Genomic DNA, 72089 nt, shown 5'->3' on the forward strand with positions numbered 1-72089 from the left:
TCTTACAATTAAAATAAAAACTAAAGTGTTAACTTTATTGAAAAGTTGTTTTAAACTAGGTCTGAATGCTGATCAAACCAAACTTGTTGAAATAAAATAAAAAGGCGTTTTAAGTTAGTCTAAGAGGGATTTATATTTTTTTAAAGAAAAGTACTTGTCTAAGAACTACTAAATGAGTGGACGTGGCTCAAAAACAAAACCTCTTTCCAAATTTTAGCTTTAGGGAACGCCCTTGATTTTTTTTTCTACCGTAAAAAAAAATCAAAAATATCTATTAAGCGAAATAAGCCATTTGTTATAGTATCACGAGGCTCAATTTTTAAATATTTATACTTTTAGATTATGATTAACAAAGCTAAAGCTTTTATTAAGTACACATCTTCTTAAAAAATACTAAAATATCAGCTTACTAAAATTTTTACTCTGTATTTTATTAAATGTTAGGTTAAGTCTGTATAGTTTTTATACTTCTTTTTGGCCTCATGACAATAACCTAGTGCAAAAGTGACCCCTCTTGCAAAAGTGACCCTTCGTGCATACTTGACCCGTCCCCACCATAAACAGCTAAATTTGTAAGAAAAAAATAACGACATTTAAAATTTGTTTCCCCTTACTAAACTTTCTGCGCACAAAACATATTTTTATACACACTACAGCACACCAGGGGCGTTTTTGACTGGTTTCTTGTACAGTACTTAAAATAAATTATATATCTAAGAAAGTATGTAGTAGACATTCATGAAAAATTCTAAAAACTTTATTAAAAACTACCGCAGAAAATGTTTTATTTTTAAACAAAAAAAAGTGCTACCCCACTAAAAAAAGTCTAGGCACGCCCCTACTGTACACAGGTGCGTGCAAACTGCGAAGAAAACTGCTTCAGCAATAAGAATTTAATATAAGTAAATCAAAAGTGTTTAAATACTAACATTTTTTAAACCTAAGTTATTTTTCTTTTTTGTTTTACTACTAGTAGTATGTACATTTTTTTAATTTACTTTTTTTTTTCATACTAAGTTAAAGGCTAAGCTTTAAATTTAAAAGCTGATTGATTTTGAGTTTTTATTTGAAGTTTTACACTTTTTTATTTGAAGTAAAATATAAGTTTTCACTCAGAATAAACTATGTAGTTTTTAAACTTAAGTATATTGAAGAAGTGCGAAAAATCTAAAAATTTATTGTGCTTTAAACAATTCAAATAAAAGGGAATAGCTTAAAAGTTGAAAATGAGTACATTTAATAAGACAACGACTGAAATTTATTGTATTTTTTATTTGACCATAAAGTTTATTTATCACAAAAGGACTCATTAAATTTTTACAAATGTATAATAGCAAAGTTTACTTTTTTTTCATTCTTTGTTAAGTTTACTTATTACTGTTAATTTTCTCATATAACTGCTTAATTGCATTACCTATAGTATAACTTTATTGTTTCTAAACTAGTTAAACAAACTTTGATAAAAAAGTTTTATGAAGTTAAAACTAACAGTAAAGACAACTTATCTATTTTGACACTAACAGTAAAACTAAAATTATCTTTAATTGTGTTTGTTTTTATTATAGTTTAGATTTAAAATTGTTTAAAAAGTAACTTCCCAATATAAACACTTAAGTTCATATTTATTTAAATAAGCTAGGTTTCAATTTGTTTGACTCAAAAACTTTTTTATGCAGTATAATAGTTTTATATTTTATTTGTCTTTTTTATTTTATATGTACTATTTTATAAGAACATTAGAGTATTAATAGACTTAATTGTATTTGTAAGAATCTTTATATGTTTTTACGTGTGCTAATTTTGTTTATTAAATTGAATTGCTTAATAAAAGTACTTAATTTATTTTCAAATTATTTAACAAAATTTAATAAAACAAAATGTTACAAAGCGGTTGCAATCAGTATAATTTTTTTAAAAATACACTGCTTAACACAAGTGTTATTACCAGTTTAATTTTTAAATTATTAAATTAAGACTTTAATATAATTTATAAAACGAGATTTTAAGTTTATAAAGAAAATAATACAAATCTATTGAATTACATTTTCTTAAGCAGCAGTGTTGTATTTCATTAGATATATTGTTTTTCTTGATTTTTTTTTCTATTTTCTCTTCTTTTTTTTTGAAGCGAGCCACCGTCTAATTTGTAATCATCAAATTTGTTTTGTCAGCACAATGCAATATACGTAGGTGGAAATTCGATGAGTATTGATAAAAATTGCTGTTTTTTTTATAAGCAAAATCATGAAAACAAGCGCTTTATTTATTAAAAAACTCATTTGTTGTTTTATGAATTTACTTTTAAAAAATGGATTTCTTTATCTAGGGTTGTTTGTAAGGTGTTAGTTTATTTTTGTTGGTAACAGAATTGTTTGAAGAAAAGTAAATATAGAATCCAACAAAAAACATTTTGTAAATTTTTTAAAGCAAAAAAAAAAATTAATTTTTTTTCTATAGAAAAATATGTCAACACTCTACTAAACTAAGTAGACTTCCTTTTGTGTAACTAGTTGTTCTCTTAATCTATAAAAGCAAGAATAAAATATTCCATTAGAAAATATTAACATAAACAAAGTTAACATTTTTTAAATAAGTGTAGAAATTTTTTACACTGTAAAAGGTAGTGTGTTTAAAATAAGATAGAGGGATAACAAACACTTTTTTAAGGCTTTTTCTTTGTTTAAAACTTTTTGTAAGTTCGTACTTATTTTGGTATCTGATACTAAGAAACATTATTTAATAGTAATATAGTACATAAGCATTTTTAAAAGTTTCTATTGAAATAAACTAACCAAAACAAAGAATAAAAAAAAGCTTAGTAGTTTTTTTATGGTTGAGAAACTCATAAAAAAGTTTATAAACTTTATGAGTATTGGTTTATAAAAAAGTTTGATAACCTAAATTTTATGAATGGTGTTTGTCTGATGTTTTGTTATTGATTGTTTTTCGTTTCGTTTGAATATTAGTTTATATATTTATCTTGCAGTTTATTAGCTGTTCTTCTAAGTTGGTAGTTTATGTTTTTAAAGTCAGTTTTACTTAAAAACTTTTAATCAATACCTCAATGATTTTTATGAAACAATATATATGCAATAATTTATTTAGAGTATTGAAACTGTGCTTTCATAGTTTTGATTTATTTTCAGTGTTTTATTTTCTTGAATTATGTTTCATTTTAATTTACCTAACTTTGAATTCTAATTTTTTTCAATACTGGTACTATTTAAATTTTGGAAAAATATCAAAATTAAATTACGTGCATAAAAAGTTTTATTTATTAAAAATATTTATTAAATGTAATTAGTCATATTAAGTTAACACTAAATAAAAAAACTGTTTTTATTTAATTAGAAAATTGATTAAATTAAAAACAATTATGCGATTAAAATAAATAACAACTAATTATCACGAGTTTTATCACTATTTAGTAGTTTTACTAGCCAAATTATTTTATTGTTTATTTTTTTATAAACAGTTTTAAGTTATGTTAAACATTATATTAACATTTTTTATTGCTGACATAACATTGTGTTCTTTGAAACATTGAAGTTTCTTTAGAACACGCAATAATCATATCTATATTTACAATTTTTGATGGTTTCTGAATATTTTAAATTTAGACTGGTTATTTTCATTTACTATTTTTACTTGACATTTTAACTTGAAATATTTTAAGCGCGTCAAACTATCTTAATTTCTTATAAATTTTTAAAACAATAGGTTTAAAAATACACACTTCTATTTGAGATTAAAGGTTCTTTTTCACTTGTAATCAAAAACACCATGTTTTCGCAGAGTTGTTTAAAAAACATGACAACTGTCAAGTCTAGCGAGGCCGAAAACAGTTCTTCGAACATTTCGACATCCCGCGAAAGTGCCACGACGAACTCGAACGAGTCGAGAGGCAAGCCGAGCGTGGAAGAGCGAGCTTTCAAGGAGCTGATAGCGTACTGCGGCAAGAACGCGCACCACGACTACTTGCTGGCCAAGAAGGGCTACAACCCGTACAAACCGACGAGGAAGTTTTGCTGCATGTCGTAACTGAAAACTGCTGTTCCACGTTTCGAACAACTTTGGTTCCGTTTAGCTTCGGCTTTGAAGTCTTACGTTCAACTTGCTGCTATTTATAAAATGTTTTTTTTTATAATTGGAAACATGTTAAACAATGTTTTAAAGTTTTGTGTAAAAAGTTGGTTGATCTATGAATTAAAGTATAACTTTTTGTTTCATGTACAGAGTATTCGGTGTACTTAAATTTAAAAAATGTTTTCTCCTGTTATATATTTTTGAATATTCAAGTATATTTAAAGTTTTATTTAATTTATTGACTTATTAGTTTACGTTTTTTATAAATAGCTTCTATAATATACTTTAAAACAATATTAAATTATTTTTATATATAAACACTAACATATAAAATTCTTTACGTTTTAGTTTTAAATAATTGACATTCTAAACGTAGACATCTATTTTTGTTTCTAAGATAATGCAAAAAAACTTGAAATTTGATAAAAAAGTTTTTTTAGTAATGAACTCGACGTTAAAAGGTATCCAATGAAAATAAACTACAAAAAGAAATATTTTGCTATTTATTTACTCACTTTCTTATTGTATTAGGATAACTTAAAGTTTATAAAAATACTAGCAATTTTTTTTAAATTCATGAAATAGCTTGAATTTAAAGTGAAGTATGATTTAGAATCAATTTTAAACTTTTTGTCTTTTTATCTAAAAATTAAATGTTTTGAATAAAGACTTAATAAAATTATTTTTTCAATAAACTTTTATGATTTATAAAACCTTTGTTGTAGAGTTTTAAAATAATTACACATGACCTTGAGTTTATTTATAGGTATGTATTTCAAAACAAAAAGGCAGATATATATATTAGTCTAGATAACGGTTTATAAAAAACAAAATTAATTTAAAAACACTGCATAAAACCGAAAATAAAAGGCAAACAGTAACAATAAATCAATTTTGTTAAATTACTGAAATTTTCGACTAGTGTAAACTTTTTGGTGCAAATTTCTTTTTATTACGTGAATACTACTTGGCTAAAAGATTTTCATAAAATGTTTTTGTTAATACACTAATGTTTAGATAGAAGTTAAGTAATTTGTTTTATACATGCAAACAATGGTTTAAAACAAAGGATTATGAATAAAGTTTAAAATAGGGTTTTAGGTAAAATTTCTAACAAATTAATTACAATTTTTGAGCATGTTATAAGTTTGGTTTATTCTGCAAATAGTATGCTATATATTCAAACTGTAAAGTTTCAACTTGAGACAGCGAAGCTGCGACTAAAAAATGTTTAAAATAAGAAAAGTGACAAAAATGCTTTTTAAAATTAAATAAATTTCATAGTTTTTTTCAAACATAACTGATTAAAATGGTAAACAAAATAGGTATAGTATGAAAGGAAAAAAAATAAGATACGAAAAAACAGACTATTTTGTTGTTGTTTAAAAACAATTTTTCTAAACTTTATTAATTTGTTTTTGCATTTTATTTTATAAATAGCAATGTTTTTAAACTTGAGAAAATTAAAGATGTTTTTAAAAGATATTTTTATGTTTATTTATATACTTATTTTTTATTTAATCTAATGTGTAAACATTATTAAATTAAAAATTACAACTGTTAAAGTTTTAGGTATTTAGTTTTTTGAATGTCAAAAAATATGTAGTGAATCTTTAAATTTCTAAACATTTTAATACAACTTTTGTTGCAGTGTTGTAAGACCTATTTTACCAATTTATATGTCAGAAACTAATAAAAATTTTAATACAAATAAAGTTAAGTTGTAGTTCAATTATTAAGTTTTTGTATAAGTTTTTTGTTTTGTCAAATAACAGTTAATTTTACAATTGCTTTAAGCAAGTTTAAAGCTTAATGTTTAGCTTAATGTTATGCTAGTAAAAGAAGTTTTCTAGTTCGCAGGTGAGATTTATCAGAAGAAGTCTTTCGCAGTCCGGACTAATTAAAAATGAAGTTTTGTGCGTCGCGTAAATTTACTAAATAAATTGCTATACTATTAAAGTTTAAAGATTTCTTGAAATCAAAATAATGAGTTTATCAATTAAATATTTATAATTACAATAAAATTTAGGTATTTTGGTTCCTTAAAAATTCTCTTTGTTCACAAGGAATAGATTTTACTTGAAAATTTATTTAGAATTTTCTCAACAAACAAATAAATCTACATAGGATTTTTACTAAGATAAATATACTACAATAATCTTACAAAATTACTTATAAGCTTTTAAAATTAGTAACTTTATTTAGAGCTTTTACCTTATTTGTTTTTAAATGTTTTCTGAATAACTGTATCGTGATCCTTAGGAAAAAATATCTAAACAGTAATGTAAAAGATTAAAAGCTTTTTTAAGCCATATATTTTCATGCATGAGTGTAATTACTACAATAAATTCTATTAACTAGACGCAGTAATGAAATCATTATCACAAAAAGTAAGAGTTTTATTGAGTTAGTAAAAATTTTAATATATATCTTATGTGCTAAACTAAGATCTTCTGAAAATGTTATTTTCAGTTTTTTTTTTGGTTGTAAGTATTTTGTTTTTTTGCATTAAATGCAACTAAGAACGAAACGTTTAAATTTACCAATTTTACTCTAGTAATATAAAAAGTTTACCAGTACGGAAGTTAAATGTTAAATCAAGTGCAAATACCAGAAAAAATGTAAGGTTAATGTTTGTATTGTTTAGCTAAACATTTTTAACACAGTATAGAATACACTTAAATTTATTATAAAGTAATTTAAATAACAATTTAGATGTTATTGTTAAATTTATTATCAAAAATAGTAAACAAATTATTACAGTTTGTAGGCAAAAACCTGTATAAAAGTTTATCGACAAAAATATGTTAAAAGTGAACGTATTGAAAGAAAAGGTAATTCTGTTTAGTAAGTTTAAAAAAGGTAACTTAACGAAAACCTTGACTGTTTAAACAAACAACTCATAAACAGTTTAAAATGGTTATAATTAAAAAAATGTCCTTGAAAGAAAACATGATGACGTTAGTCTAACTAAATTTAAAAAAATTTTGTAATACACATTAGACCACAACAAGTTTTACGTAACGACAAGGCTAAACGCCACACGTGCGAAATTTCCCACCACTTACTTACATATACCAACATGATGCTTCTCTGTAAATCATTCAAAACAAAACATGAAGGCGACACTGTGTTTGCTGGCAATCCTGTCGGCTTTCAACGCTTGCCGGGCTTACTCGGCCGCAACCTGCCCGTCCACGGTTCCGGAAGGGAGCAGGAAGGACTGTTTTCCGGAAGGGGGCAGTACGGAGCAGGGGTGCGTGGCGAAAGGGTGCATGTGGTGCGAAGCTTCTTACGACGGACCTCCGTGGTGCTTCTTCGATGACGACGGATCAGGTATTGAGTTTGAACAACAATAAATTTTTGATGTTTTGCGATTAGAGGTTGTAATCTCTGTGCAAATCTCAGTAACAAAAAAGAGACAAACAGAAATATAATTTCATTTTTAAAGCTAAAACTTATAACATTTTTTAATGTCTGTAATAAAAACTACATTTAAAAAGAAATAGAAAGGTTTTTTTATTTTCAATATATACTACTGTAGTTAAACTTTTTAAATAACAGATTTTATTACTTAAATTTTTTAAACTAACTTTTTTTTCACCGCACTAAAATACTAGAACAGCATTGTGAAGATTTATTCCATATAAATTTATTCTACTTTCCTACTTAAATTGCTCTACAACTGTTATGGTAGCCAGCACAACTAAACAACGTTAGTAAAATAGATTCAATTGTTTTAGAAAAAAAAAATTGAACGGAACTTTTGATTAGACTTTTTTAAACATAAGTTATTACTATTGTTTTAAGTATCTAATCTAAAGTTATATCAAAATAACATTCATCGTATATAGAATTGAAAAAAAAGTTTCAAATTACTTAAATAGTAAAACATTTGTATTTTTTTCTTTTTTTTAATGTTCAATTATACTTAAATACTAGTTTTAAATTTTTTTAAATAAAAAGATATATGTAGACTAATGATTTTCTTTTTTAAACATTGAATGTTTATTTTCTTAGTAACACATACCCAATAAAAAGTTGTTTTTATAAAACATATTTTAAGCAAATTCTTTAACTAAAGTACATTATTAAGACTAAAGTTAGTATTTATACTTTCTATGATTAACACGGTTTATCTGTAAAAATTTTAATGATCATTTAAGTTTGTACAAAATTTGTTTTTTACGACAATCTGTAAATAAACTTTTTCATGAAAACAACTCAGGTGATCAGCTATCGTAGAAAGATTTAAAACCTTGTAAAAGCACAAAGAGAAAGTACTGACTATAACTGTGGTAGCGTAATTTTAATTTCTAGGTAAAATGTTGTTTACTTTTTTATTTATTTCTAAAAACAAAAAAATTGAAATGAAAGTAAAAACTTCTTATAAAACTCAGGTGTTTTGTTTTTAGTCAAAAGCAATTATCTCTTAATATGAAACTAAAATTTTTATACTTAACTGTTGCTCATTAATTTGAATAGTTAAAATTTTACTTTTTATCGACAATCGTTTAAGCCGTTTGATGTATGTCATGTCGATTAATATTTAGACCATTAAGACCAGGGTTTGCTAAATCTTTTTTTATAATGCTCCCCCCGACAAGATAAAAAAAAAAAATACCCGTAATTACGTCGAGACTTTTTCATTGCTCTTCATCCATCAACTCCAGAATATTTAGTGTAAGTTTAAAATTACGGCCTCAAGGTCGCTTTAATACAACATCCCCCTCCTTTAGCCCCTTTGCGGCTTATTGCCCCCTAGATTTTTGACCCACTTTTGGACTGCCCTGATTTGAACCATTTATCGCCAAGTATTGCATTTGTTTGTTGTGTTTGAATTTTTTTGTGACAATCAAGATAAAAGTCTATTTTACGCTATATTAAGGAAAGAAAGTTAAAACATCTTTTTATCGTCTTTATTTAGATATCTAGTAACGCAGTTTAGCAATGCTAATAATAAAACTTAAAGTACGCTTAAAATTAAAATCAACTTGCAATGTTGATAAAAAGAAAAATATTATTTGGTAAACCAACCTAACTTTGTTTAACTGTAGACGCCGGAACAGTTCCATCTGGCGAGTGTACTGAGTGTTCTTCCTGCTCGCAAAGAGTTGACTGCTACCCGGAACCAGGTTCCTCGGAGCAAGGTTGCTACGACAGAGGATGCCTGTGGTGCCCTTCGTCAGTGAACGGGGAGCCTTGGTGCGTCGCTAAAACTGGTGGTTTGTTGAAAAAATTACCCGAATTTTATTGGTACATTTAGTTTTCCTTCAGTCTAATTTAGAAAAATAAAAAAATTAAATTTTGTTCAGTTAAAACCATTAAGCTTAATTTAAATTAAGGGCCTTAAGTTATTACTTTTCATTAAAAAACACGAAGGTGACGGTGAAAACACCGTTCCTGCAACTCCATCTACCCCTTCGAGCGGCGGCGATGGTGACGACGACGGATGCGACTCTTGCACTTGTGACGTCAAAATCGACTGCTTCCCCGAAGCCGGGTCCTCGGAGGAGGGTTGCTACGACAGGGGATGCTTGTGGTGCCCATCATCGGGAACCAACGATCCCTGGTGCATTGTGCCAGCTGGAGGTTTGCGGTTGTTTTAAAATTTGTAAGAACGCAGGTTTTTTACAAAAGAAATTTTTATATAACCTTTTTTATTATAAAATAGGGTTTATTGTACAACAAAAGTTTTGTCTTCTATTAAAGGCATAACTTAAATCTAAATAAGTAAAAATTGAATTTTTTTAAACCAATAATATGTTGCAGGAGTAGTACCGACTCGCCCCCCACCATCGGCTGGGTGCAGCAGCGAAATAGAAGAATCAAAAAGAATCGATTGTTGGCCGGGTGGCGGCTCAACTGAACAAGGGTGCATTGTTAGTTTGTTAAACTTGTTTCGTTAATTTTTTCAGATTTGATTTTTTTGTTTGCTTTTACGTAGAAAAAACCAAAGTGAAAATAAAAATTAGTCAACTTTTTGATTTTGGTTTAGAACAGTGTTAGTTTATGTTATGGTGAAATATTATCTACTTATAAAAAGTCCTTGTGTATGATAAAGTTAGCGGAAAAGAGATAAAGTAAGCGACATTTCCATAAAGTTATGTCATAAGTATTACAAAATTTTTTGTTTAAACATTTTCTATCAATTTAGTTTAGATAAACTTTTTAGTATTAAAACTTTTTCACAAAAATTTTTTGAAAATAAAATCAGTAAAGACGTTTGGACATTAGATAATTACTAAATGTGTTATTGTTTATAGTCAGTAAAAAAGTGTAATTTAAAAAAATGTTTTATTAAAAAGTTATATTTTAAAATGAAGCTAAAAATAAATAGTTTAAACTAAAATTTATATTTTTACTTATAAAAAATATTTATTAAATTTTTAAAACTCTAAAAGCTTATCATGATTACTTATTGTAATTAAATTATAAAATGTTTGCAACAGGAAAGTTTCTATAGGTATAAATTTAACTTTTTTGAAAATAAGTAAAGTTCATAAAAGTTTTCGTATACCAAAGGTAAGAATTGGACTATGCACGGAAAGCTTTAAAAGGTCTTATATATTCAAATTAAAATAAACTTAAGAAAAAAATATTTGTTTGGTGTTAATTTTGTAATCTTTTTAGTGAAACTAAAAAAAAATCTAAATAATATCAAAAATAACTTGTCAAAATTAAAACAAACTTTAAGTATTTTTGGCTTATAAATAAAAGTAAGTACACCATTTTTTCGAAGTATTTTATTCAACCCACGTAACAATAGGAATCAGGATGCTTGTGGTGTGAGAGCAGCATGGCTGGAGTTCCCTGGTGCTTTTTCAACACCACCAACCTCCCGGAAGGCATCGACGATGAGCTGAGGGTCAACTGCATTCCCGAAGGAGGGTTTTCCCCTTCCAAGTGCATGGATCGCGGCTGTGCTTTTGCTAATGTCGAAGACCCGAGCGCTCCCATGTGTTATTTTAATGTTAGATATTTTTCTTTTGATATATATATATATATATTACTTATTCCCACCAAATAGTTTTATATTACTTTACATGTACTAAAGACACGAAACACTACAATTAATAACTGTATATATACCTACCTATTTACAACTTTTTATATTTAAAACAAACGTCAAGAAGGTTTTTTTGTAAAAAACTTAAATTAAGTAGAATTTATAACCGAAACAAACATCATCTTCTTCAACACAGAACGATGAGTACGGTTACAAGATGGTGGGAGACGCGGTAGACAACGGGCGTGGGTACACGGTCACGTTGCAACGAGTCCACACCGGCACCCTGTTCGGCAGCGACATGGACACCGTCAACTTGGAAGTGACTTTCGACACCAGCTCCCGCCTCCACATGAAGTTCACCGACCCGAGCGACCCCGGCAGGTTCGAGGTGCCCCTGCCAATCCAGGGAGCCGACGACAGCGCGCCCTCCCAAACTCTCTACGACGTCCAGTTTTTCAACGAGCCTAACTTTTATTTCAAAGTAAGCTGAAGTGGAAATTAAGAGCAAAATTTATAAAATTAATTAAAAATCTGTTAAGTAATATATTCATATATTCTTTGTATTTAAAACTAATAACCATTTTTTAAATTGTTGAAAAAAGTTTGTTTCTTTTTTTCCAACAAAAATTTAACTTTTTAAATAAACCTTTCTAAGTTGACTTTAAAAAATCTATACATTAAAATTGCAGTACTATTTTTAACTCAATATGTATTTCAGTAGTGCTCTTAAATTATTCGATAAAATTAAAACATGTTTAACTTTTTCGTTAAATATAATGTAACTTAAATACTTAGCACATTAATAGTAAACCTGCTGCTGTAAAACCTTTTAGTATAAATAAAATAATATAAAAGTGTTTTTTGTTCTAGGTCATAAGAAAATCAAGCGGTGCAGTTTTGTTGGATACTTCTTTGGGAGGCATGACTTTCAGCGACCAGTTTATTCAGTTTTCAACAAAGCTGCCTTCAAAAACTATGTACGGCTGGGGAGAGCATGAGCATCAGACATTTGCTGTAAGTACATAACTGTTTTTGCTTTGAAAAATTGAAAAATTGTGCTCAAAATAAATGTTTTCATTATAACTAACAAATAGTAAAATAACTTCATAACTTTTGTTATGCGCATAACTAGACCTGTATTATTTTCAACTACAAACTTATTTTATAGTACCATTTTTACATAATACATAATTTGTTTATAATACATTTATTGATAGGCATTAATTTCTAAACAAATGTTCATGAAAAAATAATTATGACTGTTACGCAAAACAATTCATTCTCAGCACGATTTTGATTGGACGACGTACGGAATGTACTCACGTGACCAGCCTCCTTACAAGGGTGCCAACTTGTACGGAGTGCATCCCTTCTACATCAGCGTGGAAGAAGACAACTCCGCACACGGTGTTCTCTTCCTCAACTCTGCCGCTCAAGGTAATGAGAATTCTAATTTGATATTTAGTAGTAATCTTCTTTACATTAACATTTTCAAGTATTTTTTTCAATGCTAAGATCTAGTAAGCTCTAGTCGTTAAAAAGTTAGTGATTTGCGTTTTAAAAAAACCTTACTAAAATATAAATTTAGTATCAATTTAAGTTTTAAAAACCATCTACAAATTATTAAAAATGTTTTCATTGCAGATGTTACTTTGACTCCCGCCCCCGGTCTCGTGTACAAAACGATCGGAGGCGTCTTGGACATGTACGTCTTCCTCGGACCGGAGCCTAACCAGGTGGTGGAGCAATACACTTCCGCCATCGGCACGTTCTACCTGGTGCCCTACTGGTCCCTCGGCTTCCAGCTGTGCAGGTACGGGTACAATCACATCGACACCGTGAAGGAAACCGTCGCGAGGATGGACAAGTACCAGATTCCATTGGTAAAAAATTACTTGTTAATTATAATAACAGTAACAATCAAATAGGAGTAAATGTACTAAACAACCATTTGACTATGAAGTACCTTTTAGTCAACATCAGATAATAAAAAGCTCCTTGTTAATGTTTTTTACGATAATTCTTTATTAAGGATGTGCAATACGGAGATATTGATTACATGAACGAGCAAAGAGACTTCACTTACGATCATCAAACTTACGCGGGACTTCCCGAGTATGTTAAAGAGCTACAGGCTGGTGGAAAGCACTACGTTATTATTTTGGTGAGTTACGCTTCAGTTTGATTAAATTAGAAAATACAGTTTATTTTAAACGGAGGAAAAATAAAGTCAAGTTTCTAAACTTTTAACTATTTTATTTTTATGAAGCTTTTATTTATTAAGTGATATAATTAGTATCAATGATGTAGTTGTTGTTTATCGTGAAAAATTATTAGTTAGTTCAAGTTCAATTAAAACTTTCACAAGATGGATAGATATACCTATATTGAAATAAAACTTAAAATAATTATGCTGTGAAAGTAAATTTTTTTTCATTGCAGTTTGTTCTAAAATCTAGAACTTTATTTTTTATTTGTTCTAAATTTTCTTTAACGGAAAACTTTCAAGCTCAAAGTTACACTATTCTAAATAATCCTAAAAAATAATTTAACGACTGACGTTAAAAATTTACCAATTAAAACAGGATCCTTGTTTAACAATGGACGATCCTGTTGGAACTTACGCTCCGTACGAAGAGGGTCTGGCTAAAGGGGTTTACATTATGAACGCCGACGGTGTGACTCCATTGTCAGGAAAGGTACCAATTACTTTACAATATATATTGGTCTGTTGAAATATACAAATTAAGTATTGTTCAACATTATGGCATTATTTTTAAATTCAACTGAAAGTCAAAGACACGATTTTAAACAAAAACTTAAAACTTATTTTTTTAAATATAAATGTTTAACAGGTTTGGCCACCAGGCAACAGCGCGTTCCCAGATTTCACGAACCCCGTCACTGAACAATGGTGGACCGAACAGTGTCAGGATTTCCACAAAACTATCAACTACGACGGACTGTGGATCGTGAGTTAACTGACACAATTATCATGCTTGTGTATTCATTAGAGGGTGTACCTTGTTCTGTGAAAATTAATTTAACTAATTATTCCTGAGATAGAATTAAATATGAATTAAATTTTACTGAAAAATTTCAGGATATGAACGAGCCAGCGAGTTTCGTGACCGGAAGCACTGACGGATGCGCGAACAACGATCTCAACTTGCCTCCATACAAACCAGCCATTTGGGGTGACATTTTAGCCGACAAGTCAGTGTGCCCCGACGCTAAAACTTACTTGGGAAATCATTACGACACCCACAGTTTGTTCGGATGGAGTCAGTCAAACCAAACTTTTAGGTTAGATTCACAGCTGTAAAAAATAATTTAAAACCATACTTTATAATGACTCAATTGAATATAACTAAAGCTTTATTGAATAGGCTTGTAAGCTCAAAGTACGTTATAAAACAACCACTTTTTAAATGAAGCGTTGTTTTAACTTATTTATTTTGAAAACAGTGCACTAGCAGCCACTACAGGAAAACGTCCATTCGTGATAAGTAGGTCGACGTTCCCAGGTAGCGGTCAGTGGGCAGCTCATTGGCTCGGCGACAACAACGCCGACTGGCACAACTTGAAGATGTCTATCATTGGAATGCTCGAGTTCAACTTGTTCGGTATCCCATTTGTTAGTCTTATGTTATTTGCAATGTGGCTTTTATGTCTAAACTTTAGTTAAGGTGTTTTGAGGAGTAACTATTAATCAATAAAAAAGCTATAAGCTTTGCTTGATAATGCATGTAAAAATAAATTTGATATTTGAAAAAAAAAGTAAACAATACATTGCGCTTATGAGTTAATACGCAAAAGATCGGAGCCGACATCTGCGGATTCAACGGCAACACGAACGAGGAGCTGTGCATGAGGTGGATGGAGCTCGGATCCTTCTACCCCTTCTCCCGCAACCACAACGGTCTCGGCTACAGCGAGCAGGACCCAGCCGCTTTCGGCGACGTGTTCGCCCAGAGGTCACGTGACGTGCTGAACATCAGGTACAACTTGCTGCCGTACCTCTACACGCTCTTCTACGACGCCCACGTCAAAGGTTTGTTTTTGTTGTAAATTTTAAATGTTTTTATGAATAAAAGATTTCAAGTTTTAAGTTGCTTGGTGTTAAAACGAATTGGTAAAACGAATTGTGTGCAGTATATACGTACAATAAAGCGTTATTAAATCTAAAAACAATTCATTATAGTTCAGTTTGTGTCATTTTGAAATTATAATCTTAGTTTATTTAAATTAACTTCTTCAAAGTCTTAGTTATAACTTTTAAATTGTAACGAATATTCTATTAAAGGAAGCTCAGTCGTGCGAGCAATGGCTTTCGAGTTTATCGACGACGTTACAACTCACACAATAGACGAGCAATTCATGTGGGGATCCGGACTCATGTTCTCTCCTGTGTTGGAATCAAGCGTGAGCGCAGTCGATTCCTACTTCCCACAAGCAAGATGGTATGAAATTTAGCTATCATTTATTCGAAATGAAGTTTTTAAAACCAAAAGTTTTGCAAAGCTGCATTAATCTTTATCTTTCGTCTTATATACGAAGTTTCTCATCTTTTTTCAAAACACAAACTTTTTAAACAACATTTTATTTTAATAATCTTTGTCCATGCTAGGTACAACTACTACAACAACCAGGAGCAAGTGAACACCAAAACCGTCGTGACTTTGGACGCGCCGTTGGGCACCATCCCCATCCACGTGAGGGGAGGAAACGTCATCCCGACCCAGGACCCGGCCGTCAACACCGAAAAGTCGCGCAACAACCCCTTCGGGCTCATAATCGCGTTGGACGAAAACAACGAGGCTGAAGGTTCGTTGTACTGGGACGACCTGGACACCCAAGACCCCATCTCGAGCGGAAGCTACATTCATTACCAGTTCACTGTTGCTAATGTAAGTTAGAGTTCGTTTAATTTTGTTCGATTTCTATGCTTGTATGTGTAATACTTTAGAATTTAATTAATTAAAAGAATGTTCGGTAGTATTCAAAATGTACTGTTCCAGTTAATTTTTGATAGCTGATAAAATTTTTGCGTTAATACTATGTACTTTGTTGAATTATAAGTTTAAATAGTTGCTATATATATATGAGAATATTACTAAAAAATTAATAAAAAAAAAATTAAAAATTAAAGTAATTTCTACATAAAACTACACTATTTTTCAGATACTTAAGCATTTTAATTACCTTATGTAGTTGAATAAAAAACTTTAAAAGATAAAGTAATTTTTCGACTTTCAAAACAGGGTAAATTGACTACAACAACAACCGGATCTGAATCTTATGCATCTTCAATGAAGTTGGGTAGCGTCAGAATATTAGGATCATCTTCTTCTAGCGTGAAAATCAACGGAAGAACAGTTTCATCATCAACAACTGGAGATGTAAGTTGATTACTTTTTTTTTTTAATAGTATTAATATAAACTTGTTTCCAAAAATAATGTTTATATAAATGTATAAACTTAAAATTCAACATATGTTATAAATTAGTTTCAAGATATAAGCTTCAAACTAAACCTGGTTGATAAAATAAATATTTAAAAAAATTACTACTTATACTTTGTTCTAAAGTTATAAAGTTACAAACAAGTTGTAAGTAACAATTTATTTTTAGATTTAACTTTAAGTAAAGTAGTAACATCAATAAAATAACAATCAAGTTCTATAAACGCTTAGTTTAAGGTATTGAAAAAGATACCAAATACTATTATCATATGTTTATTTTTTGTAAAAGAAAGTTAAAATCAAAAGGTTTACATGTAATTTTTTTTAGGCTACTATTGTTGGAGGAGTAAATGAATCAATGGGATCTTCGCTTACAATTGAGTGGTGAAATTAATCGATTTTTGTTCAAATAGTGCAATTTTCATCCTTTTGACAACATTAAAATCTTACACCTATACGCCTGTTTCCAATTTTTATATCTTTAATATTTTTTAGCTTTTTATTTTATTTTTTATTATAAGGTGTTGAAACTTTTTTGTACGTTTTCTAAATAAACAAAATCTTTTTATTAAGGTTTTAGAAGTAGCATATATCTTTTTGATAAAAAAAAATTGCAATAGTTTTGAGTGTTTACAAAGCTTAATGCAACGGAAATAAATGGTAGTTCACTATTGTGCAGTTTTACAAATAGATTAACAAAAAAATTGAGTTGTGTTTATAAAACTTTTTTGTTGAAAATATATTATTCATAATAATTTTATACAATAAAAAACTTGTTTAGTCTTTACTGCAAGAAGTATTAATGTAAACAAAAACTAATTCTATTTTATTTTAGACATAGAAAGATAAGGTAGTGTTTTAGCTAAAAATACTCTAAAATGAAAAAACTAAACACGTAGAAACCACAAAAAATTAGAGTTTGTTTTAAAACAGCATTGAAAAATTAAGAAATATACTTAAAACGTGAAACTACATTTTCAATACTTTTTAACCTTAAGTTGTCCTTTAAAATACTGGTGATTTTCAAGTTTCATATGTATCTGAAGAAACTGAAATTTGACTTGTTTTACCTTATTCAGTAACCTGGTAAAAGTGCTTAGTTGTAACTTTATAAGTAAACTTCTTATGTTGTCTTGCTTCAACTTCCAAGTATAAATTTGTGGGTTTGAAGAAGCATAAAAAAGTTTATATTCTTATGCTAATGAAGTTTATTCTTGTTTAAATTAGAGTTATAAGATTTTAGTTTCAGATTTTAAAATTTCAGTTTAAAACTGTCAGCAGATTAATTTGACAGTTAAAAGATGGCTAAATGCAGTGACGTTGCCAAGTTTTTAGCTTAAAGTAAAGTATCATTTAATGATCTCAATACAGTTTTGTTAAACAATAATTTTTTTTTTGGCTTACTATGATTTTTTTTTGGATTTTTAAAGGAGACTAAGTTTTTGAAAATTTGAATTTAACTTGTGAAAGTATTAAAACCTATAAACTAATTTAAAACTTTAAAACTTAATCTTTAAAGTGAAAAGGTTCTTAGTCTAAATTTAGGTTCGCTGTAGTACGGAGTTTTACAGGAGAAACTAAATAACTTCTTTAATTAGAATATATAGCGATAAAACTAATAGTTCAATGTTTAAAGGTATATAAAAGTTAAGTATTTTTTTGTTCAAATTTCAAATATTTATGTAGAAAATTATCATTTATATATACACTAAACAAAACACTTTGTGATAACTTTTGTTAAAAATCAACCATTAATAACTTATGTTTAGATATATACCTTTATAAAGTATGTCACTACACATAATTTATTTGTGTTAATAACTATAGAACGCCATAGAAGTTTTAAAAGAAGTAATAAGTCCTGGACAAGACGTTAAAACGTATCCGTGGTGTGCGACTCGATAACCGAAAGGTTTTTTCGTGCACCAGGTCTTACTAGCAAATATTTTGAGCGCTTTTTTTGTCGTTAAATAAACAATATAAATTAAATAAATAAAAATTCCTTAAGCAAAACAAAAATGTACAAAAAAAAAATTTAATTATTGTTAGTATAATACTAATTTGCAATTTTACTTTTAAGCTTTTTACTTAAATAGGAATTGTATATACTTTATTTATAACAACTAGCATTTAAAAAATTAAAACGCAGTTTATGTTTACAGAAAATTTCAGCACTAAGGTTTCCGATTAGCCGGAACTATAATAATAAAGGTTTTGAATACTGAAAAACGTTTATTTGTAACAACTTAAAATGCCATACTCAAGTAAATGGGTGGCAATTTTGTCATATAAATCGAGTCAGCACAAGCTTTTAGTAATTCTAGATGCTTTAAATGCTTTGTATTTCTGTGTTTAGAATGAAATAAAATCAATTTTGACGAAATAAATTCGAAAGCTCAGCAAAATACGTCCCTTAAAGCAAAAATATGCGGCCCGTGATGACTTTTTTAAGTTACAAAAAAGATAATGCTCAAAACTTACAACTTAAGCTCTCAATTTAATAATAAGGAATAACGAGTGCTTTATCATTAAGTAATTTTGATTTAAAGTAGTATTTTTAATTTTTTTGAATTACCGAGCAAGTTAAAGTCATTTTACTATACAGCGCGGCCCATGAGAAACTATTACTAAAAAAAATTCCAATTTACTTGTAAAAGGCTGCCGCCGCCTGCTCTATACTCAATGAAGCTTTATTTATAAACAAATGTTATCTCTGCTTAGATATTTTTTAAAGTACTTATTTACTCTAACTTTTTTATATAAAATTAAAACATAATAAAATCTTGTTATATATTTAATAAATGTCTTTTAGTATAAATAAAACGGTAAAAAGTAATTTAAAACTAAGAAAAAAAAAACATTCAATTTTCATTTTAAATAAAGGCATAGGATAAAAGAAAACAAAACCAAAAAGCTTATTTTTTTATCTGAAAGTATTTTTATTATTATAAACCTAAATTATAGTCATAAAAAGTGTAACTCTAAATACTTGATATTAAATTTTATCTATAAGATTTAATATGTAAATTACCATGATTTAATAAAACTATTAAGACTTAACTTTATTCAATGTATACTTCAAAAGTATTTTACAATGACTTAAAAACATTGAACAAAAATATTTACGAACACAAGATATGCTTGACAATGCAAAACAATATTTTCCTTAAAGCTATAAGAATCAAAATTACTTAAATGAATAATATAAAATACATTTAGTACAAAAATATTTAAACATAGTTTAAGTTATGCTTCGATGGTTATAGAAATTCTGTTCTCCTTTTCTTTTATCAAACTAATACGTCACAAAAAAAAAAACACAACAAACACTAGCTGCGTCTACTAATTTGGTTCTAAGAACAAGTCCTCACAAAATCAGTATTAAATTTAATAAAACGTGTTTTTTTTTTTCGATGTAAAAAATTTTCTTCACAATTATTTAATAAAATACCATAATTGTAAAGTAATTGTCATTACTTATTTTTCAATTTTTATCAATTCTAAATTTAACAAAATTAAGTATTTCTAAAATTAACACATTATTTTAATAATGTCTCTTTATTGTATGATTAGAAATGTCTTCAAGAGATTCAGACATTATGACAAGGATTTCACTCTATAAAAGGTTAGCATCTTTGAATTGAGAAATAAGTATTAAAAGTTCAACAAATATTTCAAAACTAAGTGGTTTACAACTTAAAAGTATTACTATATCTTTAAACCACATTCGTAAGCATTTATTTTTCTTGATCATAAACTTATTAGTGTCTTTTTCAATATATACCAAAATTTTGAATGTCAACTTTCTTTAAATTTAGCTATATTTAGTTAATCAAATTATTTAGTTGTAAACGATTAAATTTTATAATTAATACTTTGATTGCCAGTACAAAAAGTTAATACTTTAAGCGTTTAAGTTTCTTATCAAGGTATGTTCAAAAAATAACACAATATAAATGGTTTTTAGTTTAATACTAATAAAAAGAACATGTTGAAATATTACTTTATTAATGTCATAATCGAGTAATTGAAATGACTAGTGAACATTTAGTATAATATAACAACACATACAAACTATAGAAATAATTAGATTCTCGCATAAAAATATTGTGGTAAAGGAGTTGGTTAAATGTGACTCAATATAACCCAAATTTTAGCTGCTGTATATTTAATTTAAAAATGTTTGTTTCACTTTTTTTTTTCTACAAGCAAAAAAGTGCACTTTAACTTAAATAATTGACTTAATAATTTTTATAAGTAATGTTGTAATTTCTGGTTTAAGAAATAATAAATACTTGAATTTTTGGTTCAAAAGTTTGTTCAGTTTAGTAAAGAGATTTTTTTAACAGGTTCTGATAAGTTAATAATTGGTTATGGAATCAAAAGTTCACAAAATAGTTAATATTTAGTTTAAACTTTGCCACAGAATTGTTTCAAAAAATGAGATCTTAATTGTGTGGCTAGGCCACTAGCTTATTGAAACCTAACAACAATGCCTCTCCTCAGCACTATATTGATACATATAATTTCTATCTTTTCATTTTTATATTCAAAATTGTACATTTAAAAAATAAGTAAGAAAGCACAAGCAAGTTTGTTAATACGTTTAGAACTTCTGGTAAAACATCTTAGTGAACACGTTTAAAATTATTCTTGAAGTGAAAGCATAGATTCCAGAAAACAAGTCTAGAGTTGTCCCTGGTTTAGACTAAACAATACTTGTTAAAAATTAAATTTATTAATCGTAGCTGTTTACTCAACCTTGTATTTTTTTCTTTTAGTCATAAGTTTTTAGCTCAGTATTATCTATAAAAGTTAGGAGGAAGTTTAAGAAGTAATGTTTCTGGCCACTCTGGTCTAAACTAAAATTTTTGATAAAAATAACCAAAAATTGCCTTACAATGACATGAGTTAAACATTATTTTTTTTATGTTTGGCAAGAAAATCACTTAATATTTCTATTTTTTTTAAATTCTAATTTATCTACTTTTTTCATGTTACCTATTTAAATTATTTTAAATACATTTGTAGTAGACAAAGGCTAAACGTTGCGGATTTATTTTGTAATATTATAAAACTTGCTATTCAAATTACTTAATAAAAAAAAAAATATCCAAAAATAGATTAATACAATGACTAGTCGTGTAAAGTCTGACTAAGCTTTTAAAATAGTTTAACTTGAGTTTTAAAAATTCGCAGTCGTTAAAAACAATAAAGTTATACTTAATTTTTTGAGTTATACAAATATATAAAACAAAGGTATTATATTGTATAATTTACTTGATCTCTTTTTTTTAAGTTTATTTGAAACGTATTCTAAACATGGAAGTTCAAATATTGTTAAGATTAGTTATGACTTAATTTTTGTTCCCTGGTTAGACTTAAGTTTTTTTTCTTGGAAAAGGTTTAGTTTTAAGAACAAAACTATACATGGTGAATTCAAATAATAAACATTAACATAAGTTACTACAAAAAGTAGTACTCAGAACAGATAAAACTCGTAAGTTTAAAACCATCAAAGATGGGTCTCAGTCTACTTGAAGCTTGTAGACTGATTGATCAGACTTGATGTTAACAAATCTAAAACAACAGGTATTAATCTAAAAATATTATCAACAAACTTTTTATTAATAGTATGTTATTAAACAAAGATTTACTATTATTTTTAAATGTTAAAAAAACATCAGTCACTCTGTCTTGTGCAAGCATAAACGTTTTTGAGCAAGCTCAATTATTTGTTATGATATTAAACTTAGTTTGAAAATTAAAGTTCAAATATTTGAACTCTTAAATCCAATATAACATCTAAAAAAACTTGTTACTGGTAGTTTTAAACATACAATAAAATTTATTTTTCAAAATTTCAAAAACATTCATGATTTAATTCAAAAAGCCGAAAAACTACTCAAATTTATAAAAACTTTTCAAACTCAATCTTATAAATCTAATCTTAAATTAATTTAACTTTACTTGAAAGACTAGAAAAATAATAAAAAAAAATTGTGACAAGTGTCATACTTAATGAAAAAGATCCAACACTCATATAAAGTTGATAAAGTTATGAGTAATAAAAAAATAATCACAGTTTTTTACTTTTCTTCATTTTTGATTAAGGTATCAAATAGAAATACTATTTTTTTACTGATTTACTCAAATTTCTGTGTTGGCTACTTGACTAGCTGTTCACGAATCTGTGTATACCAAGTTATATTTGATATTAATACAAAAGTTCAGTATATATATCAGGGTTTTTAGCCAAAAAATTTGAGTGTGTTCAAAAAAATATTTTTATTGACAACTTATTTAAGACAGAAAATATTTTATTATATTAGTAGTTAGTGTTAACTTTTTTTTATTGGAGTGAAATTCTAATGTTTATTGTAACAACTTTCATCTAATTAATAACTTTTTAAATAATTTAAATTTAGTGTAACACTTATTATAAATAATGTCTGATGAATCGAGTTCAGATGATGAAGGAACTAATATTCTTGGAGGCTTTATGTTTGGAAATATAGATAAAGAAGGACAACTAGAAAACAATATATTTGGAGATGTAAGTTTTACCTTATTTTTAAATTTATGATTTGTTTTGTATTAGCACAAAAAACTGTAAGAAAAATGTAGCTTAGTTTTGGTGCTTTAATGTGAACGCTCACAACTATGGTCAATGGATTGGCGTGGAGAAAGACCTTTCGGTCATTCAGCCTCACACCATTTATTTTATAACTATTTTTGAGCAGTTTTAATTAAAACAATAAAAAAGAAACTTAAGATCAACAGAAAATCAATAATATTATTAATTAATTGTTTTTTTCTTTTTTTTAGTATCATTATTTAAATTAACTAAAAAGAAAAATGTATTTAAAAGAAAAAAATGGTATGCACTCTTTTTTATACCCATTTCTACCAATATTGACTATTGTAACCATATTCTATTTAAGAGTGGTGTATATTTTTTTTTTTGCAAATGAAAGTATTCTAAACAAAATGTTATACAATAGTAGAAAATATTGTTTATTGAATATGAACTACAAAGTTTTATAGTTCGTATTTTTGGTAATAAATAAGTTATGCTTACTTTGCTAAAAAATCTAAGCAAATAGTTTTGTATGTTCTCTTTAAAGCTTGAAATACTAGCTTTTCTGACACTTCTACCACCTACCTACCTGTGTAGAATATCTTAGAGTTTTTTTCAACTTAGGAAGCATGTTTAATTTAAAACTGTTCAAACTTGCTATATTATCATTAATGTTCTATAATTGTTTTTTTAGCTAGATCTTTTAGCATTATTCACACAAATGAGATTAAGCTCCTTTTATTATTGCAAGTTTATTGTCCATATGATGGATCTAAGCATCAAAACTTAAACCACTTAAACAGAAAGACACATAACCAAATAAATCAAAAAAGAAAATAACACAAAAAGTTTATTGTTTATAACAAAAATTAAAAAATATTTTAATATAGTATATATAAATTTGTATACTAACATTAAAAGCAACATTTTAAACCACAAACTTATACTTATTTACGCTTTGATGTAAAACAATCAATCATGAAAAATTCAATTGCATTGACTAACAACAAAAATAAAAGTCTGAAGCTCCAAGCACATTTAAATAGACTGGCCAGATAAAAAGGGAAAGGCGCTGCTTAACTAGGGGTAGGGAGTACTTGGGTGATGTTTGCTGGACTTATGAGTCCATATAATTTGGATGTGTTTTTTGCTTCATTAAGAAGAATCTGAAAAAAAAATAAAATTTTGCAAAAAAAAAGTATGCCACCCAAAAAACTAATTTTGACCCCAAACATATTTTTCAATTTTTTGTTTTAAACAGTAATAAAATTAGTTACACATGTCCTAGACTTATAATTTATGTCTTAAATGAAAGCTTATACTTATTGACATATATTTAAAGACATATTCACTGCTTTTGATGTATTATGATGTCATAATCACCCTAAATGTGCAAAACTGTCTGTAAAATGTAGAGTAAGGAGTACAGCACATTTTTTTGTCATATTGTAAATTCAAATAAGTACATATGATTTGGATGTGTTTTTGTTTAGTTAAAAAGAATTTGTTTAAGAATTTAAATTTAGCAAAAAAAAACGTTGCTGCCCAAAAAACTGATTTCAACCCCAAAAATCACATATTTTTTGATTTTTGACTTAAACAGTAATAAAATTACTTATACATGTCCTAGACTTATAATTTATATAAATAATAAGTATATAAGTATATATATAAATGAAAGCTTATAATCATATTCATAAATTAAAGAAATTTCAACTGCTTTTGTTGTATTATGAGGTCATTGTTACACTAAATATGCAAATTTTCTCTGTAAAATTGTACTTTATTTTCTAATATAAAAAGCAAATTCTTCTACTGTTTTACTTTTAGTTTTTTGATTTAGAATATAAAATGTGTCAAGTCAGCTAAGCAGAAAGATATTACTGATGTAATGTCATTTCAACTGCATGTTTATGCTAGGGTTTCCATAAGGACGTGATTTTGCTCAAATGTGGGAAAAAACTACTAAAACATAACTACTTTTTTATTTAAAATCATTACATTTTTAAAATATATGATATTTCCCACTTACTTGTCCCTTAGTTTTAGAACCACTGGTATAGACTTTAGTAATACTTTTATACTAATTTTTAAACCAAAATCAGTATGTTTGTCTATTTGTTGATAAAGTCTTATACCTGCAAGCTTTTATCTTTAGTGTTCAAGTTTTTAAACTATTTCATAAAACTTTTTAAAAACCTTTTGTTAAGAATGATAATAAGAATTCTACAAGCTTAGTAATGTGTTTTCTAGGTAGTATATTAGTTATTTTTTGATCTAACTTTAGTTTAAATCTTAAATAATGTTAAATTGTGCTAAAATTATGAAAAATAATTAATAGGTGACTAAACATCAGTTGAATCAACTAAATTCTGCTTGTGGAGTAGAAAATCTGGTAACAGATTTAAACAAGGAAGAAAAGAAGGCTTCAAAATCAAGCATTGATTCTACAACACATCATAAAGGTATTAATAAATTTCTAACTTATTTGTATTAAAGTTATAAATTAATCAGCTTCATGATTTCATATATTTGAATTAAGATGCCGTGGACTTTTATGACACCAATGATGACCTGATAAGTGAAGAAACTTCAGGTATTTACTCGAATCAAAGTATAATAATTTATTTTTTTTTGAATCTAGTTAAGTAAATTTTTATATTTTAAACTTTTTTTAGTATTTTGTATATCAATGTGCAGTTTGCTTTGTTTTGATAATTTTAAATGTTGCTGATTGTATGCAATAAGTTATATTGTTTTATGGGCATAGGGGGGTGGTAAAACACTTTTTTTGAAATTTGCTCTTATTTTATATAGTTTTTACTAAGCTACAAGATGCTTTTTACAGATTTAGAAAAACCAAAATAATTTTTGAGATATAGCTGGTCAAAGTCGGAGGCAACAATAGGTTACTTATGGAAAGCGCAAACTAAAACTACAAATAACTAGAAATCTATAAAAATTTATCTCCTCCTACTTTTTTCGAGATAACTGCCTCAAATTTTCAGGAAATGTTCTTTGCAATATTTAGAAATCTCTGTCGGAACAAAATTTAAAATATTAAAGAATAAAAAAATTATAATAAAAAAACAAAAAAAATCTTTTTTTGTTTATTTTTATATAAAATTTTTGTATTTCAATATTTTAAATTTTCATATTTTTCAATTTTTTTAAAAGTATATCCAAAAAATTTTTTTAAATATATCAAGGAACAGTTCCTGAAAATTTGAGGTAGTTATCTCAAAAAACATAGGAGGGAGAAGATAGATTTTTAGTGAAATAGTCTAATTTTGTTGTTTTAGTTTGCGCCCCCCATAAGTAACCTATTATTGCCTCCGACTTTGAACGGCTATATCTCAAAAATTATTTTGAACTTTTAAAATCTTTAAAAAGCATCTTGTAGCTTAGTAAAATCTATATAAAATACAATCAAATTAAAAAAAAAAGTGTTTTACCCCTTATGCCCTTATATGTACATCGTAGTTAGAGAATAATCAGTTAATTCTCTGTCAATAAGAGCTAATTGATTTTGACTTTGTTTTTTTTTAAGTCTTTATTTAACCAAAACAAGCTTCATCTAAAATGCATGTAACTATTAAACATCAATTTTTTTTACCTAAAATATATTTTTTTAAACAACTATATATATTTTATGTTTTTATAAAAATATATAGTAGTTGATTAAAAAATTTTTGTTTGTTGATCATTTTCGATTAATTATTAATAATGTTTTTATGTTACGTCGATTTGTATATTAAATAATTTTTTTTTATAGAAATAATTCACACTTTACTTGTATATATTATTAAATCCAAATATTTTCTTTTCAGATTCAAAGAATAAAGTATCTGAAAGTTCTTCAATATTTTTGTTAGTTATTAAACAGCATTTTGAATGCCCTGATTTAAAGTTTCGTAAAAATTAATACATATATTATACAATGAGTGTTTAGTCACACTGTTTATTATTTCCTAAACATATAGCTAATTATATTAAACCATAAATTAAAAGTTTGTTATATAAATTTAACAAATTTTTATTTTTTCGAAATTTTACTTTGCAAACAAAGTTTTGTTCATAGAGCTTATCAGTATGAAACGTTCTGAATAGTAAAGTATTACTACTACTAATAAAGGTCGGTATAAAAATTGTCCGACACAGTTCTTTCTATGCTACTACTAATTTATTAAAAATAAAAATTTAAACTTGTAGAAAACCTCCAGTTCCTAAGCCAAAAATAAAAAGCGATTACGAACAACATTCCATCATTTTGCCTTCAGTGGTGTCCTTGCACTCTCAGAACGACAGCGAAAACTACTCGGCTGGCAGCGTGACAAGCTTCAACAAGAACAAGAGTAGCGAGAAGAAATCCAAAAAGTTGCGTATGTAAATTTTTATAAACTAGTTTTGATACAACTTGTTCAAAAAGTATTTAAATTTATACACTTGATAGTAACAAGCAATTAGTTTTTCTTATTATATTTTATCTGCTTTTCAAAGAAAGCTGATATAAACTGTAAATGAAAGTTTTTAATTACTCTTTAGTTAAGTTTAATTTAGAAAAATATATTAATGTTTAGGTTGTTCAGTTTAAAATAATTACTATTATGTATAAATTATTGTATAACAAAACTTTCCATAAAATAAAAATTTTGATGTATTATTTGAACACATTTCAACTTCAGAATTTGAAATAATTTTTTCAGTCACTAAAGCTGAAAGAAAGAAGAAGAAAAAACGAGAGAAAAGGGAAAGACAAAAAGCGCTTGAAGAAGAAAAAATATACGAAGAAAGATTAAAAGTTATTAAAGAAAGAATCAACTCACTAAGTACTAAAGACCTATTTCCCGAGTTTGATAAAAACAAGGTAAAAATTATGTTTAAAATTTAATTAAATTTAGAGAAAGTTGTTATAAGTCAAATAAATCTTGCAAAAAATATGTCATATATGTTGTTGCAGTTAGCGCATCAATTTAAAAACTTCTAATTAATTCAGTTTAGTTTTTTTAACACCTGTTCAACGAACAGACGTTGAGATTTCTGCGCTTGTTCCACAACAAGGAGGAAGACCTTGAGCTGCCCGAAGTTGACAGGAAAGAACTCCGCGACGACTTCTGGTACGAAGGCTGGAAACCGGAGAAGGACAGAGAAGCTGAGCCTGAAGAAATTGCGACTGACGACGAGGTTTGGAAGCAAATAAGGAAATAAAAAATATGATTAATGCCAATTAAATGCAAACTTATAAGCTTCAAAAAATAAACTTTTTTTTGGTGTTTAGATGTTTGGCTTTAATCATAATTTGTATTAAGATCAAATTCATATAATTAACTATGTATGTAATTTAGAAACGAAAATATCGAAACAGTTATAAATTTCTTCATTCTTATGGTTCTAGGAAATCCTCAAGAAGCCAATGAAAGTTCTCCGGTCGAAGGTGGAGTCGCTGGAGGAGGCGGGCGTTGACGACGGTAACCACGGCAACCAGGAAGCGGTGATGGAGGGGTTCGAGTGGAGGGAGAACCCCGCTTACATGTGGTACTGTAAAGTTGAGGGGAGCGGAGACGGGAAGAAGTTCAACTATGGGTTTCGACTGCGCCCTGAAAACTACCAGGTCTGACTTTAATAAAATTTGTGTGATTAACGCCATTGTTGAACAGTTAAAGTTAAGAAAAGGTATTTTTGAAAATTAAAATAACTTGGAAGAATAAATTTTACATAAAAACTTCAAATTTATTTTTTTAAGATTTAAACTGTTTCATTTACAAAATTTAGTCTCATTTACTTTTGACCAAATGATACTTTTTCATAGTTAACCAAAAAATACTTCCAGCCCTTTGACTGTGTTTTATGTCCCTAGGGAAAAACAAGCAGCAGGCCAGAAGTAACGGACAAAAGTTCATTTCCAAGCGAGGACCACTTTTACATGGTCAGCCAGAAAAACTGGGAGGACGATATCATTTGGGACTCGGATGAGCTGCAAAAAAACAAAAACAAAGTGAGGTTTTGCGATGTTTAGAAAAATATAGAAATTTTATTTTCACACACTACAAAGCTGATAATTTATTTTCCCACCTGTTCGAGGCATGGTCGAAAATTTCACAAAGTTAAATGTTCTTACGCTACCTGCAGTGTTTTATAATTTTTTAGTAAACTTTATGTTTCAATGTTTTCACGTTATTTTTACGTCTCACTGGTAATTGATGTAAACAATTGTCTTTCGGATTATACGTTACTACACAAGCTAAGTGTTTTAGTTACAGTTAAAAAGTAAACACATGATATTTATGCGTACGTCAAAAAAATTTCGTTGAAAAATTATATAAACATTAAGTTGACTAAAATGAATAAATAAAAACTTTCATACTGCCACATAGACTACCTCAGTTATAAAAAACAATCTATAAAATTATATCAGTTATATTTACAGTTTTTGGAAAATTTAATTTACTTGAAAATTTCAATTACTATTGTGATAAATGTTGAAAAAAGCAAATAAGTTCTAAAATAACCAGATTAAAATTTAAGTTGTAATTTAATTTACTAAAATGGTGTGTAAGAAATACAAGTTTTTCATAAAATTAAAAACATTAAACCTAACTGAACAAAAGCATAGTTCTGTTGAAGTTTTTGCAATGTTTACTATTACAACAAACCCGAGTGTATATTTGTATAACGTATTGGTATCGTTTGTTGCGTTGCACAGAAAGTAATGCAGTCGAACGAAAATGACGAAGCCGTCCACGAGAGTCGAGTGAGTTGTCCAGTAGTTTTCCAGCTAACCTGCCGCTTGTGTTTTTCCTACTAATTCTCAGCTTGCATGTTCATCCGTGTTTTTGTCATTCAATTTTCACGCAGTAATTACCAGCTTAAAGTCATTGTCAAAAAGTGTTGTTTAGCTTACTGAATTTTGTAATAAGTATATTCATGCAGTATTAAGTAAATAAGTAGTACATTAATATATAACAGTCTTTATTACAACATAGTTATAATATTTTATAATTTTATACATGTGTGATGTAGAACCATTGAATTTGATATAAATTTGTTAATCTAAATCTTTGCCTCTAAATTACATACTATAGATAAATCACAGTTGTTGTGATTCTAAATAAAGTTTAGTATATGATTATGTTCAAATTGTTTTAAATACTATTTGTTGACGTAGTTTAATTCTACTATTAACCTTGTAAAACTGTTGAATTGTAACTATTTTAGACGAACTGTTAATGTATGATAGAAAATAAATTTTTTTTTTAGTTTTATATTTTTCTAGACATATGTTTTTTTTATTTGTTATATTTCTAACTTTGATGAGAAATATTTTAATATGTTTCTTTTGCATGTTTTTAATACGAATATCATTCATTTGCTACAAAATTGATGTTTTATTTATTTTTGCTTTCACTATTGAAATATTTAAAAAACCGTTATAAACGAAAAAGTGTTGTTTGTAAAATATCAATATCCTCTAAACTACTTATGCTTTTCGAACGTTAATTTTTTTCTATCATACTTTAGACATTAAATGAAAACTTCTTAAAAAGATGTGTTTTTAGTAATAAAAATGATCATTAAGTAATCAGTTGTAAGTATAATATTTGTACAGTAGATTATTATTGATATCTTCTTCAAATCATAGATTTTTGCATCAGTCGAAAACTAATATATGTTGTTAATCATTGATTCATAGGATCAGCATGTTATATTTAAGTTAGATTAGTTGTTAATTTGATAGTAATTAAATTAAATTTTAATGTACCTTTGTCTTCCTTTTAAGCTTCTTAGCTTTGTACAAGTATTTAATTAATCTACAAAACAAAACTTTGACTATTAAAAAAAAATCATAACTGATAGTTGGCATAGCTTGTTACCTTACGGTATTATTTTAAAGATAATTTTTGTACTACGTAAGTTTTGAAAATTTAAATATTATAGAAAAAGCTGGCATAATTTTATTTTCTATTAAATTTTTTTTTTCAGTTAGCTGCAAAACTGTTGAAATCAAGCTGTAAAGCTGATTCTTACGAAGTTAAAACGAATTAAATTAAAACCAGCCTGATAAAAATTATCAGCCTAAAATGAAAATTTAAAGCTTGTTAGAAATTAAACAATTTGTTGCAAAGGTGAACAGGGAAGAAATGGCCGGCTGGATCCCTTCCACGCACAGGCGCAATCTCGGCATGACTCCCGGTGAAATCATTTCGGATGGCAAAAGTGCTACTTCAAAAAAGAAAGGTTTGCCTCTTTTACGCTGTAATTTTTTGCAACTTGTATAAGAATGTTAAAGCTATTTTTACTTAAAAAAGGAATAATTAGATGGTAATTTGTTGCATCTTGAAATTAACTTCATTAAGTTTTTAAATTTTCAGATTCATACTATGAACTGTACTGTTGTAAAAAAATACTTGTTCACAAGTTTTTTTTTAGTAGTTAAGTTTTTAAGAAAACAGTGTTTAGAATTTTTTGATTGTTTAAAGTTAAAAATTTTTCAAATAAAAATTCCTGGTTGTAATCAGCTAACAATAGTATTTATAAACTTTTAATACGACTTATATTGGGGGTAATTTTACTGTATACTTGATGAGCGGGTTTGTGCTCTTATGTCATTTAAAAAAATCTAATTCAAGTTTTAAATAACCGTTAACTGTACCTAAGGCTTTTACTATAATTTTACTTTTAAATACTTGTTCACAAGTTTTTTTTTAGTAGTTAAGTTTTTAAGAAAACAGTGTTTAGAATTTTTTGATTGTTTAAAGTTAAAAATTTTTCAAATAAAAATTCCTGGTTGTAATCAGCTAACAATAGTATTTATAAACTTTTAATACGACTTATGTTGGGGGTAATTTTACTGTATACTTAACGAGTGGGTTTGTGCTCTTATGACATTTAAAAAAATCTAATTCAAGTTTTAAATATCCCGTAAACTGTACCTAAGGCTTTTTTTAAAATCCCAAAATGTTAAATTTGAAATTTTTGTTTAGCGGGCCTTTTGCATGCTCGTGGGCCTGTACGTTGCCCTCAATCTAAGTTAATTTTAAACTAAAGAAATTTATCTTCTTTTCATGAGTTTATCACTGTAACTGCAGATGGCACCGAGGTGGTTCGCACGGACTCGGCGTTCCCGATAGACAACTACAACCTGATATACGGGGACTGGGAGAAGGACATAATATGGGACGATCAGAACATGGACCACATCCCCCAGCCGCAACCCTTCAAGCTGGACCCGAACGACCCCGAAATAATACTCGAGCTGCCCGAAGAACCCAAGTCGTTAGTTTGGTGTTGTTGTTGAAGTTTGTCAAATAGTATGACATTACTTTTTACATTATAACTTAAGGTATCTTAAATAAAATCACAGTTACAAAAAAAAACTATCAAAACCAAATGTTTTGACACTTCTCCGGTCCAAAATTGCCTTTGTTAAAAAACTACAGTATTGAAATTTGTCTAAATATATTTAGAAAATAGTTTTTGTTCTAGTATAAGAATGCAAGCAAAAGAAAATGCTAAGAAAGAGGTGAAGAAAAAAAGCGGGAACAAAAATGGTTAGTGTTAATTAAATAAGTTGATTTAGTTTAGTTAATTTCTTATAAATGGTCAACAACTCTCAGTAAGTAGTAAATTACGACATAATAAATACCAAGCTATATTTTTTTAGTTCAAAAGTTTTAGTTTATCAAAAAATGTATATCTTAAAGTTTTATACTGCCATTTTGATTTCAACCAACCAACCAAAATTTAAACTGTTTGAATTTTTTTTTAAATGTTTTGCAGTAACCTTAGTATAACATATTAAACATTCATGGTTTTTAATTCTCAAGTTTATTTACTTTAAAGTAAATATTACAATGGCCAAAAAATGTAGCTAGAGGTTTAAGTAATTTAGCTTTTTTGTTTTTGAAATTGTATAAATGAATGGTTTGATGTTTTTGTTTATAATAATTCGTAATTTTCAAAAATAATAAAGAAAATTTTTAGATATTTTCAGAAGATAAAAAAACTATATCATGAGTTATAGAGTTTTTTCGTTGGGTTTAGTTACAGTTTCCAAAAACATTTTTTTAAAACTAAATTGACAGTAAACAGTTTAAGTGGAAAAAATTATCTGGAGTTTTACTTAAAACTAAAACTTTTCTCCAGCAAATAAAGAAAATGAGGAAATACAAGACAACATGCAGAGAAAGAACATGTTTAATCTTTCAAATGACTACTTTTATGAATCGAAGAAAACTAACAATGGGTGTCTTTCACTCACCAACTCTCTATTGCAAGTCAGTTTGATCAAACATTTGTTTTTATGAACTTTGTAATTATTTTTTCTTATGTTTATATACAACGAAAAAAATAATGTTACTTTAAATAAGTTAGAAAAATTAAAAGGTATTAAGTTGTAAAAAACTTGAATTAAAAAAAAGTTATAACATAAAAATCTTTATAGAAAAATTATTGTTACCTTAAACATTAAAAAAAAAAAGTTTTAAAGTATTAAACTGTACAAAACTTCATTAAAAAAACTATTAAATTGTAATCAAGATATAAAATTGACGGTTTAAAACAGGGTTTCCCAAACTCATTTACTAAATCGCCCCCTTTTCAGTAACTTGAAAAAAAAATCGCCCCCCACGATTTTACAAAGTAGTTTTTCTTTTGAGTACAAACTTTTGAGCTAAAAAAAGTTGTGTTCGAAATGTAATTTAGTCTTGTACTTCTTATGCACGCATTTTGTCTTCAAAGTAGTTTACAGGGCTTGAGAAAATAATTTACAGTTATTTTCTTAGAAGCCCAGTAAAGTGTATTAAAATACTTAATTATTAAAAAGCCTTGAGTAATCTGTAATCAATCCTGTTTAAATATGATCTGTTTTGAAACTATTGAAACTTTTAGGTCAGTGGTGGACAACTTTTGTAGTCAGCAATTCATATTTACTAAAAAATATTTTCTATTTTCAACTCGTTAGAAAATGTAATTGCGGGCTGCATTATTTAGAAAAATTACAAATAAGAAAGTTGAAAAACTCGAGCAAAATTGTAATAAAATGATTTAGTATTATTGTGATCTAGGAAATACATTTGTGAACTGAAAACGAAATGAAAGCGTATATCAAAATATTAAATATCAAAAAACTAAATTTTATTTATTTTGCACAAGTAGTTTTCAATTTACTTAGCGGTTCGAAATTCGACTGTATCTGCGACTGGATCTGAGCCGTACGTTACCCACCTGAAATCTTAACTTAAACCTGACATTTTAATAATACCTCATATAACAAATTTCGGACATTTAGAAGTTAATACTGAGTAACTTATTTAAGCCGCACAAAATACTTAAATTACTTTATAAATAGGCTTTTTTTAAATATCTATACCAGAGATTAAAAAACTATAAAAGAATTAACAGTTTATTTTACACTAAATGAAATAAATATTAAAACATTATTTCTGATCTAGTTAAAGGAAGTTTGACCGACTGGTTGATTATCTCACATGAAAAGTGGTTTCATCAACAGCTTCAGTTAATGTAGTAAATTTACTAATTTCAATGCTAAGATATATTGTAAGCAAGTTAGTTGTAAAGTTAAAAAAATAATTTTTAACTTTTTAAACTATTTGTTTCGTAGTAGAATACCATGAAATAGCATTTGACTTGGAATAATCTTTAGGGAACTGAACCTTAATTCTAACAATTTTTTTTCTTTATTTAAATTCAAAAAAAAAATCTAATGTTTTACAGTTAATTCTGTGAACAGAAAGTAATCAATTAAAAAAAACTTTTAACTAGGTTTAAATTTTGTTTTGTAATTGTAGCAGTCTTTTTGATGGCTTATTTAATTCTGTTTAAAAAGTTTTTTTTCTAGCTATTAGCCTACAATAATTTAACAGAGGAAAATAGTGAAAAACTAAAAGCTAGTGTTTAATTATTAAAATAAACTAAGTATATTCTAATTGCTAATATATATTGAATTAAGATAAAACAAAAAACAGTTGTATTAATAGTTTAAAACTCCTTATATTATAATAAACTTTTGAACAATAATAAATTAAGTTAGAAAATAAAATTGTGTTTAAGAAACTTTTAAATGAAAAAGTAGAAGTCATTTCAAATAGAAACCTCAAATTTATACTCTTTTAAAACCAAAAAAATCTTATTAGAAATAAAAACTTTAATGGTTGTCAAAATATTACAATCAGATAATAGTTTTATATAGATATAAGTTGTATACATATTAAACTAGTAATAACAAAAACCTGTCAAATAAAGGTCTTTCAAACAAATAAATTAATCACTATGCTATAAAAACTTTTAGTGTAATGTAAAACAACGAATATCAACTACAAAATTAACCAGGTCAAAATAAAATTATTAAAATCTTTAAAACATAAACCATTTAATAAATATAGTAGACTTCCGCTTGAGTTCGCACTTTGAAAAAAATCAAAAAGTGCAAAATCAAAAAATTATTACCATATTTTTTTTTTACAAAATGACAAATTTCAATATGTTATATGCAATGATGTTATGAATAAACATGAAATCCATTAAAACATAAAACAAACTTTCATAAAAAAAAAGATCTATATAAGCTATTAAATATTATATATATTTTGTTTTATTAATATTTAGTTAGTAATAGACTTTACTTTAGTTAAATTTAATAAAATATAAAATGCACTTTTTTTTGGGTAAAAAGTGCGAACTCAAGAGGAAGTCTACCGTAAATAATATTTATTAGGCATTATGCAAACCTGTTGTAGAATTAATAGCTTAATAAAGTTGTTATTATAAAAAAACTACTTAAATACAATACAAACCAGGTGAAATAAGAAATACTTCAAAATATCAAATAAAATTAAAAAACTTTCATAAAATAATGTCTGCTACTGAAGTCTAATATAATGTGGAGGATGAGGAATATGACTGCTTGCAAGTTTTTCTAATCTGATTCTTAATTAGTAAAATAGAGCCTTAAGTCACCTCCTTTATAAATATCTAGATTAAACCTTTTGCTCAAGATGTTGATAACTGAACTGAAAGCTTTCTCAACAACATAGCTAGAAGGAAAAGCTATAAACAACAATCTAAATTCCTCTAAAATGATTGGATACTTTTGCCTTAGTTTTTGTTGATTCCAAAAGCTTTCATATCGTTCTTTGGAAGAATTTACTTTAAGTTCAAGGTCAGTTTGTAAGTCTGAGAAGGTTTCCTGTAAGTTGTTTACTTCAAAAGTATTTGCCTCAAGGGATCCATACTTTTATCTATATGATAGCTTTTTTGTGTCAAATCTAAATTTTACTACTTAGTATGTTAAAATTGTTAAAAATTCAAGACTTTTTCCAGGTTTTTTTTTGCTTAAATTGTCAAATTCTAGGTTTTTCCAGGTTTCTAGGTAAATTGGCAACCCTGTATAGTTTTATTTCTTAGTCTAACTTAGTGACTTTTCAAAAAGCAACTGGAAATATCATGAGGTGATAGATAGTAATAAATAACATAGATTTTTACAAACCATTTATAACCCCAAATAACATATATGTCAGGTTATAAAATAGTGAGAGGGATTCCAATCGTCTATGATATATGTAATTGTTAAATATGGAAATATATAAATGAAAATATAGTATTTACTTGAAAGTAGGAGTCATAAGCACTAGATTTTTTTCTTTTTTTTTCATAAATAAAATAAACTTTTTTGTTTAAGTTTTACCTCAGGGTCAAATAGTTAATAGCAAGCTAAAAATAGTAAAATAGCAAGCAAAAAAGTAAAAATCTTATGACAACCCAAAATTTTAAAATCGCCCCCTTTTCGCCCCCTTACTAATTATCGCCCCCCAAAATACTAAAATCGCCCCCAGGGGGGCGATATCGCCCACTTTGGGAAACCCTGGTTTAAAACCTCCATACACTTTTCCTAATGCGTTAACTTAACTCGCAGCACTCCACCCCGGCCATGGAGCTGAACCCGATGTTCTTCCCGACGGACATGAAACAGGAGAAATGGCAGAACTTCCACCGGCAGCCAATGAAAAGATACGGTCACGGACCGATGAGCAGGCCCGGCCCCCACAAGATATACTGCGCCTACAAGAACATCATCAAAAAGTTCGTTTAAGTGTATTTGTTGCGTTGATAGTTTATTAACGAGGGTAATTAAAAATTAGAATGTAAATAAAGCAACAAACTCAGTTATATATTTAAAAAAATAGTGTTTCCTAAATTTAAATATAGTATCTTAAGTTTGGAAATAAACAAAGCCAATATTTGTTTGGTGACTTGTAATTCGCACTGTAATTTCTTAAGAACTAAACCTAATATGTGTTAATATTTTTAGTAGTAGTGATGCATGTAAAAAATTTACAAACTTTAAAATAAAACAGTTTAAAATGATATTCCAATAAAACTGCAAAATTTGAGCTTTTTAAGTTTTTCAAAAATTGTACACATACGATGTTTTTTATTAATTCAAAAATTTATTTATAACAACTGTGTTATCCTATAGAAAAAAAAACTTTATTTATTTTTGCGACATACTTGAAGTTATACAGACACAAGTAGAATTTTTTGTAAATAACTTTTATATACTTTTTTTTACAAACGATTACAGAGCGAAGCAGAGAGAGCAGGAGAGGTTGATGTCTGGAGGAGGGGACGTGTTCTTCATGAGGAAGGTGGAGGACTTGTCCGCGTTGGACGGAAACGTGGTGCTGGCGGAGTACAGCGAGGAGTTTCCCCCGCTCATGAGCCAAGTCGGAATGGCCGTCAAAATGAAGAACTATTTTAAGAGGGTCAGTTTGCGTTGTGATGAAATTAATTAAGTTTTCCAAATTATTTAGTCTTTTTTCATACTATGACTAGGCAACATTTTTTGCGCTAGAATAGAATTATGCATTGTTTGAAAGTAGTTTTAGTATGATTTTAAATTTTTATTTACCATTTGAGTAAACTGGTTTAGGGATGCAAATTATGATTTTTGCATATCATAGTAAGATTCAATATTAATATAGCTACCTACTTATTATTTTCACACAGAAAGCGGACAACAAGGACCTGGAGCCGCCAAAGTACAAGTACGGCGAGCTGGCGTACACGCACTCCAACTCGCCGTTCCTGGGCAGCCTGCAGCCGGGTGAGAGCTTGCAGGCGTTCGAGTGCAACATGTTCCGAGCTCCCGCCTACAACCACAACGTCGGCAAAACCGACTTCCTCCTCATCAAGAACAGGCACCAGTGAGTTGCTTTTTTTCTTTTGTTCGACGCTTGTCCTTTGCAATGACTTCGGTTTCTAGGGTACTTAGTTGATTTTTCACGTGAGAGCTTACAAAACGTTAAAGCGTGTGTTTTTGAATACAATAAATTAACATTTATTTAATGGGTGGTTTTTGTTTTACATTGAATGTCACTCTGCAACAGAGCGACTCTTTTGTACTAATATTAATAACAACTATTTTTTATATTTATTTTGCTGAAGTTTGAAAATATTAGATAAAAAGAAACACCGAGCAGAAAGTTTGATCAAAGGTGAATACCTAAAATTGACAGTCACTTGCACTCATTCCTAATAATAATCAGTTTTATTATTTGTAGTTTTAAAACGAAGGTGTTTGTAATATTTTTCACTTTATAAATCATTAGTTGTTCAAGTAAGGGTCGGTATCGATTTGGGAACTCCTAAAAGGGATCAACAAGTTGTAAACACTTATCATGAAAAAACAATAGTATGATATTGGTGAATACTTTAAATTTTTATTAGACATGCATACTCAAAAAAATAAACATAGTTAATTAAATTTAAAAAAAAATATTTTGCAGTTATTACATTCGTCAAATTCAAAAAGTGTTCACTGTTGGTCAACAGTGCCCTCTAATGGAAGTGCCCGGGCCAAACTCTAAAAAGGCAACAAACCACATAAGAGATTTCTTGCAAGTTAGTTTAAACCATTTTCATAGTTAAAGTTAGAATAAAGTTCTTTGTTTGTTTACTAGACAAGTATTGCGAAAAAAAAATTAATCTAATTTTTATGTAATCTGTAGATTTTTTCTCCTATTTGAATTAATTTTTTTGTGTGAAATTAAATTTAATTATGCTTAGGTGTTCATCTACCGAATGTTTGCTGCGAGTCCGGATAACCCCAAGAAGATAAGAATGGAAGAAATAAAGAAAGCGTTCCCCCAACATTCAGAGACCAGCATCAGAAAAAGACTGAAAGCTTGTGCCGAGTTCAACAGAACTGGTATGTTTAAATTTTGCCCATCAATATGTAGTTTTACAGTGTAATAATTTGTGTACGTTTAGTTTATTTTAGTTTATAGTTTAGGTTTTTGTTGTAAAGGTTAGATTTTTTGTTGAGTTTAAAAAAACTATAGTTTTCGTTTTAAAGCTAGTTCAAGGAAAATAAAGCTAACTGTTTTTATTTAATTGCTATGTTAATTTAATGTATTTATTTTTCAGCTCTTTTAATCGTAGATCAAGAAGCAAATGATCAGAATATTGTGAAAATAAAAAAGTGTCAGTTAGATTTTATTTTACTTCTAATATTTTAATAATTCTTAAAGATTTGTTTTTAGGTTAGTTTAGTCTCAGTTTTACGTTTTAAAAGTCAAGTAATCAGCAAGTTTATAAATAAGTTATTAAAACTAAAATTTTACTACCTTTCTATGTTTGAGTAGTTTAAAACTTAAAAATATTTAAGAATAGTACTGTTAGCAGTTCTTCGAAGTACATAATATAGTTTTATATAAGTCCAGAACTGTTGTTTTTTATTTCAAGTACAGCATTATGTTTTATTTATTTTAAGTCCAGACAAAAAACTAATTTGATTAAGTTGTTTTAGTTATAGATTATATGTATTAGAGATATCATTACCAACTGTTTTTTATTTGTCCAGCACTTCAACTTAATAGCACAACTTTTTATGACCCATGTAGAGTGTGAATAGCTTTATGCAAACTATGATTGTTTTGATTAAATACAAGAACCTGCCGCTTAGGTACGAATTTCCTACGTACGCACTGCCGGTTGAGTACGCAATTTTTAGCCGTAAAATTCTGTAATCAAATGGAATTTCTTGTTAAGAGGTTAAAAAAAACATAAAAGTAGTAATACAAAAGTATTATATTCTACAATTAATTGCACTTTAACAAATTTGAATAAAGTAAAATTAAAGAAACCGGAAAATAGTTATTAACTTACAAACTCTATACTAAATCTAATATTTAAAACAAACATATTACACTTCATTTATTTAGCGAGAACGAGCAGTGCAACTTAAATTTGCATACCTCGTGGTTAAAACATAGGAAAAAAAACGTATTCAAAAGGTCAAACAAAATTTATATAATGGAAAATAATGAAGAGTGCAATCCACATTTACATACCCATGATTGAAACATAAATATAAAAAGCTATCAAAAACTTCATTATAATTTAAATAAACGAAAATAATGAACAGTTCAATTGACATTGACATAACCCATGATTAAAACGTTTTAAATGTAAAAAAAAAACAAAGTTAACGAAAATGAACATGTTTGAGGCTTAATGTAAGTAATTAAAGACCAAAATTTCTTAAGTACGCACTGCCAGTTGGGTTTGCAATTTTGTGTTGTGTTCAAAGTGCGTACCTACTCGGCAGATACAGTATATTGAAATTAAAAAAAGAATTATAAAACTTATCGAAATTTACATAATAACACGATTTATAAAACACTAGGCGTGGATTACAATTGTTCAAAACTTTTATTTTTTATTTTAAGTGCAGCATTACATTTTTATTTATTATAAGTGCAGATTTGAAACTTATTGAATTGAAATTATTAGTTAGATATAATAGAGTTACCGTTTTTGTAACTGTTTTTGTTTATCCAGCACTTTAACTTAGTAGCAGAACTTTAATTTAATCGAAAAAGAGCGTGAATAACTATTTTAAAATATTTTTATTGACTGAATACAGAGTTGCCACTTTACCTTGAAACCTGGAAAAACCTGGAATTTGACAATTTGGGCAAAAAAAACCTGGAAAAACATTGAATTTTTAACAATTTCAACATGTTTAGTAGTAAAGTTTCGATTTGACATAAAAAATCCATCATATAGATAAAAATGTTTGTTATCATCAAAAGTTTTTCTTATTAAAAAACTCATTTAAGGAGCTTTACAGTATCTTTTCAATGTTTTCATACTATTTAACACAGTTTCTTACCTTAAACTTGACTTTAAACTAAATATAGACCTAAAAATGTGCAATTTTAAAAACCTGGAGAAAATTTTGAAAAAACGAGTGGCAACCTTGTGAATATGATGAAATAAAAAAGTAAAACTTTACTACTTATTACTTCTGTGTTGTTGATCTTTTCTATCATAACACAACTCATATAACACCAGGCGTGGACAGCAATTGGTGGGTGCTGAGGTCAACCTTCCGCCTTCCCACTGAAGACGAAATGAGAGCCATGGTTTCTCCCGAGCAAGCCTGCGCTTACTACAGGTAATGAGGAAATTTGTGCATTATGTTTAATATTATTAAAATAAAATGTGGAATATGAATTAGTAGGTAATATCAAAAGTAATGTTTAAAGTTAATGGTTCTTTGTTTATTCGAAGTAGTTTTTTTCAGACCGATTTTATAATAAATATTTGTAAGAACAATTTATAAATATTTGTAATTCTTGTTGGCAGCATGGCGTCGGCGCACAAGAGGCTGGTCGACGCGGGCTACGTGGACAAGAACATGCTCGTTCAGCCGGACGACGACAATGACGAGGAGCAAACCAAGGTAACGATAACAAAAAAATAAGATTAGACATGCGAACGTTTTAGCAAAATTTGTACAAAAGAGCGCGAAACTACGATTGTTTTTGATTCGAAAAAAAACGTTTTCGCATTCAAAATTTTGTTCAAACAGGTTGACGAGGAAATTTTGTCGGCTCCCTGGCACACCACGAGAGCTTTCATATCGGCCGTCAGAGGAAAATGCCTCTTGAACGTGAGTTGGTCTATCTTGTTTCTTTACCTCTGGTTGATGCAAATTGTCTTTGAAAATTAATACGTACTCAAGAAATAGAGTGTGTTTGCTAAGAAATAATAAAAAGTTTTTATTTTACTAAAATTAATTTTTTAGCTCACCGGTTCTGCCGATCCAACGGGCTGCGGTGAAGGTTTCGCGTACATAAAACAACCAATGAAACCAGTTCAAACTAAAGTGAGTTGAGAAAAAAATGGTATATAACAGTTTACTTTTATTAATTAAATAAAAAAACATACTTTTTTTAGCAATCGTTTAAAAAGATAACACAATTACAGGAAAATCATAGAAAAATAAAATATTTATTTTTTAGAGATTTAAGAGTCTTTTTTTTCTATACAAAATCAAACTTTTTAAAGTTTTATTTGTAATATATAATCATTTAAAGTATGATATTGATAAATTTTTAGTCTCTCATTTAAAAACACTCAACAAACATTACCCAACCGACAGGCTCAACAGCAGGGAAACGAGCAGCAATCGGCGCCACCGAAGAAGCAGGTCACCGGTACGGATGCCGATCTCAGGAGACTGAATCTCACCGCCGCCAAGAAAATTCTCAAGGAGTTCGGCGTTCCTGAGGACGAGGTGAATTATTTTAAGTAGCTTGTTTGTTTACAGTTCAATTTTTATAAAATGCCTTGCATCATATTTTCGCAGGGTTGCCACAAAGTCAGGAAAATCAGAAAAAGTCAGTAAAAACAAAATGGTAAAAAAAAACAAAATTCAGAAAAAAATGGGGATTTTTGCAAAAAAATTGACTTCAACATGCTCTTAATAAGAAAGTTTATAATCATTAAAAATTGCATTTCGCTAATGTTATTTTCTAAAAACCGTTGCTGTCGCATTTCATCTTTCTTTCAGGGTCTAATTGAATTTTTGTAATAGATTAAAATCTTTGTGTTCTCTTGGTGTATTTAACTATGTGGTAAAAAATAAGTTTATTTTTTATTTTAAGGTGTTTAATTAAAACTACTATTAATTAAGAATTTGATTTTATAAGTCAGGAATTTTTTTTCAGCTCGATCTGTGGCAACCCTGCTTTTGTCCATTAAAATTGTTTGCTTCAAATCAAATTATTTTTTTTTTAATTTTTACTTTTTTAATATCTCAAACTTCGGTTCATGTAAGTACAGAATTTTAGTTTTTTAAAGCCAGATGTTTGTCATATGGACGGGACTATTTTATATCTTTTGGTTAATTTGTTTTTTAGCATAAACAGTATTTGAAACTACTAGTAAAATACTAGCTTAGACGCAGTGTATTTTTTGCTTAGAACAAAAATTATTTGAAAATTAAACACAATCAAGAATTAAACGAACAGATAAAAAGGCTGTCGCGTTGGGAAGTTATTGACGTGGTCAGGACCATGTCAACCGAACACGCCAGGGCCGGAGATTCCGCAGCTGGTAAAAAATTATAAATATTCAAAATTTGAATTTGTAGTGTAATTTCGAACATATTTTAGTACGGCAGTTTAACTTTTTTTACTTTTTTCTTGTTTTGTTTCAAGCTACGCATGCGAGAAACCTTAATTCAACAGGTAAGTACGCGAGAGGAACGCGTTACTCAGTGGCGGAGCACCAGGAGAGGTACAAGGAAGAATGCCAGAGACTGTTCGAGCTTCAAAACAAGTTGGTTGAATAACAAGTTTTTTTGAAACTGTTTGCATTTGTTATAACAATTTTATTTAACTTCAATAGCTAAAATTACTAGCACTTAAAAGTAATTTTTTGATGAGAGTGTATACATTATAATAGTAGGTTTACGCAATTTTACCTGTCTAATTTAAATATAGCTCGTTTCTATTTTTGTTTTTTATACGATTTTTTTTTGTTTATGACTTGATATCAACGCAGAGTTTTATCGAGCCGGGAAGTGCAATCGACCGACGAAGGAACGAGCGACGAAGATTCGGATTTCGAAGACATCACGAAAAGTATTGAGAACAGTCTGATCAACAACAAGTCTGAAGATCAAGTGAGTTTTGTTGTTAATCTTGAGTACTGTGATCCAACAAAGACAAAATTAATAAGTAGTTGAGCATACACGTGTGTTTTTGTGTTAATAGGTTTCGTGATAGCGTCTAGTCACTCAAAAAAGATTTTAAGCTAAACAAAAAAAGCTGTTTAACATAATAACATTACACGTATTTTTTTGCACTTGAAAATTTTGAATTTAAAATAGAATTTCAAAGTCTTGTTTGAATCATAGTATGAATATGTTTTAAAAACTACAAAAGCTGAAAAGAGAGAAAGAGGAAGAAGAACGGAGAGATCTTTTGAAAATGATGAGAGGAGAGCCGAGTCAAGTACAAAACCAAAATAAAAAATCAGATGATCAAAAAAACATTCAAGTTTGTTCTCAGCTTTATTTTATTAAGCGTTTGTTTATAAACTAATGAAAAAATATTAATTGGTAAGCCAATAATATTTTTAAATTTGAAATAAAGCCTAAATTATCTTTTTTTAGATTAAAAAAAGTTTGAACAACAAATATTAAACAAGCTATTTAAACTTTTATTTTTTAATTTTGAACCAACATTAAATTTATTGCAGATAAATTCCGGATCTTGCTTGATAATCACGAGAACTCACCGGGAAAACGGCCAGTCTTTCATGAGGGAAGAAACGGTCAGGAGGCCGGAAGTCATCCAGGCCTACATAAGGCTGAAACAAAGGGAGAAGGAGGTATACATTAAATGTATTTCAGTTTAAGATGAAAGTTGCAAATAGTTTATGAAAACAAGTAGCAAACTTAAACAAGTTACTTGATTATTACATTAATCTTTGTGTCACAGGACAAAACAGTCATAAACCGATACATAATGCAAGACGAGCACACGAGGGAGGAAATGAGGAGGGAGAAGAGAAGGTTGCAGGAGCAGCTGAGGAGGATAAAGAGGAACCAGCAGAAGGAGAAACAGAACAAGCACAACCCGACCTACAACCCCAACGTTGGTGTTGAAATAAGAATTAATCTGTATTTTATTGTGTAAATTGTTTATTAAGTTTCCTTACATATTTTATATACAATTTTTTAATTTTTATTAGTTTATTACGAAATAAAAAGTATTTATTCCCCCTGTATAAGTGGAAATCTTTGAATATGGTCTTTTCAATACATCAAAACTTAAGTATAAACTTTTTTTATACTCAAGTTTTTGTTTTATGAGTTTGACTTTTTATATATTTTGCAAACTCTTATCCAAACTTCAGATGAAGTGCGGGGCTTGCGGTCAGACGGGTCACATGCGGACCAACAGGTACTGCCCCTTGTACAAGAACTCGACCCAGGTGCACGGCAACGAGGCCATCCTGTCCGACAACAGCGAGGACGAACATAAGGTGGCGCCGGCGACGGTGAACCAGACCAAAGTGGACGGGCTGAAGATGACCATCAAGAACGTCAAGATGCAGTCAGTTGAACATAGCGTAGTAATTTTTTCGTTGAAAACTCATGAGCCTCATTAGTTGAACTTTTTGAATTTTTTTTTAATTTCTATTGTGTTTACCTTTTTTTTTCATGTCTAATGTACTGCGGAGTTGCTTTATGTTAAAATTTAAAAATGTACTTTTTCAATAAATTACAAGTTTTTCGACTCTCACAAGATGAGTTGAATTTTTTTGTAATTTTTTGAAACACATTTATCAACAGAACTAAATAAGCTTGTATTATGTATAAATTTAGCTGTATTTTAATTGTATGTGTGTTATTTAATTGACACATTTTATTATAAGTCATTTTTATGCATGACTTAAACTATTTTTTCTTGAAATTATATATATATCATTTAGAGTAGTCAAATCTTAAAGACTTATAAGAGTATTAACTTATTATATTTTGATAAACAGTGCAGAAGAGGCAAACGAAAGCAAATCGTCTCTTAAAATAAATATTAAAGTTCCTCCAACGAACAAAAACGATGAAGATGATTTTGATGAGCCACCAACTCCTCGCAATAAAAAAGAAAACCGAAAACGAAAAGTAAGTTGTAATAAATACATGATAAGTAATAATGAACTTTTATTAACGGGTATGCTTTAACATTTCTACTACATTCCTTGTAATTTTTTAACAACTGTTTTAAATTGTTTACTTAAGTTTATATGAAAATTAGATAATGTGTCAAAAATATCAAACAATAATGAAAACTGTTAGATGTTTTACAATAATAATCCTTAATTTATTTAAAAGTATGTAGTTGATTTATATGTAGTGAAAGTTCCGACAAATAAATATTTTTTTTTTAATGCAGTAGAAAACCGTAAAATTAAATAGAAAAACTGCATTTTAGGCTTCTACAGTTGTTGACGACTATTTGAAGGGAAAACCCCAAAAGAAAGACAGAAAGAGAATTGATCCACTAGTGGCGCTGTCTACATTACTGGAAAATATATTAACTAAATTGAAAAATATGAGAGAGGTATAATTTTTATTTAGTTTTTGCTCTTTAATTATTAAAAATATATTTATCCTTTTTATCAAAGTTTTTTTTAAGTTTGTGTAAAACTTTTAAATATTTTACTATGTTAAATAAAACAGAGCGAGTTCTTTAGAAGACCAGTTAACACAAGAAAAGTGGCAGATTACAATAACGTCATTGAAAATCCTATGGATTTAAGAGTTAGTTGGTTGCTAAAACAACTTAATTTCAAAACAATTTTTGGGATAATTTTTTTCATAGGCTGGTTAACAAGTAAAGTATTAAACTGATCATTTTTTGTAACTCATAAAATTGTTTATATCAGACATTGCGAGATAACTTGAATAAAAAACTTGAAGATCTTTTTTTTTACTTATAAAAGTGTTGATCTTTATTAAATGATAACAATTTAACACCTCAGACGATGCGAGACAATTTGAACAAACGGGTGTACCAGAGCACCGACGACTTCATGGAACACATCGAGCTGATAGCTTCCAACGCGCTCATGTACAACGGAGCCGATCACATCATAACTCACAACGCAAACAAAATGAAAATCTTCGTGAAAGAACAGCTCAAGGTTGTGTGTTTTTCAGAAAACTTTTTTTTCAATTACATACCTTAAATATGGACATTGACAACTAAACAATTGTGACATCTACAGAAGTATCTGTGATAAATAATCTTCAATTTATTGGTATTAAACTACTTATTTTCAACTGAAGATATTTATTTCATAAAATAAATTAATTTATACAAAATACAATCGCGAAACTTAATTTAGATAAAAAACATTTAATGTTACTTTTCTCAAATGGTTATTAGAACACTAAACTAAGTTATAATTAAAACGAATAAAAACGTAAAATTGTATAATCATGTATATATTTTTGCTTACATGGTTTGTGTTAAATAAACATTAAATTATTAGTTAATGGAGGACAAGATACTTCGACTTGAGAAGGAAATAAATCCTCTGATTGACGACGATGACCAAGTCGCATTCACCAACATTCTCAAAGAAATTGTTGCTAAACTTTACAACAACAAGCAAGAACTTGTTCGTTTATTTCATTTAAACCTTTGTTTTTAATGTGTGCAGTGCTGTTTTTTTACTCAAGTTGAAAAGCACTTATCGGGGTTATAAGTTTAAAGATTGAATTTTTATTTGAATAATTTTAATATGTATAAATTAAAATTTGTTGTTCTTTTTTTACGTGGTTTTTATTTAAGTCGTATAATTCTAGTTAAAAACTTTTTAAATTGTTTCAATATTTTAGTTCTTAGTATAAATCCAATCTAAAATTAAAAAAAAACAGTTAAAGTAGTAAAGTTTATACATTTTATTTTATTTATGTTTAAAATAAAGGCTTGTTTAGTTACTTTAAAAATTTAAACACTTAGCACTCGAATAGACCTTTTACAAAAATATAAATTCAATTTTAGAAAAACAAATAAAAACAGTTGTTTACTTTCAGGCTGCGAAGTTTCATATTCCCGTACCACGAAGTCAAACCGATTATTATGAAAAAATATCTGAACCCATGGACCTTGGAACTATCAGGAAAAATGTTAAAAACCACAAGTACTCTGACAGGTAAAGTTTAAAAAAAAAAAAATGAATTTAACCTCAACCAACAAAATCCTCCTTTAAAAAAATCAAATCATTAATTTTGCTTTAATCTTAATTAAGACCAATTTACGTTTGTTTTAAATTAATTAAACCAAACAGTTCACTGTAAGTTGGTATTTCTTGTAATAGTAAAGTCTCAGCTAAGCTGAATTACAGGTCTTTAATGTTCTACAATTTAAACTTTCAATAACAATTCAGGCAAAAAGCATGTACTTTTACCCTTCCAACAGGCAGCTGTTCCTGAAGCACGTGGAGCTGCTCCTCCGCAACTCCATCGAGTACTACGGGAGCGAGCACGCGTACACGGACATAGCCAAGTGGATGGTGGACAAGTGCCGGCAGGTGATAGACGGCAGGTCGCAGCAGATCGAGCAGCTGGAGGTGGGCATCATCGCCAGGTCCAAGATCGCCCAGGACGAGGACATGAACGACGTGGACACTGTGAGTTTAATTTAATTAATTTTTTATTTGTGTAAGATTAGTTTACAGCAACCGAGGATATCCTATATGCAAGTATAGGAGTGAAACATTGTTTTGTTAGTAGTAAAATTTTAAATTAAATATAGGATAATTACTATGTGTTGATTGAGTATGAATTTGCTTTACGGGTGGTACTAATTAGAAGACGTTTTTATTAAAAAATGGAATCATTCTTTAGGTACATGTTGTTCTTTAAAAAAAAGACAGTGTACTTCAGACCTTAAAAAAACCTGTCTGTTTAATTCAAAGATTTATTATTGCATGGTTGTCGACCTTTAGTATGAAAGTTAAAATAGATCTTCGGTCTAAATATTTTAGTGAATAGAAAAATATACGTTTTAACATAATTAACAGAACACAGAGTTCAACGACGATGTTGAAAACGACATAATGAACATTTCTCTTTCTGAAGATGAAGCCACTAACATGGTTAATTGTTTTAAATATTTTTCTTCTAAATTTATAATAGTTTTGTAAATAAAGGTAAAACAATCGATAAAATAAAATACAAATTCTTTGGTAAAACATTACTTTCCAAAACAAAAGTTGCAATTTTTTGATATTTGTTTTTATATATTGTTCAATTACATTTTTAACACGATCAAACAAAACAGCCGATAGATCAACTAACAGAAGAAAATGAAACACAATTCAATCAAAACGACATGGATATTCTCGGAGAGGTGATTATTTAAATTTCAAAGCTGCACTAAACAGTACAAATATTCTACAATTTATTAAAATTTCTAAAGTTTTTCATCTGGAATTTTTTTGGATAACTTTTAGAATTTTTTTTTAATAGTTTAAGTTAAAATTTTTCAAACTTGACCAAAAGAATTACAATAACTTATAAAAAAAAATTAAATTAACTTATAAAGTCTTTATAAGTGTATACTAGATATTTTGTTAGACATAATAGTTTTCCTATAACTTTAAGATATTTTTAATAACTATTTACTTAACTAAAAAGTATTGCTCAATTTACTGTAAAGTAAAGCGCCTATTTAAATAATAACAAAAGTGCTAATTAACTGTTATAGCTAACCGTTCTAGTTCTATTAACTATTCTAGAGTAATTAATTTGCACTCTTACTAATATTGAACTATTACTCTAAACACTTTTTGAAACGACACAAACAGTCTGGTTAAATGTTGTGAATATTTGCAGGCATTGCAGCAGGCGGAGCACATGGGAGGCGATCAAACTTCAAACAATGCGGATCTCTTCGACGACTTGTACATGAGCTCGGACGAGGATGACAACAACTTGCAAGGTATTTGTATGCTTGACTGCGTTTAATTTTTGTTAGATCTCTTGATGTATTTAGAACTTTGAATTCCGTTTAAAATGTTTTTGTGATGTAAAAACTTGATATAAATGTATAATATGGGTTTGAGATATGTATTATTAAACTACTAAACAAATAAATATATACATTACATATACTTTTAGCTAATATGATGAGTATCTGTTTTAATACCTATTATATTTTAGAAACTTTTTAAAACCGAAAATAAATTGGTGAAGCAGCTAAGCTTTTTTTTTAATAAGAATTTTTTCTTACATAGAAATACTTACTATTTTTTCCTAACAGAGCTCCAACCAAATGATCAAAATAACTCTGAAGAAATGATGCAAGAAATAGGTAATGTTTGAAATATTTATTATGCATGCAACTAATTTGTGCACCTCTAAATACTTTATATGTAAAACTGCTTTACTTAGATACTTAAATTAAATTGTATATTTAAATCTAATGATTTACGAAGCGGTTTATCGTTGTAATGTTTTCAGCTGTTCTAGATTCGGTGAGTGCTGACAAAAGTTCACAACTTTACCAAATTTTTACTTTTAAGTTGTAGATATAGTGTTTACAAAAAATTTTCAGATTACATGCAAGATTATGAAACGAACGATTATACAGCAGAGGAGAGCAATAGCTATTCTAATAACTTGTCTGAATCGTCGGATAACGATTTTTGATGCTTTTATTTTTTGTACCTTATTCTGTGTATACTTTTCCTCTCTAATAAAATTACTTTGTTATCAATGAATGAAAAAGTAAAACTTGCTAAATTATTTTTTAATGTTGAAGCTTTAGATGAAAAGCGAAATTGAAAGGTACTTTTCTTAGTTTAAATTACAAATCCTTTCAATAACAATCTAAGCTGTTTAGTTTAAGTAACTTTTCAGTTTATGATATAAAACTGTTATATAAAGATTATTTAAAAGGCCAATAGTTTTAAATACTGAAATGAAACTTAAATTATAAAAAAAAACTTAATTTTAAGTTATAATCAAATACAACATGTGGAAAGTTTAAAGTAACATTTTTGAATCTTGTACCAGTTTACTAAGTTTAAAGGTTTAAATCTTATACCTTATTTGATTTATAAGTCATACTAAATAAAAAGAAAGTAGTTAAAAACTAATTTTATAACAAGAAACAGACAAATTAAAACTGCTAAAAAAAGATAAAAAAGTCTTTTTGAATTTTTTTTTTTCGAGCTCGAGAGTTTTAACCAATTTGATCTTTTAACAAAACTTACTTATTTATATAAATTTACTTTTTGTCTGTTTATTGTGCATAGCTTATATATTCAGCATAGTTTTGTTTTAAATATAGTTGAAACTAGTTTTACTGAATTTATTGCTTTACAAATGTTTCTCGCTTAAGCGATGGTTACAAGCAAATAAACTAACGAACGAGTAGTAATGGATAAACATTTCATATAGTTTTAGCTGGGTAATTATATAATTAAGTGAACTTAAATAATCAACTGAAAAACAATTCTAAGCAAGGTTTTATGATCATACGCAATCCTAAAGAAGCGCAATAAAGAAGGAAAGTACAAGATTAAGTAGGTTCATCCACAAAATCAAAAATGATAACACCGATTGGAAAAAAAATCAAATGGGAGATTATTAATTCTAAAAATCAGAATAGACAAGAAAAAATTTGTACTCTCTGCAATTTGGAGAGGCTTGAAATAGCATTTGCAGACAACAGAAAACTTTTAAATTTGAGATCGGAGTTAGTTGGAAAATGTAGGCACTTAACAAAATTTTAATTGAAATCTTAGTTGTCTAGATTTAATCTACTTACCTTAGTTTTATTAATTATTTTGTTTTTGACATATTGTCTTTTTGTTACTGTTGTATTTTATGTTAATTAACGTTACTGAAAATTACTCAAACTCACTTAATTATCTAACTACCCAGCTAAAACTATATAAAGTGTGTATCCATTGTAACTTTATTTGCTTGTGACCATGGCGTAAACAAGAAATGTTTATTAAGCAATAAATTTAGTAAAACTTTTGTTTAAATTATACTAATATATGCTCCTTAAGTGTGAAGCTGTCTAGTAATTTGTTGTCTACTCTCGATATAGTTTTATTTTAAACAGTTCTTGGACACTAAAAATAGTATACGGAATAAGCTTTCTACGTTTTGTAATAGGGTTTAGCAACTTATCCAATTTACTAGATAACTTCTTTTCAACTCTTAAAAGTCATCACGGCCCGGTTATTTTAAACATTTTAATGTAAAAACTTTAAGAAACTCTTAAGAGCAAAAGTAATATTAAATTTACACTAAAGTGTACTTAAATTGTAATTCAGAGTTCTTTTCAAAGTATTTTTTCAAAATAAATTTATTTTATAAACGTTCATTTTGCTTATTTAGTAAATTTAAACAAAAAAAAATAAAAAATAAAGATAAAACTATTTATTGTATTATTAGTTTATTGTATTCAAATTATTTTAGTATTACTTTCGAGAATCTTGAGCTTTTTCATCTGTAAACCTTTCCTGACTATTCTACTGAAAGATTTGAAATTTACGCCATTTAACAACTAGCACGAATGTTGTGATATACATTTTACCCTGCTTTCGGTAAAATTCATAAAATAAGCAATCAGAACATTACTTAAAACACTTATACATCCATTTTTTTTCTTAAGAAACAAGTTATGCAGAATTCAAGTAACATGAAGGTTAAGTAGAAGTAAATAAATCAAAAATGAAACTTACAGAAAAATATAATAAATTGCTATTAAGTTAAAAAAAAAGTATCAATAATGTTTGTTGAAATTATTAATACTTGACTTAATAAAATACACAGAAAGCGTGAATTTCATTAGAGTTGTCAAAGTTAACAAAAAGTACAAATGAATGTTACCTGAAATAAACTAGTTTAAAACAAATTTGACCAACAAGCAGCAGTAAAAAACTAATTAAAAGTTTTTACTACACAACAGAAGCAAAGTTTACATATCAAAAAACTAACATAAGCATCGAAAAAGCTTAGACTTTTTCTTCTCAAGTCTGTTACATACAAAGGATAATTTGTTAATTAAATCCTTACATTTTTTTTCTAAGTCTTCAATTCTCTTATTGTTTTTTAATGTTTTTTCTTCCAAAGTATTTATTGTAGTTGTTTTATCCTCGCTTTCTTTATATATTACACTTTTTTCAACAACAAGAGTATTATAATCTTTTTTTAAAAGATTTAATATTTCTTCCTTTTTATTAGTCAAATCTTTTTCTTCCTCATATTTTATTTTTAGTTTTTCGTACAAAACGTCCTTTTCTTTCAGCTCAGCGCTATTTTTTTCGTTTTGTTTTTCTAATACCTTTATTTTATCAGTTTTATAAACAATATCATGTTTTAACGAATTAATTGAACTACTCTCTCTTATTTTTTGTTCCTCAAGCTCCTTTTTAATATTTTCATATAGCACCTTTTTTTCTCTAAGAGTTTTTGCGATATCGTCTTTCTGTTTTAAGGCTATTCCAAGTTGCTTACTAAGCATTCCATTTTCATTTTTAAAGAAGCAATTTTTGAGCAGTAAAGCTATTTTTTCATTTTCTAGGTCTTTGGTGTTTATTTGATGTTTCTCCAGTTTTTCTAGCTTGTTCTTCAGCAAAGCATTTTCCTCACTAGTTTCATCTATTTTTGACTTGTTCTTGTTATTTTCTTCTAAAGTTCTAAACAGATCTTTCTTTAAACTTATTTTATCAGCTTTTATATAATTTATCACTTTTTCCTTTCTCTCTATTTCCAACTTCTGTCTTTTATTGTCTTTCACAAGTCTTTTGTTGGTCATCTAGAAATAGATCAGTTCAAAAATACGTTAACTTAAGATTGTTTTTAACTAACTAATACTTAAAGAAGGAGCATTTTTGACATAAATAAACATAAGATATCGCATAATTATTTTGTACATTTTACAATAAAATCTGTTTAACGCTTAAATTTTTATTGTTACAATGCAATTTTTTAAATACTTTACAATTTTAAATAACTAAAACTCACTTCAGACATTTTCAATTTTTTCTCTAGTTCCTGAATTCGCAAATAGTAATCAGTCTTCATGATTTTTTACTAGTATGTACTTATTTATTAACTAAAGAGTCGTCAATAAATGTTGTAGAATAAATACTTAAAAGTAATTTTTTTAATCTAAAATAGCTAAATGCAACTTTATACGTAATAATGTTAATATAAATTTGTATTAATTTTACTTAGGTTGTCAAGAAAACAATCGTAAGTAAAATTGCTTAAAAAACTGGCCAATGAAGACTATAACCAAATAAGACTATATATATAAGCTTTGATAAAAAATATATTATAATTTTAAGATGAGAGTAAAAACTATGTACGAATCGAAAAATGCCAAAAAACTTTATAAAAGCTGGATAGACTTAAAAAAAAAATTGGTAAAAAAGTATAAAAACTACAATTTATAGCAGTTTCCGGATTGAAAAATTGTAAACTGTTTATATTAAAAATAAAATTAAATTGGTAGAAAAATAACATCACTTAATTTTTATTTTTAGTTGATAAAATATTTTATTGCGAATAAATAAACCATTAACAAATTGTCTTTGACAAGACGTTGAAAGGTATCCAAGTGGTGTGCAATCCAATAACCGAGAGGTTTTTTCGTGCACCAGGTCCTAAAACTAAATATTTTGAACATTTTTATTCTCGTTCAATAAACAATACTAATTTTAATTGTTTTTTACTTTTTTTATTCAGAGCTTTTAAATGCTTTCTGTGGAGCTTTTTTGATGCTTTTTTTTCGTTCTTGCATTTTACTTTTTTGATGCATTGTAGTCACTCAAATATTTTATTTACTTTTAGTTGAAACATTTTAAATAACTTAAAACCAAAAAATAAAACAATATATAAAACTGTTGAACCTAAAAAGCTGTTTTGTTTAGAAAATTCAAAGGTTTTTTTAATTGTTCTAAGATGTGATATAGATTAGATAATGTTCTTTTAAGAATAGAAATTAAACATCCCTTTTTTACACTGCATTATACAGCTTGAAAAACTATAGTAATCATCGTTAGTGTATACCAAAAGTATATTTAGCTTTCAAATTGGTTCTAAACTTTCAAGCACTGTTTCTGATGTCAAGTGTTAATTTAAATCTAAGTTTTTATCAGTTTGTCCAATCTTTAACATAGTTTCATATTGTGTTCTATAATCTAGTTTATTACATAGCTCACCGAAGTTTTAAATGTAACCAGACTTCTTATTTAAACTACTAAATGTTTTTTAAAGATGTTTTTTTTAGATTATACAATTTCCCTTTGTGTGAGTATTTTGCTACCTTAACGTTACTATAAATAGCTAAAAGTAGGTATGATAAAAAAAAATAATTTAGAGAAAAATGTTTTTTTTTTCTGTTTTTAAAAAAATATAAATTAACGTAGCTTTCATTTTTCAGGCATTTAACCAATTGTTTTGGGCAAGAACGTAAAAATTTGTTACTATTTTATTCAAATTTGAAGTAACCTTGTTTGAATTTAGCACAATTAAATATATTTTGCTCGTTATTGTATCCTTTATATGGCATAAATCTAACAATCTTCAAAGTTGAGAAGCTTGCTGTGATGAAGTATTAACTGTTCCGTATCTCTTATCTTAAACGCTCTCTTCTACGCTAAGCAGCAATTATTAAATGCAGACAGTTATTCATTCAGTTAAAAAAAGTCTGATGTACTAATTTAAAATACAAAAAAACGTTCACTATCGTACTCTTGATAAACGCTAGTTTATATTTTATTTAAAAATCGAAACTATAAGATATTATGCTGTCGTGATGGTAAAAGAACTATATAGTTTTAAGTAGTTTACTAAGTTATAATATTTTCGACAAATAAATTTACAAAAACAACTATATAATTAAATTAGTAGAGCTGCCAGAAGGGTCGGCTGCAGTTGTAAGGTTTTGGAAATGATTAAATTCATAACATTATGCAAATGAGTTAAAGTGATACTACAGCAGAATATTAAGAACATCTACAACCTTATCCCTAACTAACCTTACCCAAAAATTTTAATCTATACCCTTATCCCTAACCCACCTGACCTAAAACATAAAAGAAAAAGATAAAAAAAAAATTTATTACTTAAAACATTAATTTAAAATAAGTAAATTATCAGCCAATCAGAAGCGACTTAACAACTGCAGGCTACGCTTGCCAAAATGCTGCAGTTGCTAAGATAACGGAACACTGAACAAACATTTCTTAATATTAATTAAAACTATTATGTTTGAGAGATTGTGTGGTAATTTGCTCATTGAAGTTCGAAAACTATGCCTATTACTACAAACAGGTTTAATGAAGACAAACTTGTACCTTGTTACAATTTTCTATTACCAGAATTTTTATAACATTGTCAAACTTTAAGTATATGGCTTAATAATGGAAAACTTTAACTTGCATTTTTCATAACGAAATTAAATTCTTGTTATATTATTTTTAATGATTATAAACGCAGAATCCAGACACTTTTATTAAATTATAGTACAGTACTGCCAACAACTTTTTAGCTGAGTTGTGTTACAAGAACTAAAGTTGTCTGAAGCAAGATTGTTTGAGTTTTAAGTTCGTTGTCCTTTAAATGTATGATACAAATTACACTTTTTAATCTTCTATTTGTGGGTTTATAAAACCATGATAAATTAAGACAACTTTCTCATTAAAAATCACATACATATATACCAAATACAAAACATTTATATATAGATTTGTTTAAACACAAGTTTAATTAGACATATATTTATTTAGTTAACATAAATTTTGTATATAACATTAATTTATTAAAATTTATTTGATTTAGTGAGTTTGATCACCTAGTTATGTTGTTACCTTGTCTCACAGCACAAGAAAGACCAAGCTTACGCTCTGTTAGACTTTGTCGATGTTTTTTTTTTCATAATACTATTTAATTATTATTTAAAAGAAATCTAATGTTAAAAATTTTCTTTATGTTAGAAATTGTAGTTAAAAAATATTTTGTTTTTAAAAACATTAAAATTGAGTATATAGTTATTTAAGTTGATTTATAATTTATTTAGTCAGTTACTATTTATAACTTCTATTGAATAAAAAGAGTATTGTGTGCTATATGTTTGATTAAAACTATTTTGGTAAAAACATTTTATACATAAAGCATTTAAAAACTTTTATATATTACTGAGCTCTTTAGATAATTGAAGCTTAATAGGTTTAGCTATAAAGTACAATATTTTTTTAATTTAAGAGCTTTGCGTAGTTAACAAAGTTTACTTATTCAGTTAATGATTTACTATGTAACAAAATTTAATATCTGTTATGTTTATTCTTAACAAATTTTTGTGTTCATTGCTTTAACTTTGAGTGCTTTTTAGATTTAAAAAAAATATGTTTTTAAGCTTAGTCACTAAAAACGACGGTTTTTAAAAGATTTTGTTTAAAAGAAATTACTAAAGTTTTAGCACAACTTTTTTTTTTGGTGAAGTCAAGCATTAACTAAAAGGAAAGTGTAAAAGTATAAAAAGTAAATAAAACTGTTAGAAAATTCTCACAATTTGATAATTTTTTTTAATTTCATTTATTAAAAAGGCTGCTAAACAATTTCACTGTTTTTGACCTTTAAGTTAACTGTCATTCAAAAAGAAACAAATTCTGTATTCTTTTAAAAATTAATACTTTTGAAGCTTTTGTAATATATATTTTAAATTATTGTAAATAATAAAATAAACTTTGTTTGAATTTTTCAAATTTCTTTATCTACTTTTACCTTACTTTCATTTACTTGCATAATCTTTTTATGCTGAAAACGACACAAAAATTTTAAAATTCAAGTATTAGTTTATAAATGGAAATAAACTGTTTTTGCATGCACTATAACTTTGCGTGGACTTTAACCATTACTAGAAACAAAGTAATAAAAAGATTTATCTTTGATTGGCTTAATTGTACTTATAGTTGATATCATAGAAAAAAAGCATAAAGTCTATTTAATTATAAATAGCTTATTTATACTGCTAGTGCAAAAATAGACTATTTGTTTACGAATATAAATTTGAGAACTATTTTATCATAAAATGCTTTTAAATGAGTCTTTCTAAAACAGAAACTTAAAAAATTAAACAGTAACATTTTTGTTTTTTTTAACTGGCAATAATTAAACTAAATTTTTTTTAAAGATTACTTTAAACTTGATTATGATGTTCTTTGTTACTTACAAAAAACTTAATACAGCTTTTAATGTTACTTATAGCAGTTAATATAACGAATTTATAAGACAAAAGTATTTTAAATTTGTACCAAGTTATAAAATCTTCAAATTTAGATTTAACCCAACTAAAAGAAACTTTCAAATATATTATTTCTAATATATGCTTTTTCTAGCAAAAAAAAAAGTAATGCAAACACAAAAACTTTTCACTTGGATTACAGGAATTTTCGAGAACCTGTTTTTTGCAGGAGCAGTGTTTGGTTGGCCAAACCTTGTATCAATTTTAAAAAATGAGAATTTTTTCAATGAATCATGCAACTTTAATGAAACCTCACAAAACACTACTTCTTGTTCTAGCCAAAGTAACAGTTTGTCTTTTGTTTTGGCTCTTTCTTCTTCAGTGGGACTTTTCGGTGCTATAATAACTGGTAAGTTGATGGACAAGTACGGAATTTGGTTCATAAGAACTTTGGTTATTAACCTTGCAACCGCAAGCTACATAGAGTTGCATCAATACCAGCTAGTGCGTCCTTTGCACTTTATATCTGCTTTCCACTTATTCATAGTGCAGGCATGTCTTTGTTTTTTCAGAAAATACAAACAGGAAACTTGTTTCCAGAAAAAAGAAACTTTTACGTGGCTACTGTCAGTGGTGCGTTTGACAGTGGCCCTGTAGTTTATCTCATATTTAATAAAATATATTTTGGTTTAGAAGCTAGCTTCAGCACAATGCTTTATATATATGCAGTTGGTTATTTTTCACTTAACGTACGAACGTTTTTATTGGCGCCAAAAAACCCAGTTCCGAAGTTTATTGACCAAAACTACAAATACGGGTACAAAGAACTATCTTTTACTAAGAAGTTAAACGATAACACTGAGTTAAATCGCGTAGCAGATAAAACTGTTCAAGAAGCTGAAGTTCAAACGAAAAGTTTTCTAAGTTATATACGCAAGCCATACTTTATAACAGCTGTGATATCAGCAGGTATTGTCAATTTCTTGATGGTATTTTACATATCTAATTATAACGCTTTCATAGAAAGTGTACTGGCTAATGCAGGTTATGGAAGTGATGAAGTAATTTGGTATTCAAACATTTTTGGAATTGTTCAGCTATGTGGGATGGTTCTTGCTCCTACATACGGAGTGTTTATCCAGCTCTATCAGAAAAGGTATAAAGATAAAAGCATGGCTGGAATCAAATCATGTTTGGTTGGCATATGGTGCGCTTGTGTATCAGCAGTATTGTTAGAGGTTTGCACACTTATACCCGTACCAAAACTTCAAGTTTTGAGCATGTTGCTATTAGGACTGATGAAAGCGTTTTTCTTCAGCGCAAACAGTTCATTTGTTTCATCAGTAGTACCGCCTAGAATGGTAGGCAGGTCATTTGGAATCATAACTTTTACAAGCGGTTGTTTATTGTTGCTGCAACAACCGTTGAGACTTCTGATAACGAATGTTTTAAACAATCAGTTTTGGCCAGTCAGTTGTGGTTTGTTGGCCTTATCTTTCCTTCTTTTTTTGCACCCTATAATCATTTCTAGAAACCTTAACAATATACAAAAGGAAAATTGTAGAAATACAAATTCAGAAGAACGGGAAACGTTATCAAAGACTGTCAAAACTTGATAAAACAAGATGCATGTTTTTAAATTAAGCAAAAAAAAGCGTTTTGTAAAAATATAAACATTAGTATAAAATAAGTAAAACTAATTTAAAAAAACAGTTGTAAGTTTTTAGGTATTTTATTGGATAACAATCTTAATTGGACAGCATATACAGAAACATAAAAACTAAGTTATAGAAAAGAGTAGGTGTTCTATACAAAACTAAAAAAAAAAATTTTCTGTATGTTATATTTAACTCACTCTTTATAAGTCACATTATATACGGTGTGTTGGGCTTTGGCAGAGCAACTAAAACTAGACTCAATGAAGTGAATGCACTTATTATTATAAATTTAGATGTATTTATTATAAAAGTTTTGTTGAAATTGTGAATGAATAAAATGAAAAAATATATATTTGAAAACCTTATCTCATATGAGCTGGGTGTCATTATGTATAAATCTGTACATGACTTTTTATAACTAAATTTAAAGTTTTTTTAATAATTTTAAAATGCAAATAAAGTACAAAGCTATTTAACAAGATCTTCTCAAAGAAACTCTTTTTCATACTAAGCTGTAAAAGGGGCATAAATTTCTAGCATATCAATGTAGTAAACTGTGAACCATCATGCCTAGTTACTTAAAACATCAGGATAACTTTTGAAGCTTACAGGTCGGTCTGAGTGACTTTTTACTAAAGGAACAATTGATGGTTAAAGTATAAATAGGTTATAATGGGATATTACTTCATATGTGTTTTGTATTATACCAACAATTACTAAACCTAAGAACAGTCCCTGCTAAGTATGTTAATTGAGTTCTGATGAAAATTATCCAATCTAAAACGATAAAATGCTATTATAATTGAGTAATATTTAAACAGTTACTAAATTTTAAGTTATAAAGTTAGTATTTTTTTATTATAGCTACACTTACAAAGTATCTATATAACTTCTTTAAAATGTTAAGTAGTTAAATTGCTAGCTGAATTAATCTTTAAATATAAGTTGGAAACTTCTAGCTAGTTTTTATTCTTATAAGAGAATTATTGTAGTAAACAGTTATAGTATTTTACACTACTGTTATTTTTTATGTGGTTTTACCTGTTATAGTTAAGTTTCTAGTTATAGGTATATATTTACAGTTATACACACTTTAAAACAAATTGATAGGTTAAGTTGTTGTTCTAAGCAAAACATATTCAACAACTAAAAGATACCACTTATGTACTATTTTTTCATTATAGTTTATTATGAGTAGGTTGTTATGATATTTTTAGTTTCTTTTAACTTTTGCTTTTTTTACTATATTTTTACTTTTTGTAAACTTACAAATCTTTAAAGACAAAAAATATTTATTTTTTGTTTGTCTTATAACAAATAATAGATAAAGTAAACAGTTGGCGTGTAGCTCGATGACCAAAAGGTATACATCATGTCCTTTGACATAAATATTTTAGCGCATGTTTTTATCGTGTTCAATAAACTATCATTATAATGTTAATAGCTTATTTTCGCTTAAAGAGTTTTTTACATTACAAAAAGCTTCAATTAAAAAGATTAAGTTGTAGGTTAAAAAAATCTTAAGTAATTGATATAGTTTTCAAAGTTTTAAATAAATGCATATATAATTCTAATAAACTTTGTAACATTAAATAACAAAATAAAACTGTGTATATTTCTTAAACCGTAACTACGAACAAGTTAATCATAAGATTTACTTTGTATTTATCACTTTTTGTTTTAATCTTTTTCAAAAAATGTTTTTGATTTAACTATTTTGATGAAATATCAACACTAGAATTTATAATTAACATTAGATCTAACTTAATAATTTTCTATCATTTGTATGTATTTTTATTCAGAGTTTTCAAAACTCATTTTCACAAATGTCCATTTTTTCGAATATTAAAAAATGATATCTCTGTGTTAATTAATTTATTGTAATAAACTTTAGTACAGTATTTTTTACATAGTTTTTTGTTTTGTTAAATTTCTTATGTTCGAATAACTCATAAAAAAATAATACTTTTTTTGTTTTAAATTTAAACAAAACTTCTTTCTAAACGTTGACTAATTTTTCATATAAAAATAGGGTCAAAAGGCTAATACATGACTAATGTTTTACAACTTTACAGTATTTTGTGTAAAGTAAAAACAATGAGTCACATTTTTTTACTGTTCTACTAAATAGTAGTTTAGGTTTTTTTTTAGTCGAGGCAATCAGCTATATATAACTGAACAACATAATGAGTAAGTGTTTTACACAATTGTATTTTTTAAATTATTGTTAAAAGACGTCAGATTTCAGAAAAAATTATCTCAAGCATTTAGAAATGTATAAAACTATCAAACTGTGTTGTTTTTTATAGAGCTTGAACTTTAAGTAAAATGATTTTTAAAATGGTTGGCATACACCTTTACAAACTAAATATAAAACTTATGTTTTTGAGGTACAATACAGTTTATATTGGCTTTTAAAAACAAACGAAAATTTTACTCAAATTATATACAATTCAGCTAGTAAAAAAAATATTTTATTTTTTCAATATTTTTTATCGTACATTGTCAAGTATCGAATTTGTTTTTACTGTCATTTTAAAGTTTTAGAACATGACAAAAAACCTTAATAGAGTCACAAACTTGTATACACTTTCTCCTGTATTTTTGAAATACAAGTAACAACGGTCTTAAAAGGTACTCAACTTATTTTGCTTCTACTACATTTCTAAAAACATTCTCTAAGATAAAAATCAGCTAAGGAAAGCTTGTATATTCGTATTCTTTTTTTAAAAACAATCAAAATAAAACTATACGTAAAATAGGTTAAGCGGAAGTTATGATGTTAACGCTATAAGTATCAGTGATGATCTTTTGTACGAGTGTCAACTTGGCTTAAATGGCTTTTTTCGTAAATTTTTTTAAACCAAACTTTAAAACCAATTATTTTTAATTTCTTTAATGCAAACTTGAAACTTTTTTTTAATCTAAAGAACGTTCTTTTGCTTAGCTTTTCATAATAATTTTCATCGAATGGGGGTTTTGCTATTGTAGTGAGGCCCCTTTAAAAATTTTATGTTTTTTTGCATTTTTTCAATTTGCAACGTTTTTCTCCGAAAATAATTTAATTTTTAATTTTTCCTTATTATTAACATACTTATTTAATTGAGTTTCAAGACGTTGTTAGTTTTTTTTAACAAAAAAAAAAATTTTCATAACATATGCGTAAATAATTTTTTTAGAAAAGTTCCAAATTTGCACGGTTTTGGTTCTTTTTTACATGGCTTTATAGCAAAAGTAAATTATTTTTCTAATTAATTTTATTTTTAACAGACTTATGTAATGAATTTTTATAACGTTATTATATTTTTTCCCAACTTATTATTAATTTTCAAATATATGACCCGTACAAGCTTTACCTGAATTTTTTGTTTACGTAATTTGAGGGATTTCTTGATCAAATTCTAAGAATTTAGATAAAACTTAAATGGGTCATATATTTGAAAAATAATAATAAGTTAGGAAAAAATATATTAAAGATATAAAACTTAATTACATAAGTCTATTAAAAATGAAACTTATTAAAAAATAAATTACCTTTGCTATAAAACCATGTAAAAAAAGAACTAAAACCGTGCAAATTCGGAACTTTTGTGAAAATTTATTTAAGCTTATGTTATAAAATTTTTCTTTTAATAATAACGTCCTAAATATCAATCAAACAAGTATGTTATAAAAAAAAATTAAATAATAAAATTATTTTCGGAGAAAAACGTTGCAAGTTGAAAAAATGCAAAAAAACATTTAATTTTTAAAGGGGCCCCACTACAATAGTAAAACCCCAATTCGATGAAAATTATTGTGAAAAGCTATGCAAAAGGTTTTTTTTTAGAATAAAAAAAAAGTTTTAAGTTAGAATTTAAGAAACTAAAAATAACTGGTTTTAAAGTTTGGTTTAAAAAAAAATACGAAAAAAGCCACTTATGTCAAGTTAACGCTCGTATCTTTTGTAGGCAGAAAAAACTCGTTAAAATTAATCGATTTTAAAATTTAAGAAAAAATATTTCTAGTACAGTTATAATTTTTTTAACTTCTATTCGTTAGTTTTATTAGTTGACTGTTTTTTTTTGTTCGTGTATTTATTTAAAGTTATTAAAAATGGTATTAAGTCATTGTAATAGTCATAAGTACATTTTTAGTACTTGTTGAAATGAAGCTACATTTATGATATAAATAAAGAGTCACACACAATTGAAGTTTGATTTTAAAAGTTTTAGTTGTATTTTAAAACTGTATTTTAGTTGATAAAAATACAATTTAAAAAAGTACTTAAGTATACTACTATTCTACAACTATTACAAAATTAATTGGTTATTGTTAGTCACATAACAATTAAAATGTTTTTTTTTTTGAAGCTAGATAAAAACTGCTCGTACGAGTACAAAACATACGTTTATATGAATAAGTATTTTTTATAAAATTGTTTATTTCCATTGTGTACCAAAAACTATTTGAAAGCATTAACAAAATAAACAATAAAAACTTTTGAAATTTTATAATTAAAGGTTTTTGTTTTTAGAATGGTAACCTATGTTTTTTATAGCTTAGCTTTTCGTTTATTGGTAAAAACATTTTTAAAATAAGTATATTTCTAAGCACAAAGTTTATATGTAAATTAATAAATTTCATTTATTATATTCGAATAGCAATAGCGTATATTCCTAATAGATTATATTAAAAATTTAATGAATTTGCAAAAATTTCTTACATGGACTACAGCAATTTTAGAAAGCACATTTGTTGCTGGAGCAGTTTTTGGTTGGCCTAATTTAGAGTCTATTTTGGTGAAAGAAAATTTCTTTAATGAATCATGCAACTTCAATGAAACCTCAAATAACGTTGCTTCTTGTGCTAGCCAAAGTAACAGCTTGTCTTTTGTGTTTGCTAAATCTTCCTCAGTGGCACGTTTTTCTACTATAATAACTGGTAAACTGCTGGACAAGTACGGAATTTGGTTTACCAGGACTTTAATGATTAACCTTGCTACTGTATGCTACTTAATAGTTGCGTCAATACCAACTAGTGCGTCATTCGCACTTTATTTCTGCTTTCCACTTATTCATAGCTTCGGGTTTTCATTGCTTTTTGAAAAAATACAAACGGCAAACCTATTTCAAGAAAAAAGAAATTTTTACGTGGCTACAATATGTGGTGCGTTTGACAGTGGAACTGTAGTTTATCTTATATTTAATAGACTTTATTTTGAATATTCAGTCAGCTACAAAGCATTGCTTTACTTTTACGCAGGTGCTTGTTTTTCGTTGAACCTACGAACGTTTTTGCTAACTCCTAAAAATCCAGTTCCAAAATCTATCGACATAAACTATGTGTACGGGTATAAAGAACTTTTTGTTAACAAGCAGTTGAAAACAAGCACTGAACCAAATCAAGTAACAACTGGCGTTACTCAAAAAGAAAAACTTTTAAGTTATGTATCAAAACCGTACATACTAACAGGTATGCTAGGTACAATAATTGTAAATTTTTTGGTAGTGTTTTACATATCAAACCTGAATACTTTCATTGAAAGCATTCTAACTAATGCAGGTAATACAGACAAAGAAGAAATAGTATGGTACTCCAACGTTTTTGGAATAATTCAGCTGTTTGGAATAGTTTTTGCTCCTGCTTACGGAAAACTTATTCATCTTTATCAGAAAAGACACAAAGATAAAAGCATGGCTGGAATCAAATCATGTTTAATCGGAATATGGTGCTCTTGTGTTACAGCAGTTTTGTTAGAGATTTGCACGCTAATACCAATACCAAAACTTCAAATTTTAAGCATGTTTTTGGTAGGAATAATGAAAGCACTTTTCTTCAGTGCAAACTTTTCATTTTTTACAATTGTAGTACCTCCGAGAATGGTAGGAAGTGTATTTGGAATTATAACTTTTACAAGTGGTTGTTTTTTGTTGTTGCAACAACCGTCGAGACTATTGATAACAAATGTTTTGAACAATCAGTTTTGGCCAGTCAGTTGTGGCTTGTTGGTTTTATCTTTCCTTCTTTTTTTGCACCCTATAATTATTTCTAGAAATCTAAGTGATATAAAAAGAGAAAATCGAAGTAGTATAAATTTGGAAGAATTTTAAACGTTATCAAACACTACCACCAGCTGATATTTTCTTTTAGATTTTTTTATGTAACTATAAACTCAAATTTTCAAGATTAGGTTGTACCTCTTACAACAAAACCTTCCAATTTGTTCAAAAACTTTTTCTAGATATATTTTTAACAACTGATGATGTCTTTAGTCTCAACATAAGAGTGAAAAATTGTATTGTTTATAATAAACTAAGAAAATGAAATATAACTAATCTCCTTAAAGCTTCTTAAGTTGAGAACTTTTAATTTTTTAATTTAAAGAAATTTACAATATAAAGTTTATAGTTTAAAAATTTAGCTACGTTTAATCTTTGATACTTTTTTAATATAATATCCACCATAATATCTAGCTTCGAGTTAGTATTTTTATCATTTTAAACTTTCAGGACATAAATAAATCAATTATTAAACGTTAAACTTGTTCTAAAACATACAAAATACAAAAGTTACAACAAACTGTTTCGTTCTGATCTCTAAAAGCAAAAATAATAGCAATTAGAGTTGTAATTTTCTAATTTTTTTAATTTAGGTAAAATTTTTACGCAAAAAATAAAACTTCACTCTTTTATATAGATTCTTAATTTATTTTTAAAAGTTAAACTGTTTAACTGTTTTATATATTATCCGTCATACTATCTAGCATCAAGTTGGTATTTTTACTATTTTAAAGTTTAGAAACGTTAATAGATACATTAAAAAACTCTTTAAGTTGTTACAAAAATTACTCATCGTTTCGTTACTACTACATTAAAAATTGTTAGAATTTTCAAATCTGGTAGAGATATATGAAATCTATAATATTGTTTATTGAACGATAAAAAAGCACTCAAAAAGTTTGGTCTAAGGACCTGGTGTACAAAGGAACCTTTCGGTAACGAGTCGTACACCACTATAAGACTTTTTCTAACAATTAAGATTTACAATGGCAAAAGTTAAAAGAAAGCAAAAATGATCTACTTATTTACATTTTTGTTAACAAACTTGTAGACGTGTTGAATAAGCTAGTGGCTGAGGTGTAATTAGCTACAATTTTGAGGTCAAAAAAAAACTTTTGTTTTGTAAAAGCATAATCGTTATAAATTAATAAAGCAGTTCTAAGAGTTGTTTTTTTCTGTTAAATCATCAAGACTAGACGCAGTTCGATTAAAGTGTAAGACCTTACACTTTTTACAGTTATAGTGTGTTGAACGAAAAAAGTATCACTCAAAGATCTGGTTCTAGGACTCACGAATCGTAAACATCTTAAATACAAAAGTTAGACTCGCAAAAATCTTTAAGTATGATAACTGTTATCCAGGGGTCCATTATATGCTTCTAAATCACAATTTTTATTTTTGTTTTTGTTTTTATATACTTAAATTATTTTACATGTACCATTTACGTTCAGGATTGATCCTTTGTAAGTTTTTGTAAATTGATTAAAACCTAAGTTTGTACATGACTTAAATCAAAACCAAAGTGTAAAGTATCAAGTTGTTTTTCAGAACTTTAACACATTAAGAAAATTGATTTAGAAAAAAAATATAATCTTTAAAATTGGTAAAAAAACACAACAACCCTTATTGTCAAAACTTGACACCATTACTGCTTTAAGTCATTTATCTAAGTAGGGTTTCATTCTATTTTAGTCTACTTTTACCAAAGCTGTTGGTAGCTCTTATATTTCAACTTTTTATGAAGACTATTTAACATAGAGATTGAAACGTAAGGCCCGCGTTAAAAGTTATCTTACCTGCAACGTACTTTTTAGCATGAAAATATCTTGTGCAAAATAACTAAAATTTAATATTTTGTTGGCAAATTACAAAAATGTTCTTCTAAATTGATTTTCTGTATATTTCAGTCATTATTGAATGACTTACAATTTTAAATTTAAAGAGTTTTTGATGTATAGTTAATAGAGTCTTAAAAATTTTGCGGCACACTAAGTATTTTTTAGATTAGTCTAGCCCGCCGACTAGAAATGTTGCCCTATCTACTTTCTAGTTTAACACGTTTTAATGATGAAGGTTTATTATTAATAGAAAATTAGCGGTGCTAGTTCTAAAAATAAATTATACTTATTGAACAGGAGTCGGCAAACTGCGGCCCTCGAAGTGTATATCTGCGGCCCGCGAGCATATTTTTATGTTTAAATGGGTTGTGGCCCGCAAAAGAAAAATTTGCGGCCCGCGAGCATGTAAAATAGGCCCACTAAAGAAAAATTTTTTTTAATTGATTTTTTTGTAAAAAACAATATTTTTATTAGTTTTGTTTTTAAGTTCCTAGATATCATTTAAAACCCATTTATTATCTTCACTGCTTAAGCTTATTATGAGAAAAAATACAGATAGTAGTTCTAGCAGTATTTTTTTTTAGTTTAGATTTTGCTTTTTCTTTCAAACAACAACATCTTGGAGTGTTTACAACAGCTTACGTACTTGGATTCGAGTGTTTCTTAGATTCAGTAAGTTGACATGCGATAAGTAATTTTATCTTGTTTAAAGGGGTTTATGTGTACAAACACTGTGCAAACATTACAGTGTTTTACTAACATGTCTATTCTTTATAAATAAGGTCTTTGCTTTGATTTTTGATTATAAAAAAATTTCTTTTATAGCTATTTTATCACTATATTGAAGTTTGCAAAGAAACATTTAAAGGAAATTAAAACTATTTAATAGAACTAAAATATTTTTAATTTGTAAATTATTTTGTTTAAATGGCAAAGTTTTTCAATTTTGGCTTTTTTATATTTTTTTATCTTTTAAAAACACTGACTGGTTTGATGTAACTGATTGTAACTTTTTTGTTTCAAAAAGTTGCAACCAAGATAACTTTAAAAAGAATATTAAAGCATTTAATGGTTTTAAAAGAAAAACTTGCGCTATTTAAAATGAAATTAACAGTATAAGTTTTGTTTGTATTTTAATTAATTTAACAAAATAACTAAAACTTTATATATGTGCTGTGCAACAACTTAAAATAAAATAATAACTAAATAAATAGAAGTTGATTATATAAAAAGTGTACAAAGTGATTTACATCTGTTTTTTGAGCTTAGTTTTTTACAAATGTCAGTGAGAGTTGCTTGTAAATAACTACGTCAAATGGCTATCTACAAAATTTAAAAGACTGGAAGAAAGAGAGAAAAAACAACACTTTATGAAACCGAACTAAAAAGAGGAAAAAGATTATTTATTGTTTTATTTTATCACTGTGTTTGTCGTTGATCTTTCATTGTTGTGTATCATGTAAATTCTTTTCAAACACTAAACGTCTGATAGATTGCTTATTTCATTGTTAAAGAGTTAAGTGGTAATGAAAACAATAAAAATTTTATTTTATTTAAATAAATTTATAAATAATAACATAAATAATATTAGGACATAAATATTTTATTAAATATAGTTTAAAACTCTAAAATAAAAATACATTTCAAATAGGCCAGGCCAGACCCCTATAAGTAGCTAAATGTGACTAAAAACGATTAAAAATAAAAACTGACTGAAATCAAAACTGCGGCCCGCGGTTAAAACAGTATGATTTAAGTTTTATAAGTATTTCATCTAAAGTTGTTTTCGATACATTTTTTTACAACGAAAAGATAATAACGTATATTTTCAACAAAATTTAAGTAGCTAATCCTTAAATGTTGTATATAAAAATAGTATTTCTTAAATGAAGTTTTCTCATTTTAACAATTATACATATTTGTACATTACTTGAATACAGTTCAACGTCTTGTCCATGAAAAGGGGCTATTATCAGTTAAAGTTATGTAAAAAAATAAAACAATTTTTTTTGCTGCATTAATGAAAATTAACTGGATGAATGGTTGAAATTTTTAAAACATGAAAAACAAATTTGTACTCTACATTAAAAATATACAGTGACTTGCCACTAAGGTACGCAATTCCTAGGTACAAACTGCAGATATGGTACGCAGTTTTCAGCAGAAAAACGCTGTGTTCAAAGTGCAATTTTTTTTTACTTTGTATTTTTCAAAAAAACAAACCTAAAATTATTAATACAAAATTGATTTATTTCTAAATTAAAGGAAATATAGTAAACTTAAATAAATAGAAACTAAAGGAACTATAAAATAAGTGGTGAGCTTAAAAGTTGTATATCGAATTAAATACATAAAACAAACACATTACAGTTTATTTACCTAACGAAAAAATGAACAGTGCAAATTAAATTTTCTGACCTTATGGTTAAAAAAAGAAAAAAAATTACTTCAAAACTTACAAAAATTTACATAAACGAAAATAATAAACTGTGGAATTAACATTTACATGCCCCTTGATTGCAACATAAATTAAAAAGCAATATTAAAAAAGTACAGGACAATGCAATTGAATTTTACATACCTTATGATTGGAATATAAACTTAAAAAGCCTTTATAAGCAGTATTAATGAAAATGAAGGAAACTGCCATTGAGATTTATTAAGAACTAGATACTTTTGAAAACATGTCTGTTAGTATAGCTTGTCGTTTGGGTTTAGCAGACACCTTTTGTTGCTTGCTAGTTCATTTCAAAATATTTTTAAAGTTTTCAAAAGCTTGCAGTAGCTTTCGAAAGTTGTGTTTCTGATGAAGACAGCTCTCCTTCTAAAGTCATAGACTTTGTGTAAATGATGTTTTGAATATTGGTAGCCTGTAAACTTGGCTATTTATACAAACATTTATTGGCTCATTGTCATCTGACGTAGTATTCTCTTTTTAATTCAAAAGTCATACTAATAAAAAATTAAAAAATCACACAAAGCAATAAGATATAATCAATGTTTTAATGATTTTTTTAAATTACTTTTCAATTATATGTACATTGTAAACTTTAAAGGTACAAGGAAATATAAAAAAATCTGGAAGCTACACTATAATAAGAGCTATAATAACACAAACTAACTTTAAACTTCATTCTAAACACGAAGTTTCACGTTACAAACGGTGACCACTAATAGTAAGTTTCAAAGAATCCGATGCTAAAACTAATGGTTAAATGACCTGGTGTGTGGAAAAAATTTTCGTTCATCAAGTTCAAACACCACAAAAACTAAACCAAATTTATTATAGTGATCTTCTGTAGCAGCATCACGCACAATGTATAAAATCAATTTTTTATTGTTAAATTTTTAGTAATAAAAGTATTTAGCTTTAATAAATTATAAATTTATCTTACTAAATAATAAAATAACATACAATTACTTAGAATGTTATTATGTTTTACTAATTAAACGACATAGTAATGTTTGTACTTTTAATAAACCTGCAGCTCATGTAGTAAATATTAAAAAAGTTTTTTTTATATCATTATGTTTTGTTCCTTTTGTGTAAACGATTTCATTCTTAAAATTAGAGAAACTTTTAATTTTAAATTAAAAACTAATTGTTAACTTTAATTATGAAGTTTATAAAATTCAAATTCATTACAATTTAAAAAATAAAATTGGACCAGTGTTTCTTGAACTGTACTCAAAAAAAGAACTTCTGTGCTTTAAGAATTTATTGAAGACGTACTTGTTATCATATCATAGACAAAAGATTCAAGTTTATATTTTATTTCGATATGCTGTACAGTACAAGAAATAAAATTGTAAAATAATAGTGGAATATAATTTATGCGAAATAAGTTTTTAATTTTCTTATGTTATTAGAATTTTCTGTGAGAATTTCGTGTATACAGCTTTTGAAAATAGGTAATCATTGGTATAAAGGATAAATTGTTTAACGACTTATTGTACAGCTTAGCATAGTTGCTAAAGTTAAAATCTTGTAAGCTTTTAAATATTGTTTTCAAGTCGTTGAAAGAACTTTTCAATTAACTTCATATAAACTAGAATTTTATTTATAGAAATAGTTCTTTTGGTTATATAATTTTTACTACTGTATACTTTAAATTATATTTAGACTAAAGTGTTTCTATTTAAAACAAGATTATAGATTACCTATGTTTTTATTTTTGTCAATATTTATTTTCCCACATTATCGTGCTTATTGGTGTAATGCTTGTATTTTCCACTTGTTGCATTTGGATACTTTTTTGAATTTTTTTTCCCACTCACTAGGTAAATCCTTATTTCCCTGGATATTAA

The 72089-nt window shown here is 27.4% G+C and overlaps 2 protein-coding genes across 3 annotated transcripts; both read left to right on the plus strand.

Annotated features, from left to right (window-relative positions):
- The first annotated feature begins 7202 nt into the window (after positions 1-7202).
- Positions 7203-16950, plus strand: LOC145832270 (lysosomal alpha-glucosidase-like). The gene is made up of 19 exons (XM_082939588.1): positions 7203-7422; positions 9144-9311; positions 9469-9678; positions 9865-9968; positions 10856-11059; positions 11292-11579; positions 11969-12112; positions 12385-12535; positions 12743-12981; positions 13131-13262; positions 13684-13797; positions 13954-14070; positions 14202-14404; positions 14567-14735; positions 14918-15152; positions 15405-15561; positions 15729-16008; positions 16363-16500; positions 16891-16950. Exons 1-19 carry the CDS (start codon positions 7203-7205, stop codon positions 16948-16950), a joined length of 3333 nt encoding a protein of 1110 aa, XP_082795714.1.
- Positions 16951-22984: 6034 nt separating this feature from the next.
- LOC145831404 (transcription initiation factor TFIID subunit 1-like) lies at positions 22985-50839 on the plus strand. Of its 2 annotated transcripts, XM_082938657.1 has the most exons (43): positions 22985-23118; positions 25484-25607; positions 25685-25738; positions 26973-27012; positions 27355-27524; positions 27849-28009; positions 28171-28326; positions 28538-28753; positions 29000-29137; positions 29846-29893; positions 31266-31377; positions 32229-32415; positions 32626-32690; positions 33286-33416; positions 37073-37239; positions 37742-37922; positions 38167-38363; positions 38946-39060; positions 39226-39367; positions 41518-41620; positions 41812-41908; positions 42038-42118; positions 42254-42334; positions 42611-42745; positions 43482-43566; positions 43701-43791; positions 44017-44137; positions 44400-44513; positions 44716-44847; positions 44958-45113; positions 45376-45575; positions 46012-46144; positions 46455-46583; positions 46703-46783; positions 47005-47166; positions 47518-47646; positions 48065-48183; positions 48450-48660; positions 49054-49128; positions 49314-49382; positions 49868-49973; positions 50295-50345; positions 50589-50839. In XM_082938657.1, exons 1-43 carry the CDS (start codon positions 23011-23013, stop codon positions 50681-50683), a joined length of 5268 nt encoding a protein of 1755 aa, XP_082794783.1. In that variant the 5' UTR covers positions 22985-23010; the 3' UTR covers positions 50684-50839. The 2 variants fall into 2 exon arrangements, with proteins under 2 accessions (XP_082794783.1, XP_082794784.1); XM_082938658.1 differs by lacking the exon at positions 29846-29893.
- The last annotated feature ends 21250 nt before the right edge of the window (positions 50840-72089 follow it).

This window comes from Thalia democratica, chromosome 3 (genome assembly GCF_965202585.1).
Source record: "Thalia democratica chromosome 3, ktThaDemo2.hap1.1, whole genome shotgun sequence".
NCBI classification, from domain to species: domain Eukaryota; kingdom Metazoa; phylum Chordata; class Thaliacea; order Salpida; family Salpidae; genus Thalia; species Thalia democratica.

What these genes read in the sequence shown, in the direction of transcription:
- LOC145832270 (XM_082939588.1), top strand. Translation starts at nt 7,203, where the DNA reads ATGAAGGCGACACTGTGTTTGCTGGCAATCCTGTCGGCTTTCAACGCT. An exon ending in GTGCATTGTGCCAGCTGGAG is followed by an intron (nt 9,679 to 9,864) that starts GTTTGCGGTTGT and finishes TTGCAGGAGTAG; the next exon opens with TACCGACTCGCCCCCCACCA. An exon ending in AGCACTACGTTATTATTTTG is followed by an intron (nt 13,263 to 13,683) that starts GTGAGTTACGCT and finishes CAATTAAAACAG; the next exon opens with GATCCTTGTTTAACAATGGA.
- LOC145831404 (XM_082938657.1), top strand. Translation starts at nt 23,011, where the DNA reads ATGTCTGATGAATCGAGTTCAGATGATGAAGGAACTAATATTCTTGGA. An exon ending in ACAACAACAAGCAAGAACTT is followed by an intron (nt 47,647 to 48,064) that starts GTTCGTTTATTT and finishes GTTTACTTTCAG; the next exon opens with GCTGCGAAGTTTCATATTCC. An exon ending in ACATGGATATTCTCGGAGAG is followed by an intron (nt 49,383 to 49,867) that starts GTGATTATTTAA and finishes GAATATTTGCAG; the next exon opens with GCATTGCAGCAGGCGGAGCA.